General features: G+C 44.7%; 1 long non-coding RNA gene across 1 annotated transcript; it reads left to right on the top strand.

Moving 5' to 3' along the window:
• The first annotated feature begins 18,711 nt into the window (after window positions 1-18,711).
• On the top strand, window positions 18,712-53,170 carry LOC132813097 (uncharacterized). Its single transcript, XR_009643935.1, has 4 exons — window positions 18,712-18,754; window positions 22,935-23,069; window positions 51,024-51,158; window positions 53,084-53,170. It is a non-coding gene; the product is annotated as an uncharacterized LOC132813097 (long non-coding RNA).
• The last annotated feature ends 11,361 nt before the right edge of the window (window positions 53,171-64,531 follow it).

Raw genomic sequence — 64,531 nt, forward strand, 5'->3', positions numbered from 1 at the left:
CCCAGACCCCCTGCAATATGGCTGACTCTGACCTGTCCTCTGGGTAATTAGCAGTGACACACTCATCCCATGAATGAATAAATAAAAATACCTATGTCCCTCCCTACCTCTGCAAACCCCCCCAGCTGCAGCAATTCAGACTGACTTCGTAACACCCTGACCACTCTCTGTAACACTCTCACCACCTCTGGCACCTTCACCTCTCCTGTTCCTTTTGTGACATTATACCCTGACAGTGATTCCCCTTCCCACTGCTGCCCTCCTGCTAGCAGACCCTTTGCTATCCCTTTAAAACTTATTCCTATAACACAATCTCCCTTCACGATTTTAAGTAATTTTTGGTGATCTTCTAAGCCTCATAATCTAATATGATACATTTTGTCCTGAGTGAGGGGCCTTGCTGAGGTTTTGTCTGTTTCAATGGAATCTTATTTTGTTGAGTGATTTACACTGTTCCTTCAAATATTTTCCACTGTTCATTTACAGACCCATATTTCAGTCTGTTTAGCCTGTTTACCTTGGTCAGTTCTCATCTCAAACCCAAGTAATTGGCTGTTTTTGTTTCTAGTTGTAGCTTGTCCTTTCTGTGATTCACTTTAAAACTTTATATTTATTTAAACTGCATTTTATCACAATTTCCCTGAGGATCTCTGCAGGTGACATTCCTCATTCAGTAAGTTTGATCACACAACGGTCGCACTGAGATAGTTACATCCCTAACCAATTGCACAATTTGTTATTCAAAGAAACACTGAAAAAAATTCTCTGAACTCCTCTTCCAATATCCCTGTTGTCAGTGTGACTGTCCCAGATTATGTGAATATTGAAGTTTCCCAAAATTATCACAATGTGTTTGTTAAAATAATTCCAGTGAGTTCCTGTGTAACGCAGTGATGAACAATGGAATGCTGTTTGGTGGCTAAAACTTTTCTGCTGCTTGTGTCCTTGGCAAGTAGTAGCCAGAATTTACATTCAGACTGACTCTACTTCATGATCTAAGACCAAATGCTTTTTCTGTAATGCCTTTCTTACCCATTATTGTTTGCGTTACCCATTTTGCCTGAATTTCCGCAAGGTTGTGATCCATTGACTATTTCTGTCCACCTTTTGTTCACCCTGTAACCACGTCTCTCTGGTATCTTAATCTCTTTTATCTCAGTGTCACAAATCCATCTACCTTATTGAAGAGACATTCAAAAAACATAATTTACTCTTTCACATAATTTCCTGTCACAAACCGATTCCCTGATGTACAGTTTTAGTTAAACTCTGTCCCATCCTGTTCCTTTCTGCTTGTCTTCTGCCACATTCCCATACTGCTCCCACTCTTCACCTTTTCCCTTTGGATTTGGAAAGCTCCTTTCACAGGCATCCTCTCTGTCAGTTGAAAGCCCCATCCATAAACATACCGATATGATTGGCCCGGACCCTGGCCCCAGCGCAGTTCCAGTGGGACCGTCCTCATGGATTATTTATTAAATCAGGTATGGTATGTGAGTGTCTCTGGCTGACCAGCCTTTCTTGCCCAGCCCGAGCTGCCCTTGAGCTGAGTAACTTGCTCGGCCATTTCAGAGGGTCATTGAGAGGCAAACACTTTGCTGTGGGGATGTCGTGCAGGCCACGTGAGGATGGGCAGATGTCCTTATCTAAAGAACAAGTGTTTGGGTTTTTTGTACATCTGCAATGGTTTCATATTTATTTATGGATTGTTAATTACTATTTTTAAAATTAGTGATGGTGGGATTAAAACCCACTTCCCCTGAACATTAGCTGAGGTTTTGGATACATGCTCTCGCAGTAATACCACTCGGCCATCACTTCGCCTGCTCAGTGGTTGCCCATCCCTGAGCACTGATACCAGGGCATCATGAAGCTAAACCCATTCTTCCAACATGACTGTGTGATCCTGAGGTCTTCCAGCACTCTGGTGATATCATTCAGTCTCTCTCCCTTTGGTATCCATCACTGTGTGGATCTAACGTCTCAACCTCCAGGCTCCAGTGAAAAAAGACTCAGCCTGTCCAGCCATTTTGCAGAACTCAAGCCTTCCGTATCCAGCAATGTCCTGGTAAATCTCTTCTGAATCCCCTGCAGCTTAATAATATCCTCCCTATAACAGGGCGACCAGAACTGGACAGAGTATTGCAGAACAGGACTCACCAATGTCTGTGCAATCTCAACATGACGTCCCAAATCCTCCACTCAATGGACTGAGCAATAGTCAGGCATGCCAAGCACTGTCTTACCCATCCTGTGATACAAACTTCAAGAATTATGTACCAGACCCCGGAGGTCCCTCTGCTCTAAAACACTAACTGAGGTCCGAACAGTAATTGTATCGGCTCTACCTTTGTTTGTTTTACCAAGTGCATTATCTTGCATTTATTCAGATTGAAGTCCATCTGCAATTTTTCAGCTCATTCACCCATATCATCAAGATCCCTTTGAAATCTTAGCAAACCTCCTTCACTGTCCACTATGTCACCCTCCAGCCTTCCAGCCCATCACACATGGCTGTCATTGGTACAAATACCTTTGCTAGGGGCTCCACAGTTCCTTCCCTAACATCCCACAATATCCTGTGATACACTTAATCAGGTCCTGGGGCTTTCCATACCTTTGTGTTTTAAAACGTCCAGCACCACCTCTTCTGTCACATGCCCTCTTTTCAAGCCGTAGAGATGTACAAGGGAAACAGACCGTTCGATCCAACTCATCCATGCTGACCAGAAGATCTAAGTAAGTCCATCCCATTTATCAGCATTTGGCCTATGTACATCTAAACCCTTATTATTCACATACCCATCCATCCCTTAAATGTCATAGTTTCAGTATGTGTTACTTTCTCCCTCAGCTCATTCCATACACACATCACCGTGTGCATAAAAAAGCTGTCCCTTCAGTCCCTTTTAAACCTTTCCCCCTTTAACCTTAAACATATGCCCTTTAGTTTTGAACTCCCCAACCCCTGGTAAAAGACCTTGAATGCTTACCCAATCCATACCCCTCATGGATAAACCTCTGTCAGGTCACCCCTCAGTCTCTGATGCTCCAGTGAAAATAGCCCGAGCTTATTCAGCAACAACCCCGGCAACATCTTGTCAATCTTTTCTGAACACTTTCAAGCTTCCCAACCTCCTTCCTATAGCGGGATACTGGAATTGCAGCAAACTCCAAATATGGTCTAACGTATTCCTCTTGTTCCCTGAGTTCCCCAGTCTTTGTCAACAGTAAGTTCTGGAGTCACAAAAGGTGTTTAAAGTCTTAGCCATATCCTGCGGTTCCACACATCAATGATCTCATTGATCCTTAAGGAACACTGTTTTGTCTCGAGTTACACTTTTACTCAATATAGTTATACAATCACTTTTGCATTCTCCCTATCCTTTCCTGCCGAGACTATTTCATGTACCCTTTCTGCATTCCTGATTTCCACCCAAAGTGTATCCCTACAGCCCCTTGATCCACAGGGATTCCCTTGATCCAGCTGGCGATACCTGAAATATGCCATTTTTCCTTGTCCAGTAGACAGCCAGTGTTTCCGATGGCTGTCAGCATTGAGCTGCACACAAACAGGAACATACTGGTGGTGATCGCTCAATTTATCTCACTTTTAAAATATTCTCAGTTGCCAGACTTCCCTTTTCCTGCAAATCGACTCCCCCATCACCTTTTGAAAGTTCCTGTCTAATACTGTCAAGATTGGTCTTGCCCCATTTCATAACTTGAACTTGTGGACCAGACCTGCTCTTTTCCATCTCTATTCTTAAGCTAAGAGAATTGTGGTCATTTTGGCAAAATGCATTCCCACTCACACCTCAGTCCCTTTCCCGACCTTGTTTCCCAAGGGAAGGTCAGGCTTTGCCCCTTTCTCTTTTCAGACCATTTACATATTGTTTGGGAATTTCTTGAACATAATTACCAAATTGCTCCCTTGCAAATGCTGAACACTGGCAGTCCCAGTCTAGGTTTGGAAAGTTGAAAAACCCCAACCATAACAGCCCTATTATTCTGATTGATATTTGAGATCTCCTGATATATTTGTTCCTCAGTCTGCCACAGATTATTTGGGGTCAGTAGGACAATCGTATCAAAGTGATGACCCATTCTTATTTCTCAGTTGCACTAACATAACTTCAGTGGGCAATCCCACAGGAATATCCTCTCTAAATCTTGCTGTGATGATTTATGCAATCAAAACCCACCACCACACATCCTCTCTTGCCTACCCTTTGATGCTTCCTGTAGCATCTCCACCTTGAACAAATGTGCTGCCAGCCCTGCCCCTCCCTCGGCTTTGTTTCTGTAATAACTGTAATGTCCCAGTCCCATGTTCCAATCCATGCCCTGAGTTTATCTTCCTTAGCTGTCAGGCCCGTTGTATTGAAATAAATGCAGGTTAATCATTAGTTTCTCCCCATTTCCTGCTATATTCTTGCTTGCCTTGTCTGCTGAAATTGTTCTCATTAACTTGTGCATCAGCCTCAATCTTCTTTCTGGCCTTAGGACTGTTTAAGATGCAACACCCTACCAGACTGGTTTATATCCTCTCAAGCAGCTCCTACAATTCGCCCCACCAGGATGTGGATCCCCCTCCTGCTCCCAGTTCAGGTGTCTTCCCCACCCTGTCAACATGTGCTGACAACTTCACACATCCAGAGACCTGTCCACCAAGGTCCCTGTGTTCCTCAGTACTCCAGGTGGACCTACCATTCATGATGTATATCCTTCACTTATGAGACTTCCCACAATGCAATACCTCACAGTGATCAGAAGTAAACTCCATCTGCCATTACTCTGCTCAGTTTATCATCTGATCGATATCAGACTGCAGCCACACCCACCCGCCGAAGCACAACCCACCCATACCCCTACATTTACCCCTTTTACCTAACACTACGGGCAATTTAGCATGGCCAATTCACCTAACCCGCACATCTTTGTGACTGTTGGAGGAAACCGGAGTCGGGAATTGAACCCGGGTCTCAGGTGCTGTGAGGCAGCAGTGCTAACCGCTCTGCCACCGTGCCGCCCACAAGTTATGCTTTCACATCCAAGCTATTAGTGTACATAATAACCAGCAATGGTTCCTGCACAGATCCCTGTGGTACACCCACTGGTGAAAGAATGTCAAACACGAAGAAGTGTATCCGCTAATTTTGTATCTAATTTGCGAACTTGCCTTGTGGCTCTTTACATTTGGACCAGCCTTCCATGAGGGATTTTGTCAACGGTCTTATTCAAGTCCATGTAAACCACATCATCTGCACTGCCCTCATCAATATTTTTAGACACCATTTCAAAAAAACTGAACTGAATTCCTCAGACAGTATCATCCTCTACCACATCCGTGATGACGCTGCCGAGGTGATCTTTGCCTTTGCAAGTGTCGATTCGTCCTCACAATTGTTCCCAATAATCCCCCCCCCCCCGCCGCTGTCAGACTATCTGCTCTGTAATTATCTGGCCGATCTCTGCTGCCCTTCTTGAACAAAGGAACCGCATTAGCGATCCACCAGTCATTCAGAACTTTACCTGTGTCCAGCAAAGTATTAAAAATATACACCAGGGCCCCAGAAATCTGCAGCCTTCCTTCCCATAGCAGCTTGGGATACATTTCATGAGGCTGGGGATTTCTCCACCTTTATGCCTGTGAAAACATTTAATAACTCCTCCTTATTCATCTTATCATGTTCTAAAACCTCACCATCCCCACTGAAATCCCCGACTACAATGCCTTTCTCCTGTGTCAATACAGATGGGAAGTTTTCATTGAAGACCTTACCTACTTCCTCTGGCTCCATGCACATATTGTCCCTTTGGTTTCTAACAAGCCTCGCTGTTTACCTGGGAATCCTCTTCCTCTAACTATACTCATTAAACACATCGTGGCCTCTCCTTAACAGTATCTGAAAAGGATATTTCATGCCCATTATTTGCCCGTCATTTTAAGGATCCCCTTGCACTCTCTTTTCGTTGGTCGGTCTTTGCCTGTTTTCATCGCATTGTATTTCCTTTATCAAGCTCAGGATATCGCTTGACCAGTATTCACTGGAGTTACTGCCTTTGTCATTCACTCTTTGCAGAACACACTGACCTTGAATTCTCCCTGTATCACTTTGACATACGCCCTCTTTCTGAATATGAACCCAACTGCAAATAGTTCCTCCCGGTCTGTGTTTGCCAGATCCTGTCTCGTGATAATGATAATGCCCAGTGACAGTGATATTCTAACGATTAGGGGGCTTCCACAAATTTGGCGTCTTCACCTCTGCCTTGTCCTTATATTTTACCAAAATGACTTTGAAACCAACTGTTATGACCCCTATCACCAAAACACTATAAAAATCCTTACATTTGTCATCTTGTCCAGCACCTACAGCCCACTCTGTCTGTAACATCCAGCCCTTACTGACCTGCCCACCTGTGTACCTTCCTCCAGCCTCTCCAGCACATGATGTCACTGTAACTTTCTCCAGTCCCAGCAGCACTCCTCCATCCTGTCCTGCAGCACCTTCATTACCTCTAACCTTCCACCATCCATTTCACCTCACTGTCTGTACAGAGTCCTCCAGTTCCTACAGCGTTTCCTGCTAACCCTCCCTTTGTGTAACATTGTGAAGCCACCTGAAAGCTCCTGAGATCTGTAACCTTGCCCTCTCTCTCTCTTCAATCTTCTCTGTCTCTGTGACTAACTCCCATCAGTACAATGTTTCTTACCTCTGATCACCTCCAGTCAGGACGAGCCTTCCTAGCTCTCGAACATCCTGCAGCCACTAAAACCATCCATGTACCTGAAATATCCTCTCAGTTGTTGTAACAACTCTCATTCTCACAACTGCCTCTGTCGATAACCTCAGCCAGTCCAAAGAATCCTTGCTAACTCAGTAACCTCACCCAGTGTGTACAACTCTGAGTATGCCTAACTTCATCCAGTCTCCCCAACTGTCCCTACCTCTAATTGTAGAGAGAATCCACAACCTTTCCTATTGCGTTAACCCCCTCTAGTCCCTCTCATGGACACCATCTATGTAACCTTCTCCTGTTACTGACTATATTTTCCTCCTGTTCCAAGAGACCCTTGTGAACTTTGTGACCTAGTCCAATCTCTGCAGTGCTCTGTATAATCAGCCTCACTGTGCCTGGAACCTGGCTTCAATTCCAGCCTTGGCCGACTGTCTGTGTGGTCTTTGCATGTACTCCCCTCTGACTGTGGGTTTCTTCCGGGTGCTCCTGTTTCCTGCCATAGCCCAACATTTGCACGATATGTGGATTGGCCATCAGAAATTCACTGTAGTATTCAGGCAAGTGTGGTTTAGGTGAGTTCACCACGAGAAAGGCAGTGTTTAATGGACAGGGAGAGGGATGGGTCTGGATAGAATGCTCTTTAGAGGGTTGATGTGGATTTGTTGGGCCAAATGGCCTTTTTCCACAGTGTGGAGATTCTATTCAGGTTATTGCCCAGTCCTGTCAACCATCCCCAATACTCTTCTTATATGTGGAGTCTACAACAGTCTCTAAAACACTCCTTGGCGATGTAAGCTTCTCCCGTCCTTACCACAATCGATATGGCTGTCACCACTTCCTGCTTTTAGAATAATCCCTAAAATTATTGCCATTCGTTACATCACTCCCAATCACTGTTCCATCCTTAAACCCCCAAAAACATTTATATCTCTGTAAACTCATCTGAACTGTCTATATTGCCTTTTGGCAGTCCCATTTTGAGACTTTCTCTATATCAAAGAAGTCATTAAGTGTAGGTAACCCTTATTATTGTAACCTCCCTCCAGCCTTACAGCACTGAGGATCTGTAGAAACTCTTTTCAAACCGACAGCCATCTCTGTGTCTGTAATCTCCTCCACTCCCCATAATACATTCTCTCTGAGCTCTTCTGTAGTCCATTAAACACTCCCTAACACTGTCTGCATCAGTGTAACCTTCTCCAAAAACACAACGTTCCTTATCTGTGTAAATCCCGACACCAGTCCCTATCCCTCTAAGCTCCGCCTAACAATACAGCCCTCCGTGTGTGTATTCACCTTCAGTCCCAACATCCCTCGCTTTTTGTGTAATCTTCTCCATGTTCTATTTTGTTCAGTATCTTCAACTGTCCCGGTCAGTGTAATCTCTTCCGGACCTGAAAACTCTCCCTCTCTTTAACTTTCTCAGTCTACACAACCCTCACTATCTGTAACCTACTCCTGTTGGAGAACCCTCCCTCTGTGAACTGCTCCAAATCTTCAACTCTCTATGAGCTCCTGCAGTATTACAGCCCTCCCTGTGTACATAACCTCTTCCAGTCCCTATAATGCCATCAGTCTGTGGAGTCCCTACCAGCATCCCTATCTGTGTTATCCTGTCAGGTCCCTGCAACACTCCCGATCTGTAGATCCCACTCCAATGCCTGTGTTTCACCCGGTCCTGTTCCTACAAGACTCATTAACTATGTAACATTCTCCCGTCACTATCACCCACCGTGTCAATGTAAGCTCCTCCTGTATCTCCATCCAGTTACGCATCTCCATAACCTTCTCCAGCTCTTACACCCCTATCTGTGTAAACATCACTCTCCACTCGAACCCTCGCGACGGCAGGAAGTTCCTCCTGTTTTTGTAATGCTCCCTTATCTGTGAAACTGTCTCCAACCAAACTTGCCACCCCAATCTCTCAAAACCGAACCCAGATTCCACAGCCTCCATGTCTAAATAACCCCCAAAGCCTAAGCCTTCCTAGATCTTTAAACATCTTCAGTCACGATGACCCTCCATATCTCTGTTTGTACCGCCAGATGTAACAAACCTCTTTATCTCTGTAACCTACTCAGCTGCCAAAAACAGTCCCTGTCTGTGTAATCTAGCCCTGTCCTACCAACAACCTTATCCCTGTAAACTCCGCAATCACTCGTAGCATTCCAACTGTTTGTAATTTTTATTAATGACTTGGATGAGGGCATTGAAGGATGGGTCAGCAAGTTTTTTAGATAACACAAAGATTGGAGGTGTCGTTGAAAGTATAGAGGGCTGTTGTAGGCTGCAGCGGGACATTGACAAGATACAGAGATGGGCTGAAAGGTGGCAGATGGAGTTCAACCTGGATAAATGCGAGGTGATGCATTTTGTAAGGTCGAATTTGAAAGCTGAATACAGGATTAAGGATAGGATTCTTGGCAGTGTGGAGGAACAGAGGGATCTTGGGTTGCAGGTACATAGATCCCTTAAAATGGCCACCCAAGTGGACAGGGTTGTTAAGAAAGCATATGGTGTTTTGGCTTTCATTAACAGAGAGATTGAGTTTAAGAGTCGTGAGATCTTGTTGTAGCTCTATGAAACTTTGGTTAGACCGCACTTAGAATACTGCATCCAATTCTGGTCACCCTATTATAGGAAAGATGTGGATGCTTTGGAGAGGGTTCAGAGGAGGTTTACCAGAATGCTGCCTGGACTGGAGGGTTTATCTTATGAGGAGAGGTTGACTGAGAGCAGACTTTTTTCATTGGAGGAAAGGAGGAGGAGAGGGGACCTAATTGAGGTATGCAAGATAATGAGAGACATAGATAGAGTCGATAGTCAGATACGATTTCCCAGGGCAGAAATGACTAACATGAGGGGTCATAGTTTTAATCTGTTGGAGGAAAGTATAGAGGGGATGTCAGAGGCGTGAGAATATGGAATGCGTTGCCAGCAGCAATTGTGGAAGCAAGGTCATTGGGGACATTTAAGAGACTCCTGGATATGCATATGGTCACAGAAATTTGAGGGTGCATACATGAGGATCAATGGTCGGCACAACATGGTGGGCTGAAGGGCCTGTTCTGTGCTCTACTGTTCTATGTTCTATGGTCTAATTAGAGACAGTCAGCATGGGTTTGTGAGGGACAGGTCATGCCTCACAAACCTTATTGAATTCTTTGAGGATATGACAGAATACGATGATGGCTCATGCAGAAAAGAAGGATGATTGGGATACAGGGAAATCTGTCTGTCTGGATACAGGATTGGATGGCCCAGAGAAGACAGAGGGTGGCAGCAGATGGACAGTATTGAGCCTGGAGCTCAGTGACCAGTGGGGTTCTGTAACAATCGGCTCTGGCACTCTGTTCTTTGTGATTTTTGTCAATGAATCGGATTGTGGGTTAGTACGTTTGCCAATCGCATGAAGGTTGATGGAGTGGTGGGGAATGTGGAGGGCTGTTGTAGGTTGCAGTGGGACATTAACAGGACGCAGAGCTGGGCTGGGAGTGGCAGATGGAGTCCAATCTGGAAAAATGTGAAGTGATTCATTCTGGAAGGTCGAATTTGAATACAGGATACAGGGTGCAGACGGTAGGGTAGGAAGTTATGTAATCTAGGTAGCTGTGGGAGTCGGAAGGTTTGTAAAAAAATGTCAGTGTCAAGTCGGTTGTCATTAATGGGGATGGAGAGGTCCAGGAAGGGGAGGGAGGTATCAGAGATGTTCTAGGCAAATTTAAGTTCAGGATGGAATGTGTTGGTGAAGTTGATGAATTGCTCAACTTCCTCAAGGGAGCACGAGGTGGTGCCAATGCAGTCATCAATGTTGCAGAGGAAGACGTTGGGAGTGGTGCCATTGTAACTCCGGAAGATGGACTGTTCTACGTAGCCAACAAAGAGACAGGCATAGCTGGGGCCCATGCGGGTGCCCATTGCTACCCCTTTGGTCTGGAGGAAGTGGGAGGATTTGAAGGAAACATTGTTAAGGGTGAGGACAAGTTCAGCCAAACGAATGAGAGTATCGGTGGAAGGGTACTGTTGTGGACGTCGGGAGAGGAAGAAACGGAGGGCTTTAGAGATCCTGGTCATGGTGGATGGAGGTGTAGAGGGATTGGATATCCATTGTGAAGGTCAGGCGTTGGGGGTCAGGGAAACGGAAGTCTTGGAGGAGTGGAGGGTGTGGGTGGTGTCTCGAACGTATGTGGACAGTTCATGGACTGGGGGAATAGGAAAATGTCGAGGTAGGCAGACATGAGTTCGGTCGGGCAGGAGCATGCTGAGACAATGGGTCGGCCAGGGTGGTCAGGCTTGTGGATCTTGGGAAGGAGGTAGAACCGGGCAGTGGGTGATTCTGGACAATGAGGTTGGAAGCTGTGGGTGGGAGATCGCCTCCTGAGGTGATGAGGTTCTGTATGCTCTGGGAGATGACGGTTTGGTGATGGGAGGTGGGTCATGGTGAAGGGGGTGGTAGGAGGAGGTGTCTTTGAGTTGGCATCATGGCTTCAGCGGTGTAGAGGTCAGTGCACCAGACTACCTCTGCACCCCCTTTATCTGCTGGTTTGATGGTGAGGTCGGGATTGGAGCAGAGGAAGTGGAGGGCTGGGCGTTGTGAGGGTGAGAGGTTGGAGTGAGAGAGGGGGTAGATAGGTTGAGGCGGTTAATGTGCCGGTGGAAGTTGGAAATGAAGAGATCGAAGGCAGGTGATAGGCCAGCTTGGGGTGTCCAGGTGGATGGAGTGTATTGGAGGCCGGAAAAGGGATTCTCAGAAAATAGGTGGGAGTGTTCATTGTCAAAATAAGCTTTGAGGCGGAGGCGGTGGAAGGAGTGTTCGATGTCACGGTGTGTATTAAATTAATTGATGTGTGGACGGAGAGGGATAAAGGTGAGGCCTTTGCTGAGGACTGATCACTCGTCCTCAGTGAGGGGGAGGTCAGGGGGAATGGTGAAAACTCGGCAGGACTGGGAGCTGGGACCAGGCGTAGGTGTGGAGCTGGGGAAGGCGACGGTTGCTGTAACTGGAGTGGGTGTGGTGTTAGGGGGAATGGGGATGGAGACATGAGCAGGGGTGGTGTTTCCCTCAGGGTTCTGCGGGCGGGAATGGTGACGGTGGGACCTGGGAGTGGTGTCAGCAGAATGCAGGTGAGTGGTGTTGGTGGGGACGGAAGTGTTGGCAAACACGTCAGTGGGGGGGAGCGGCAGTCACTGAGTGTGTGACATCAGCGATGATGTGAGGGACGGAAGTGATGTCACTTGTGGTGTATGAGGAATTGTTAGTGGCGGAAATGGCATTTACTTTATTTTAACCAATAATTTCCTGTCACAAATCTATTTGATAATGTCGTATTTTAATTAAACTCAGTCCCTTACTGTTTCTTTCTGTTGGTCTTCATCCACATCTCCGTGGTGTTCCAATATTTCAACCTTTCTCTTTGGTCTTGGGAATTTCCATTCACCTGAGACCTGTCCCCCTCCTCATCTGTGTCCGTTTATAGCACACTGCATAATCCTGGTACCAGAGGAGCCTATCCCAATGAAATAGCTCAGTCCTCCCTGAGTGCTCACTGGTCAGAACCACTTCTAATGATACCATTGTGTGATCCTGACACCTTCCAGCACACTGCTGATATCACTCAGTCTCTCTCCATGTGATATCCCTCACTGTGTGGGTCTAATTGCTGCCTCTGTCAGTGCCTCTCACTCTTGCAGTTACTCCAGATCCTGAGCCAACAGCATTCCCCACTCCAGAGGGAAGCAACTGCACAGGCCATGGATGGAGACTGGGAATTTCCATATCTCTGTGGGACTCAGTGCCATTCTCTATGTTCATTGTGGGACTTCATTGCATTAGTCTAATTTCCCATTCTGTCTATTTCTCTGTCTCCTGTAGGTATTCCTGATGTCCCTGACTCAGCACAATTCCCAATTCCTGTCTCGTCCATCACCACATTGAAGACGGTTGGTCAGCCAGAGAGAGATGGAGAGTGAGATCTGGAGTCTTCAGTAAATCCTGCAGCCAGTAAGATCACTCACAGTAAACAGCACAGGGAGGAGTTCATTGGCTTTAATTCAGAACCTGAGGGCATGATGTAGGAATAATGCTGGACAAGGAACATGAGAAAAATCTCAGGCTTCATTATCACCATCTTGTCTGTAAATTCATCTGTTCCACAGAACCCTCCCTATGTCGGCCATTTTCTCCACTGTCTGTTTCATCGATACCACCTTCCCTATCTCTATCAGCCCCTACAATCCTGCTTATCCCTGTAAGCTCCTCATATCAGTAAAACTCTCCAAGTTTCTGCCTTTGTCTTTAATCCTGGGTTCTGTCACATCTCTCCTTAACTGAAGAAAATTAACTCTTCAGTTCCTTAAGCCATCCCTGTCAGTGTAGTCCTTTCCAGACCTGAAAAACCTCCCTGTCTTTGTGACTTTTTTAAACTCCTGCTACCTTCATGATCTCTGTAACCTTCCCGTCACGCCAACAAAAAAGCTCTGTACCTTAGTAACCTCCTCCAGCTGTTAGACTCCTCCTTGTCTCTGGGCACAAAGCAGAGTGACCCTGCTTCTCTCAAAATTAGTTTCTGCATTTCTAATGATGACTATAAACTCTTCCTGTCTCTAAGACACACTCAGTCTCTGTAAACTCTGCTGGTCCCTATTGATGTAATTTCCTTTAGTAACTACAAACCTTTCTACCTTTAATCTCTTCCAGACGCGACCACGCAGTTTATTTCTATAACCTCCATGAGTGATACAGTCATAGAGATGTAGAGCACGGAAACAGACCCTTCGGTCCAACCTGTGCATGCCAACCAGATATCCCAACCCAATCTAGTCTCACCTGCCAGCACCCGGCCCATATTCTTCCAAACCCTTCCTATTCATATGCCCATCCAAACGCCTCTTAAATGTTGCAATTGTACCATCCTCCACCACATCCTCTGGCAGCTCGTTCCATACACGTACCACCCTCTACGTGAAAAAGCTGCCCCTTATGTCTCTTTTATATCTTTCCCCTCTCACCCTAAACCTATGCCTTTGAGTTCTTGTCTCCCTGACCCCAGGGAAAAGACTTTGTCTATTTATCCTATCCTATCCATGCCCTCATAATTTTGTAAATCTCTGTAAGGTCACCCCTCAGCCTCCGAAGCTCCAGGGAAAACCGCCCAAGCCTGTTCAGCCACTCCCTGTAGCTCAAATCCTCCAGCCCTGGCAACATCCTTGTAAATCTTTTCTGAACCCTTTCAAGTTTCACAACAATTCTTCCGATAGGAAGGAGACCGGAATTGCATAAAATATTCCAACAGTGGCCTAACCAATGTTGTGTACAGCCGCAACATGACCTTCCATCTCCTGTACTGAATACTCTGACCAATAAAGAAAAGCATACCAAATGCCGCCTGCACTATCCTATCTACCTGCAACTCTACTTTCAAGGAGCTGTGAATTTGCACTCCAAGGTCTCTTTGGTCAGCAACACTCCCTAGGACCTTACCATTACCTGTATAAGTCGTGCGAAAACTTGCTTTCCCAAAACGCAGCACATCACATTTATCTGAATTAAACTCCATCTGCCAGTTAGCCCATTGTCTCATCTGGTCCAGATCCTGTTGTAACCCTCTTCGCTGTCCACTACACCTCCAATTTTGGTGTCATCTGTAAACTTACTAACTGTACCTCCTATGTTTGCACCTAAATCATTTATGGAAATTACAAACAGTAGAGGGCCCAGCACTGATCCTTGTGGCACTGCTCTGGTCACAGGCCTCCGGTCTGAAAACAACCCTCCACCACCACTCTCTGTCTTTTACCTTTGAGCCAGTTCTGTATCCAAATGGTTAGTTCTCCCTGTATTCCATGAGTTCTAACCTTGCTAATCAGTCTCCCATAGGGAACCTTGTCGAATACCTCACTGAAGTCCATATGGATCACATCTATCACTCTGCCCTCCACAATATTCTTTGTTACTTGTTCAAAAAACTCAATCAAGTTTATGAGACATGATTTCCCATGCACAAAGCCATGTCAACTATTCCTAATCTGTCCTTGCCTTTCCAAATACATGTGCATCTTGTCCGTCAGGATTCCCTCCAACAACTTGCCCACCATTGAGTTCAGGCTCACTGGTCTATAGTTCCCTGGCTTGTCTTTACCACCCTTCTTAAACAGTGGCACCACGTTTGCCAAACTCCAGTCTTCCGGCACCTCACCTGTGACTATCGGTGATACAAATATCTCAGCAAGAGACCCAGCAATCACTTCTCTAGCTTCCCACAGAGTTCTCGGTACACCTGGTCAGTTCCTGGGGATTTATTCACCTTTAACCGTTTGAAAACATCCAGCACTTCCTCCTCTGTTATGTGGACATTTTGCAAGATGTCACCATCTATTTCTCTGCAGTCTATATCTTCCATATCCTTTTCCACAGTAAATACTAATGCAAAATATTCATTTAATATCTCCCCCATTTTCTGTGGCTTCACAAAAAGGCCGCCTTGCTGATCTTTGTGAGTCCCTATTCTCTCCCGAGTTACCCTTTTCTCCTTAATATATTTGGAAAAACCCTTTGCATTCTCCTTAATTCTATTTGTCAGACCTATCTCATGTCCGCGTTTTGCCCTCCTGATTTCCCTCTTAAGTATACTCCTACTTCCTTTATACTCTTCTAAGGATTCCCCCGATCGATCCTGTCTATGCCTGACATATGCTTCCTTCCTTTTCTGAACCAAACGCTCAATTCTTTAGTCATCCAGAATTCCCTATAACTACCAGCCTTCCCTTTCACCCTGACAGGAATATACTTTCTCTGGACTCTTGTTATCTCATTTCTGAAGGCTTCCCATTTTCCAGCCATCCCTTTACCTGCGAACATCTGCCTCCAATCAGCTTTCAAAAGTTCTTGCCTAATACCGTCAAAATTGGTCTTGTCCAATTTAGAACATTAACTTTTAGATCTGGTCTATCCTTTTCCATCACTATTTTAAAACAAACAGAATTATTGTCGCTGGCCCCAAAGTGCTCCCCCACTGACACCTCAGTCACCTGTCCTGCCTTATTTCCTAAGAGTAGGTCAAGTTTTGCACCTTCTCTAGTAGGTACATCCACATACTGAATCAGAAACTTGTCTTGTACAGACTTAAGAATTTCCTCTCCATCTAAACCTTTAACACTATGGCAGTCCCAGTCAATGTTTGGAAAGTTAAAATCCCCGACCGTAACTACCCTCTTATTCTTACAGATAGCTGAGATCGCTTTACAAGTTTGTTTCTCAATTTCCCTCTGACTATTGGGGGGTCTATAATACAATTCCAATAAGGCGATCACCCCTTTCTTATTTCTCAGTTCCACCCAAATAACTTCCCTGGATGTATTTCTGTGAATATCCAACCTCAGAACAGCTGTAATGCTATCCCTTATTAAAAATGCCACTCCCCCTCCTCTCTTGCCTCCCTTTCTAACCCTCCTGTAGCATTTGTATCCTGGAACATTAAGCTGCCAGTCCTGCCCATCCCTGGGCGATGTTTCTGTAATAGCTATGAGATCCCAGTCCCATGTTCCTATCCATGCCCTGAGTTCATCTGCCTTCCCTGTTAGGCACCTTGCATTGAAATAAATGCAATTTAATTTATTAATCCTACCTTGTCCCTGCCTGTCCTGACTGTTTGACTCACTTCTGTTCTCAGCTGTACCTGTCTCAGATCAAGCTCTCAAAATCCTCCCTGTGATTGTTACCACGTTCCATCCCTGCATTCCTCCAAATCCCTGTAAAGTCCTCCCATTCCTAAAACCCGCCCTGTATCTGTCATCTGTTCCAGCTTCCACAACCCTCCCTATCTCTGTAAGACCCCCACCCCACCCCGTCCCAGTTACTACAGCCTGCTGTATCACTGAATGCCAGTCGTCACTATAATATCAGGGTTAGGTGTCAAAGCAGGAACACTGGACTGGGTTAGATATCAGTCCTGATCATATTGAATGGTGGGACCGACTCTGTGTTCAAATGGTCGATATCTGCTCTTCTTTCCTGTGGTTCTCTATAAGCTTACTATCTATATAACCTCCTTCAGTCCCCACAGTCCTCCCTATCTCCATAAACTCCTTCAGTCCCCATGACTCTTCCTATCAATGTAACCTGAATCCTTCCCCACAAACCTCCCTAACTCCATAATCTCATCCTGACCCAACGACCCTCCCATTCAGAGTAACCTCCTTCAATTCCCATGATCCTCCTGATCTATGCAACCTTCTTCAGGCCCAACAGCCCTCCGACCTCTTTGTTCTCTTTCAGGCCCCACATCACTCCCTATCTCCATGATGTTCTTCAGTCACCACTGCACTCTCTATGTCCATAATCTCATACAGTCCCCACATCACTCCCTATCTCCATAATGTCCCTTCAGTCCCCATGACCCTCCTTATTTCCAAAACATCTATTACCTGTTGAACCTGTAAGCTCCCTTTTTCAGATTGTTAAACACGAACTCCCATAACCCTTTCTGCTGCCAGTCTGAAACCAAACAGTGTTGGCCTGATAGTAGGTCGGGAGCTGGAATGTGTTTGAAAGGATATGTCAGTGAACAATAACTGGACCCTTAGAAACACTTTTAATAAAAAGAGAATGTTGCTTTGAGCCTGTAGGATTGTATTTTTATTGGTGTGAGCATAGATGGCAGGATAGATACAGGTGTAGGAGTGGCTGTACCGAAGATACGATTTATTTGAATTTTCAGAAACCTTTATACAAGTTTCAATAAGGGCTAAAGAGTAACTTGGGAGAGAATAGGGCACCATAACTGGAGGTGGTTGAGATATTATACAAAATAGTGATGTCAGAATTTACTGTGGAGGAAGACATGGAATCTCGGGAACTTGGGGAAATAAATAGCGATGTCTTGGAAAGAATCCTCTCCAGAGAAGAGAAAGTGCTGGAATCTTAAAACAATTAAAGGTTAATTAATCCTCAGTAGCTCATTGGGTCTATGCCTGAATATTCATGGGAAGCTAGGGAAGAGATTGCATTGTCCCTAACAGAGATATTTATATTATCAACAGACACAATGAGTTACTGGAAGAGTGGAGGGCGGCTAATGTTACTCCATCACTTAAGGGCTGCAGGGAAAAGCCAGGAAATCACAGCCCAGTGAGCCAGTGCTGGGTAAGTTGTTGGAGGAGATTCTGAAAGAAAGGAGCTCCATATATTTGGAAAGGCAAGGGCTGATTCGGAATATTCAGCATGGCTTTGTGAGTGGGAAACCGTGTTTCACAAACTGGATTGACTCTTCGAGTCAAGAGATAGATGAAGGCAGAGCAGTCAAGCATGGTGTACATGGACTTCAGCAAAGCATTTGACAAGGTTCCAAGGGATGTAGAACATCTAGTCAAGAGGAAGAAGGAAGCTGACTTAAGGTTGAGGAACCAAGGATCAGAAGGAGGGCTCTAGAGAGTTACATGGGGCAGCACGGTGGCTCAGTGGTTAGCACTGCTGCCTCACAGCACTAGGGGCGCGATCACAATTCCAGCGTCAGGTGACTGTCTGTGTGGAGTTTGCACATTCTCTCCATGTCTGCGTGGGTTTCCTCCGCGTGCTCCGGTTTCCACACACAGCCCAAAGATGTGCAGGTTAGGTGAATCAGCCATGCGTTGTTCAAGAAAGGGAATAGAGATAATCCTGCGAATCACAGACCTGTCAGTCTTCTGTCTGTGATGTCCAAATTATTGAAGACTGAGATACAGGATTTATGATTCCTTGGAAAACCATAGTTTGATTAGAGAAAGTCATCATGGCTTTGTTAGGGACAGGTCATGACTCACAAATTTTATTGAATCCTTTGAGAATGTGACAAAACCCATTTACGGCTCATTGAGAAAGTACAGAGCATGGGATACATGGAAACCTGTCTGTCTGGATACAGAATTCCTGGCCCATAGAAGACAGAGGGTGATGCCAGATGGAAAGCATTCAGCCTGGAGCTCGTTGACCAGTGGTTTTCTGCACGGAGAGGTTACAGGACCTCTGCTCTTGGTGAGTTTATGAATGACTTGGATTTGAGAGTGGAAGAGTGGGTTAGTAAGTTTGCCAATGAGACGAAGGTTGGTGGAGTGGTGAATAGTGTGGATGTCTGCTAGAGGTTGCAATGGGACATTGACAGGATGTAGAGCTGGGCTGAGAAGTGGCAGATAAAGTCAAATCTGGAAAAGTGTGAAGTGATGCATTTTGGAAGGTGAGACTTGAATGCAGAATACAGGGATAAAGGCAGAATACTGGATAGTGTGGAGCAACAGATGGATCTTGGATTTCATGACCAGAGATCCATCAAATTTGCCACCAAGCTGATAGTGTTGTTAAGAAAGAATATGTTGCATTGGCTTTCATTAGCTGGAGGATTGAGTTTTATAGCCATGAGGTTATGCTGCAGCTCTATACAGCCCTGTTTAGATCCCAATTAGAATATTGTGTTCAGTTTTGATCCCTTCATTACAGGAAAGATGTGGATGCTTGAGAGAGGGTAAAGAGGAGATTTACCAGTATGCTGCCTGTACTGGAGGGCATGTCTTATGAAGAAAGGTCGAGGGAGCTAAGGCTTTTCTCATTGGAGTGAAGAAGAGTGTGGTGTGATTTGGTAGAAGTGAACAAGGTGGTGTGAGGCAAAGAGAGAGTGAACAGTGAGAGACCTCTTTATCCCATGGCATACATGGTACCAGGGGGCATGATTGTAAGGCGATTGGAGGATGGGTAAGGGGAGATTTCAGATGTAGGTCCTTTACACAGAGAGTGGTGGGTGGGTAGAACGGGATATTTTAACAGACTCTTGAATAGGCACATGGATGATAGTAGAATGAAGGTTATGTAAGTTAGTTTGATCTTACAGTTGGGTCAAAGATGGGCATGACATCATGGCCGAAAGGTCTTGGGCTGAACTGTTCTGTGTTCTGTGTTCTGTTTGGTAAACTAGGTGATAAGCTCAGATCAATGTAAAATGATATGCTATTCAGGAGGAGCTAGTCAACTGGATACAAAATTGGGCTTGATGGTGGGAGACAGAGGGCAATGGGAGGCATGTTGTTTTTCTGACTGGAGACATGTGACTAGCGGTGAAGTGGGTCCCCTGTTGTTTGTCATTTGGATAAATGGTTTGAATGGGAATATCGGTTTTGTGGTAAGTACGTTTTTTTGAGTGACACTGAAATTGATAATATGGATAGTGAAGAAATTTATCCAAGATACAACAGGATGAACAGTACTGCTGGGACGGTGGGCTGAAGAATAGCAGATGGAGTTTAACTCGATAAATGTGAAGTGATCCATTTTGGTGAAACAAACCAGGGTGGGACTTGTACTGCTAATGTTCGGGCCCTGAGTAGTGTTGTCAGTCAGAGACCCAGGGATGCAGGTAGACTGTTCTTTGTAAGTGGTGTCACAGGTAGACAGGTTGGTGGAGCAGGCCTTTGGGATGGTTACCTTCTTTGGGCAGAGCATTGAGAGTAGGAGTTGGGATGTCATGTTGTGGCTGTACATAAAAGCATTGTTGACCAGTAGGAAGTACACATCTGGTTCACTTACGTCCTTTAGAGAAGAACATCTGACATTCTAACCTGGTCTGGCCTGCACGGGACACCAGACCCACAGCAATATGGCTGACTCTGTGCTATACTCTGGGTAATTAGCAGTGGGGCAAAGAATGTTTGTCCAATCAGTGACATCCTCATCCCATGAATGAATAAATAAAAATACCTATGTCCCTCCCTACCTCTGCAAACCCCTCCCGCTGCAGCAATCTGTACTGGCTTTGTAACACCGTTCAGACCCTGACCACTCTGTGTAACACTCTCACCACCTCCAGCACATTCAGCTCTCCCGGTTCCTTTTGTGACATAAAACCTTGACAATTATTCCGTCTTCCATCTGACCTCCTCCTGCGAGCAGACCCTTTGCAATCCCTTTAAAACTAACTCCTAAAACATTCTCTCACTTCAGGATTTTAAATACTTATTGGTGATCCTCTAAGCCTGATAATCTAATATGATCCTTTTTACTTGAGTGAGGGACCGATGGGAATTTCTTGCTGAGGATTTGTCTGTTTCAAGGGAATGACCTTTTGTTGAGTGTTTTACACTGCTCTTTCAAATGTTTTCCACTGCTCATTTACAGGCACATATTTCAGTCTGTTTAGCCTATTTACCTTGGTCAGTTCTTCTCTCAAACTCATGTTATTGGTAATTTTTGTTTCTAGTTGTAGTTGGTCCTTTCTGTGACTCACTTTAAAACTTTATATTTCTTTAAACTGCACTTTATCACAATTTCCCTGAGGATCTCTCCCAGTGACATTACTCATTCACTAAGTTTCATCACACAATGGTCACTCTGAGATAGTTATGTCCCTAGCCAGTTGCACAATGTGTTATTCTAAGAAACAGTGAAAACTAATTATCTGAACTCCATTTCCAATATCACTGTTGTCGGTGTGACTGTCACACATTTTGTGAATATTGATGTTTCCCAAAATTATCGCAATGTGTTTGTTAAAAAATTCCAATGAGTTCCTGTTTAATGCAGTGATGAGCAAGGAAATGCTGTTTGGTGGCTAAAACTGCTCTGCTGCGTGTGTCCTTGGCAAGTAGTAGCCAGAATTTCCATTCAGACTGACTCTACTTCATGATCTGTGGCCAAATGCTTTCTCTGTAATGCCTTTGTTCTCAATTATTGTTAGCGTTACCCACTTTGCCTGAGTTTCCGCAAGGTTGTGATCCATTGAATATTTATGTCACCTTTTGTTCACCCTGTAACCACATCTCTCTGGTGTCTAAATCTCTTTTATCTCTGTGTCACAAATCCATCTGCCTTGTTGATTAGACTTCGTCCATTCAAACAAAACCATAATTTACTCTTTCCCAAAATTTCTTATCACAAACCTACTCACTGATGTACAGTTTTAGTTAAACTCTGTCCCATCCTGTTCCTTTCTGTTGCCTTCAGCCACATCCCCATGCTGTTCCGATGCTTCACCTTTTCTCTTTGTATTTGGAAAGCTCCTTTCACCTGAACCCTGTCCCTGCCTCCTCTCTGTCAGTTTAAAGCCCTGTCCATAAACCTACCGACATGATTGGCCAGGACATTGGTCCCACCACGGTTCCAGGGGGACCATCCTCTTGGATTTTTTATATAAATCAGGTCTGGGATGTGGGTGTCTCTGGCTGACCAGCCTTTATTGCCTATCCCGAGCTGCCCATGAACTGAATAGCTTGCTCGACCATTTCAGAGAGTAATTGAGAGGCAAACACTTTGCTGTGGGGATGTCGTGCAGACCACGTCAGGATGATCAGATCTCGTTGTCGAAAGGACAAGTGGGCGCCACGGGATGGCTCAGTGATTAGCACTCCTTCCTCACAGCACCAGGGTCCCAGGTTCGATTCCAGCCCTGGGCGACTGTGCGGAGTTTGCACATTCTCCCTGTGTCTGCGTGAATTGCCTCCGGATGCTCCGGTTTCCTCTCACAGTCCAAAGCCGTGCAGGTCAGGCGAATTGGCCATGCTAAATTGCCCATAATGTTAGGTGTATTAGGTCGAGGGAGATGGGTATTAGTGGGTTACTCTTCGGAGGGATGGCGTGGACTGGTTGGGTCGAAAGGCCTGTTTCCACACTGGAGGGAATCTAATCTAAGGGATTATGATTTTTGTACATCAGCAATGGTTTCATATTTATTTATGGATTGTTAATTGCTATTTTTAAAATTATTGATTTTAAATTCCACCATATCTTATGATGGGATTCAAACCTGCCTCCCCTGAACATTAGCTGAGGTTTTGTACAAATGCGTTAACAATTATGTTACTAGGCCATCACTTCACCTGCTCACTGGTTGCTCATCCCTGAACACTGATACATGAAGCTAAACCCATTCTTCCAACATGACTGTGTGATCCTGAAGCCTTCCAGAACTCCGGTGATATCACTCAGTATCTGTCCATGTGGTATCCCTCACTGTGTGGGTCTAATTGCTGCCTCTGTCAGTGTCTCTCGCTCTTGCAGCTACTCCAGATCCTGGGCCAACAGAATTCTCCACTCCAGAGAGACGCAACAGCACAGGCCAGGGGTGGAGTTTGGGATTTCCCAGATATCTGTGGGGCTCATTTCCATTCTCCATGTATAACCCTCACTGAATCAGTCTAATTTCCCATTCTGTCCATTTCTCTGTCTCCTGTAGGTACTCGGGAAGTTCCTGACTCAATAGACTTCCCAACTGCTGTGCGTCTCATCCATCACCTCATTGAAGATGGTTGGTCAGCCAGGGAGACAAAGGGCAGGGAGATCTGGAGCCTTTAATAAATCCTGCAGTGAGGTAAGATCACTCACAGTGCACAGAGCAGAGAGCAATGGGAGGGCTGCAAACATTGGCTAACAATACATTATATAGATACAGTGCTGGATGGGGAGCACAGTATAGACACACCCCATGCTCAATCACCACGTCTACTTTAACTTTAGTTGAACTGAGACACATCGGGAGTTCATAGTTATCAATCCAGTCCTGTGATGTCTTAGTGAGCATCAGTACAACAGAGGGGAGAGTAGGCCTCCGACAAGAGGTTGGGAATGCTGCCTGGGATCTTTCTGTTCTGTGTTCTCCCGCCAACACTGTACTAAGACTCACAACTCTGCAACACTGTATCTGTGGCATGGCTTGTGCACAGTAGTTGTCCCTGTAACCTGCTCCATTCCCGATAGTCCCTCCACATAGTTGAGACGTACTGCATTCCAGACTACCATCCCTATCGCTGTAACTTGTTTCAGTGTCTACAACATGCCTTATTTTGGTACACTAATCCTCTTTAACTGGATACAGAGTGATACAGCACGGAAACAGAACCTGTGGTCCTACTCCTCAATACTGCCCATGTTACCTAAACTGAATGAGTCTCATTTGCCTGCATTTGGCCCTTATCTCTTCAAACCTTCTCCTCTCCATGTACCTCCCAAATGTCTGTTCCATGCTGTAATTGTTCACGTTTCTCCCATGTGCCTGAGGCAGCCTATTCCGTCTATGCACCATCCTCTGTGGATAACGTTCTCCCTCAGCTCCCTCTTTAAATCCTTGCGCTGTCACCTACTGTTTATACCCTCTAGTTTTGGACTCACCTACCCTTGGTTATTCACCATTCTTAGGGTCACCCCGTGGATTCCTCAGCCCAAGGGAAATATTGACGACAATGTTACAAATATCTCCAACGTATGTAACAAAGTGCTAGCCAATGACGGCAAATGTGCCAAATGCCGCTTTCCCCACCCTGTCCACCTGGTATGCCACTTCCGAGGAACAATGAAACTTGCACCCCTGGTCTCTCTCTTTCTCTCTCTCTCTCTCTCTCTCTGTTCGACAACCCTAGCCAGAGCCCTTCCATTAACTATATTAGTCCTCTATGGTTTGTCTTTACAAAATCCAACACCTGAATTAAACTCCATCTTTCATTCCTTGGTCCACTGGCCCAGTTGGTCAAGACCCCCTTTGATAACCGTATTTACTGCCCACTACACCATTAATTTGATCATCAACAAACTTTCGCACAATCACTCCTATATTTTCAACCAAATCATTTATATAGATGATGCACATCAGTGGACCCAGCCCTGATCCTTCCTTCAATAATGGAATAAAACCATATTCTTGTCATAAAGCAAAACAGCATGGAAACTGACCCTTCAGCTGATACCCACCATCATCTAAAACTCAACTCTTCCCAGCTGCCTGTTGCTGGTCCATATCACTCCAACCCTTTCCTATTCACCTGATTATCCAAATATCTTTTAAATGTTGTAATTGTACCCGCATCAACCCCTTTCTCAGCAAGTTCATTCCACACTCAAACCACCCTCGCTGTAGCAAATTGCCCCATATCTTTTTTTTGAACAGCTCTCTCCTCTAACCTTAAAAATGTGGTCCCTACTCCTGAGACTCCCCCATCCTGAGGAAAAGGCAACGACCATTAAATTGATCTATATACCTCATTTTTTTTCATAAACCTTTATAGTATAATGTCTCAACCTCCAGGCTCCAGTGAAAAAGACTCAGCCTATCCAGCCATTTTTCAGAACCCGAGCCTTCCATACCCAGCAATATCCTGGTAAATCACTTCTGAACTCCCTGCAGCTTAATCAGATCCTCCCTATAACTGGGCGACCAGAGCCCTGCACAGAGTATTGCAGAACAGGCCTCGCAAATGTCTGTGCAATCTCAATGCCGCTCATGTTCTTATAAACCTCTGTAAGGTCATCCCTCAGTCTCCGATTCTCCAGTGACAGTAACCCCAGCTTATTCAGCAACAACCCGGGCAGTATCTTGTAAAGCTTTTCTGAGCACTTTCTAGTTTCACAACACCCTTCCTTTAGCAGGGAGACCTGAATTGCAGAGGACTCCCAATTGTGGTCTAATGTATTGCTCTTATTCCCTGAGTTCCCCAGTCTTTGTTCACAGAAAGTTCTGGAGTGAAAAAATTGTTTAGGATCTTAGCAAATATCCTGCAGTTCCACACATCGATGACCTCATTGATCTTTAATGGATACTATTTTGTCCCGAGTTCCTTATGCACTCTTAATATACTGATACAATCACTTTTGGATTCCCCTTTCCTTCTCTGCTGAGGCTATTTCATTGAGCCTTTCTCCATTCCTGTTTTCTACTCAAAGTGTATTCCTACAGCCCCTGTATATCCTCAGGGATTCCCTTGATCCAGCTGGCTATACCTGACATGTGCCCCCTTTTCCTTGACCAGACCCTCAATAGACAGCCAGTGTTTCCGAATGCTGTCGGCATTGAGCTGCACACAAACAGGAAAATGCTGGCGCTAATCGATTAGTTTATCTCACTTTAAAAATATTCTCACTTGCCAAACTTCCCTTTCCCTGTAAATAATTCCCTTCCCCAATCACATTTTGAAAGTTCCTGGCTAATACGATCAAGATTGGTCAGGCTCCATTTTATAACTTGCACTTGTGGACCAGGCTTGTACTTTTCCAAAGCTGTTTTCAAACTACTAGAACTGTGGTCACTTTGGCAAAATGCTTGGCCACTCACATCTCAGACCCTTTCCCTACCTTGATTCCCAAGGGGAGGTCAGGTTCTGCCCCTTTCTCTTTTCATACCATTGACATATTGATTGGGAGTTTTCTGGAACACACGTACCAAATTCCTCCCTTGCAAACGCTGAACACTGGCAGTATTATGGTTGATATTTAAGATGTCCCGATACATTTGTTCCTCAGTCTGCCACGGATTATTTGGGGTCAGCAGTCAGATCGTATCAACGTGATGACCCATTCTTATTTCTCAGTTCCACTAACATAGCTTCACTGGGCGATCCCACAGGAATATCCTCTCTAAATCCTGCTGTGATGATTCATGGAATCAAAACCCACCACCACACCTCCTCTCTTGTCTCCCCTTCCTGTAGCATCTCTACCTTGAAACAATGAACTGCCAGTCCTGCCCCTCCCTCAGCTGTGTTTCTGTAATAACTATAATATCCCAGTCCCATATTCCAATCCATGCCTTGAGCTCATCTTCCTTAGCTGTCAGGCCCCTTGTATTGAAATAAATGCAGTTTAATCATCATTTTTCCCCAATTCCCTGCTATGTTGTTGCCTGCCTTGTCTGCTGAAATTGCTGTCTTTAACTCATGTACCAGCATCAATCTTCTTTCTGGCCTTATGTCTATTTAAGGTCCAACACCCTGCCAGACTAGGTTATATCCTCTCCAGCAGCTCTAGCAATTCACCCCAGCAGGATGTGGGTCCCTCTCCCGCTCCCAGTTGAGGTGCCTTTCCCACCCTGTCTCCCTGTGCTGACACCTTCAGGGATCTATGGACTTGTCCACCAAGATCCCTGTATTCCTCAGTACTCTGCAAGGTCCTACCATTCATTATGTCTGTCCTTCGCTTATCGTACCTCCCACAGACTATTACCTCACTTCGATCAGAACTAAACTCTGCTTAGATTATCATCTGATCGACATCGAACAGCAGACGGAGACCATCCCCCTCACTGTGGATAACACCCTCACCTTTCATATCATCTGCAAACCTACTAATGATACCTTCTGCTTTCATATCCGAGTTATTAATGTTCAATGGTTCTTGTACAGATCCCTGTGGTATACCCGCTGGTGAAAGTATTGTATACACCAATTTTGCATCCAATTTGCCAACCTGCCTTGGAACCCAGTCCATTTGGACCAGCCTTTCACGTTGGATCTTGTTTAAGGACTTAGTCAAGTCCATGTAAACCACATCATCTGCACTGCCCTCATCAATATACTTCAGCACCATTTAAAAAACAAACTGAACTGAATTCCTCAGACAGTACCTTCCTCTGCCAAATCCGTGATGACTAAACCAAGTTGATCCTTACCTTTGCAAGTGTCGATTCATCTTCACAATTTATTCCATTAATTTCCCTCCCCCTGCTGTCAGACTATCTGCTCTGTAATTACCTGGCCTGTCCCTGCTGCCCTTCCTGAACAAAGGAACCACATTAGCGATCCTCCAGTCATTCAGCACTTCACCTGTGTCCAGCAAAGTATTATATATATCCACCAGGGGCCCAACAATCTCTGGGTAATTAGCAGTGGGGTCAAAGAATGCTGGTCCAGGCAGTGACACCCACATCCCATGAATGAATAAATAAAAATACAGATGTCCCTTCCTAACTCTGCAAACCCCTCCCGCTGCAGCAATTCGTATAGGCTTTGTAACACCGTTCAGGCCCTGACCACTCTCTGTAACTCTTTCACCACCTCCAGCACCTTCATCTCTCCCTGTTCCTAACGTGTCAATAAACCTTGGCAATGATTCCCCTTCCCATTGCCCCCCTCCTTCTAGCAGACCCATTGCAATCCCTTTAAAACTTACTCTAAAACTCTCTCTCACTTCAGGATTTTAAGTACTTTTTAGTGATCTTCTCAGCTTCATAATCTGATGTGATCCATTTTGTCCTGCATGAGGGGCCGGTGGGGATTTCTTGCTGAGTTTTTGTCTGTTTCAGTCAAATGTCCTTTTGTTGAGTGTTTTACACTGTTCCTTCAAATGTTTTCCACTGTTCATTTCCAGACACCCATACTTCAGTCTGCTCAGCCTGTTTACCTTGTTCAGTTCTCCTATCAAAACCAAGTAATAGGCTTTTTTTTTCTAGTTGTAGCTTGTCCTTTCTGTGTTTCACTTTAAAACTTTATATTTCTTTAAAATGCACTTTATCACAATTTCCCAGAGGATCACTCCAGGTGACTTAACTCATTCACTAAGTTTTAACACACAACAGTCGCTCTGAGACAGCAACATCCCTACCCAGTTGCACAATGTGTTATTCTATGAAACACTGAAAAAAAATTCTCTGAACTCCTCTTCCAATATCACTGTTGTCAGTGTGATTGTCCCAGACTTTGCGAATATTGACGTTTCACTAAATGATCACCATGCCTGTATTAAAAATTCCAATGAGTTCCTGTTTAATGCAGTGATGAGCAATGAAATGCTGTTCGGTGGCTAAAACTGTTCTGCTACTTGTGTCCTTGGCAAGTAGTAGCCAGAACTTACATTCATACTGACTCTACTTCATGATCTGATGCAAAATGTTTTCTCTGTAATGCCTTTCTTACCCATTATTGTTAGTGTTACCCATTTTGCCTGAATTTCCGCAAGGTTGTGAAACATTGAATATTTATGTTCCACCTTTTGTTCACCCTGTAACCACATCTCTCTGGTGTCAAAATCTCTTTTATCTCTGTGTCACAAATCCATCTACCTTGCTGCAGGGACTTTGTCCATTAATAAAAAACATAATTTACTCTTTCCCACAATTTCCTGTCACAAATGGTTTTGTTGATCTACAGTTTTAGTTAAACTTTGTCCCATCCTGTTCCTTTCTGTTGTCTTCGGTCACATTCCCACGCTACTCTGATGCTTCACGTTTCCTCTTTGGATTTGGAAAACATCTTTCACATGAAGCCTGTCACTGTATCCTCTCTGTTAGTTTAAAGTCCTGTCCATAAACCTACCGACGTGATTGGCCAGGACATTGTTCCACTGGAACTGTGCTGGGACCAATCTGAATGGATTTTTTTTAAAAATCAGGTCTGGGAGGCGGGTGTCTCTGGCTGACCAGCCTTTATTGCCCATCCCTTGCTGCCCTTGAGCTAAGCAGCTGGCTCGCCCATCTCACAGGGTCATTGAGAGCCAATCACTTTGCTGTGGGTATGTCGTGCAGACCACATGAGAGTGAACTGTTGTCTTTCCCTGAAGGTCAAGTGTTTGGATATTTACCAATACTTATTTATGGAATGTTAATTCCAATTTTCAAAACATATACTCCTTTAAAATCTACATGGTTAGAAGTTAGAAAGAAGAAGAGGGGTGGTCACTTTGTTGGGACTGTATTGTAGACTGTTGTAGACCCAACAGGTACCAGTGGAGCAGATGTGTGTAGAGATTGCAGATAACTATAGGAATAATAGAGAAGTACAGGCTGGATATTTTAATATTCCTTGTATTGACTGGGCCACCTAGAGTATAAAAGATCTGGACAGAGTGCAATTTTTCAAATATGTCCAAGAAAGGTTCCTAAACCAATATGCAGAGGGCCCTACTCTACTCAGGCAGGTGCAACACTGGACCTCCCCCACCTCAGAAAACGAGGTCGAGCAAGTGACTGAAGTGTCATTCGGAGAGCACTTTGGGTCCAGTGCCCACAACTGTCTTCTTTTTAACATAGTTATGGAGAAGGATCAGCAGGTCCCCAGATTGAAGAGGAAAACTGGAACAGGGCCAGGTTTGGGACCATTCTGCAGGATCTGGCCAGCGTCAATGCTGTGAATTTAAAATTGCACAATGCCCAGTTATAATCCAACTCGCTCTGGAAGCGCTGGTGATCACCGTAACAGATGAAAGGCTTCAACTAAATTTGTTTGATATTATATTCCATGACCCTGCCATCCTGTTGCTATAAATTCTGTGCCTTAGGATTGTGCTTCACAACCACCTGATGAAGGAGCAGTGCTCTGAAAGCTAGTGCTTTCAAATAAACCGGTTGGACTGGAACCGAGTGTTGGGTGATTTTTAACTTTGTACATCCCCAGTCCAACACCAGCACCTCCATATTATGATTCCAGTCGATTGGGTGAGTCTGTTTGAAGTAAAAGGAACAACTGGCAAATGGGAGGCTTTTCAAAGTGTGATCTCAAGAATCCAGGACCAGTCTGCCCCATTGGGATAAAGGGAAAAGCTGGCAGGGTTAGGGATCCTTGGCTGGTGAGGGATAATAAGGCTCTGGTCTTGAAATGACGACTGCATGCATTGGGTTTAAGCTTTCCATATCTACATAAACTCTTCTATTCTTAAAGACATGATCAATCTGTGGAGACCCTACAATCCTCTCAGTCCCTGTAATACTCCCAGTCTGCAGAAGCCATTCCAATGCCTGTGACCCTTTCAATCCAGTTCCTACAAAACCCACTATCTATGTGATATCTTTTCATTGCCAGCACCCACCCTGTCAATGGAAGCTCCTCCAGTGTCTCCATCCATCTACTCATTTCCATAATCTTCTCCAGCTCTTACACGTGTAAACCTAACCCTCCCCTACTACCCTTCCCACTTTGACCAAACTGGAGGAGGTTACTAATGCTCCCTAATCTGTGAAACTGTCTCCAACCAAAATTGCTGTCTTTGTCACTTGGAGAATCTGTCTGATTCCACACCCTCTTTATCTAAATAACTGGCAGAACCTAAGCCTTCCTGTATCTATAAACATCTTCAGTCACGACTACCCTCCATATGTCTATTTGTTTTTCCAATCTGTACAACCCACTTTACCTCTGTACTCAGCTCCATTCACCTGAAACGTTCCTGTCTGTGTAAAACACCCCATCCTACCACTATCCTTATCCCTGTAAACTGCTCCATTCCTCCCAACCTCCCCATCTCCATGAACTCCTGTAGGCCCGCCAGCTCTCCACATCTCTGTAACCTCCTGTGGCTCTGTGCTCCTCCCTCCCTGTGAAAGCACCTCCCAGTCTGGTCATCTGCTCCAGATCAGACCATTGCTGTCTCTGTTACCCCATACAACCTTAGCAACGCCTCCTATTTGTGTCACTTCATTCAGATCACATCCTCTCCCACTTCCCGGAACCTCTTGCTGCCATCATAACCCTTGCTATTTAGAACAAGGAATAGCACATTCCGGTACAAGCCATTCAGCCCTCAATATTGTGCTGACCTTTTATCCTACTCTGAAGACGAAGCGAACCTACATACCTGACATTTTACTGTCACTGATGTGCCTATCCAAGAGTTGCTTAGATGTCTGTAATGTGTCTGCAATTTACTACCACGGCTGGCAATCCATTCCATGCACCCATCACACTCTGTGTAATAACATACCAGTCCTGTCCATGCCGACAGGATATCCCAACCCATACCTGCCAGCACCTGGCCCGTATCCCTCTGATAGCTAAGCTAAATACTCCGCCAATTACCTTAAACTTATGTCCCCTTGTGATAGCCATTTCTCCATGGGAAACAGTCTCTGGTTATCCACTCCATCTATGCCTCTCATTCCCTTGTACACCTCTATCATGTCACCATTCTTCCTTCTTCACTCTGATCAGAAAAGCCCCAGCTTCTACAACCTACCTTCTATGGGCATGCCCTCCAGTCCAGACAGTAGCCTGCTCAATCTCCTCTGCACCGTCTTTAAAGCTTCCACATCCTTCCTATAATGAAGCGAACAGAACTGTTCACAATATTCCAAGTGTGGTCTAGCTGGGGTTCTGTAGAACTGCAGCAAAATCTCGCATCTCTTAAACTCAATCCCCCTGCTAATGAAAGCCAACCCACCATCCGCCTTCTTAACACCCTGTCAACTTGGGTGGTGTCCTGAAGGACACAGGATCCCTTTGTACCTGCACGCTGCTAAGAATTCTGCCTTTAACCACATAAAGGTTTTCTTCAGAATCCTCCAATCTCAAACTATCCCTACCTTTGTAAGTTGCTCCAGTCCCTACAACACTCATAAACCGTGAAACCTCCTCAGGTCCTTACATTCCTAATGTCTGCAAAATCCTGATGTCCCTCCATATCTCTCTAACCCTCACCATTCTCCAATGCCCTTCTGCGGAACATTGCATACAAAGGAGGAGTTGGAGAGTCTGGGCCATGTTACGAGGTATGAAGGGCTGCAGAACCTGGAGGGTGGTACAAATGTAGGAAGGGACTTGGGACCTGCAGGAGGTTGGGGGATTCATAGAACCTCAGGATGTGACCGAGGATGGGTTTTGGAACCTGGAGGGTATTATGATTTGAACCACAGGTAATTTTTGAATGGAGCATTCAGCCGATCTTACAGTTATAGAGACGTACAGCATGGAAACAGACCCTTCAGTCAAGCGCATCCATGCCAACAGGATTTTCCAACCCAGTCTAGTCCCACCTGCCAGTACCTGGCCTATATCCCTCCAAACTATTTCTACTCACATATCCATCCAAACGTTTCTTAAATGTTGCAATTGTACCATCTGTAAGATTGGCTGAAAGATCCAATCAAAAGTTACCTGTTGTTCAAATCATAACATCATCCAGGTTCCACAACCCATTCACGGTCTCATCCTGCAGATCAGATATCCCAACCCAATGTAATCCCACCTGCTAACACCCGGCCCATCTCCCTCTAAACCCTTCCTATTCATACACCCATCCAGGTGCCTTTTAAATGTTGCAATTGTACTAGCCTCCACCACTTACTCTGGCAGCTCATTCCATACATGTACTATCCTCTGCGTGAAAAAGTTGCCCCTTAGTTCTCTTTTATATCTTTCTCCTCTCACCCTAAACCTTGCCCTACAATTCTGGACTCGCACACCCCAGGGGAAATACTTTGTCTATTTACCCTATCCATGTCCCTCTTGATTTTATAAACCCCTATAAGGTCACCCCTCAGCCTCCGACTCTCCAGGGAAAACAACCATCAGCTGTTCAACTCTCCCTATAGCTCAACCCTGGCTACATCCTTGTAAATCTTTTCTGAAACCTTTCAATTTTCACAGCATTCTTCTGATTGGAAGTAGAACAGAGTTGCATGCAGTATGCCAAAAGTTGCCTGACCACTGTCCTGTACGGCCGCAACATCACCTCCCAACTCCTGTATTCAATACTCTGACCAGTAAAGGAATGCATACCAAGTGACTTCCTGTGACTCTACTGTCAAGGAACTCTGTATTTCATTTGAAAAATTGCACAGACAGATAGAGTGGCCCGAGGTCTTCTGGGTAATGCTAGTTCAGTCTAAGCTGGTAGGCGGAGGCAGTGAAGTATTTGCAGTGCTGTCTGATGAATGGTCGAGAGATAATGCACATGTCAAACAGGCTGTTTTAAGTGCTTATGGATTGCTTATGAAACGGAAGCCACTACAATTCCCTCTACTGTACCATCACTAACTGACAAAGCTCCTTCAGATCTATATCCTCTGAATTGTTGAAACCTGCTATCGCCATTGCAACTCTCATTATTTCCTAACATTGTTGAATCTCTAAAACCGTCCCTATCAGTTTAATCTCCTCCACTGCATACAACACTCCCAGTCTGTGTAACCTCTTTAAGTCCTTCAGTTCCTATATACCTATGTATAGGTGTGACTGCTTTGTGGCCATTGTATCGTCGTTTATATCTGCAAAAGATTCTGCTTACTCTAGCACATCCTATGCTCATAAGTGAAGCTGGTCTCTCACAAGCCTCTCTATGACTCTCTCCTCCAGTCTCTACAAGCTTCCTTATCCCTGTAGTGTTTTGCAGCATGCACACCACTCACTCTCTCTGACATACCTTCCAGTGCATAAAATTACCTCTCCTTCTAAGTTTATTCGGTCTACAGCTTCCTCCATATCCGTGCAACATTCTCCTGTTTGTATCATCTTCCATGTGCTTGCAACATTCTCCAGTCCATACCACCCTCCCTTTCCCTGTAACATTCTCCAGTCCATACCACCCTCCCTATCACTGCGATATTCTCCAGATCCCACAACTGTCGTTAAATGTATGACATCCTGGAATCATGTGAATGTTTCTACACCCTGATCAACAAAGTCCATGTAACGATCCACAACCCTACACACATCCCTTTCTCTGAAGTCTAATCAAAGACGCTTTATCTCTCTAACTTCCTCCAAACAATGAAATGTTTTCTCCTGCAAACCTTCTGTAGCAACTGTAACTATGTTTAACCCTGCAACATTGTCGTGCCCCCAAACATCCCTCCCACTGTGTGACCTCTATCCATCCCTCCAAGGCCCTCTCTCGGTGACACGCGCCATGCATTTGCAACAAGGCAGATGGAACGACAGCATTAACAGAAGAGAACAGATATGATCGAACTGTTATTGTGAGCGGTGGCTGCACAATGACCATGACAGCAATGTGATTATTGAAGGGGTTGTACGGATTTAGGCAGATCAACAAAAAACCAAACAATGTCCCATTTTGTTGTGAAGAAAGGATGCAATCAGTGCATTAGTGAGACAGCCAATTTAATCTGGGAATCAAAACATAGAGTCATTTTGAATGGACAGCTTACAAATAGCAAGGGGCATCTGGAAGAACAAATCACAATCCATGCTCGTTGGTAAGTTGGATGCAATATTGTCTTGGTGATAGTAGACAGAGGCATGTGGAGTGATCAATTTCTAATTAGAAGTCTGTGACCAATGGTGTTTCACAAGGATCAGTGCTGCGATGTCTGTGTGTAATTTATATCTGTGATTCAGATGAAAAGGTCAACAGTTTGATTCGAATTTTGCAGAATACATTTGGAAAGGCATGTAATGATTAGGGATAGTTAGGGGAATTGTGGATAGTGAGGAGGAGTGTTAAAGGTTGCAGCAGTGTGTAGGTCAGCTGGAACGCTGTGCAGAGAAATGGCCAATCAAATTTCATCGGGACAAGTGTGAAGTGATACATTTATCAAGTCAAATGGAAGAGAGAGGTACACTAATTGACTCATTGGAAACATTGATAAACAGATGACCTTGGATGGAAATCCGTAGCTCCCGGAAAATAACAACACAGGAGGATGTGGTGGTAAAGGAGGAGTATGGTATGGTTACCTTCATTGGTCACAGTATTGAGTGCAGACGTTTGCATGTCATGTTGTGACTGAATGAAACTTCATTCGGCCATGTTTGGAAGGTTGCGTGTTGTTCTCATCGCCACACTACAGGAAGGATGTGGAGGCTCTGGGGAGGTTGCAGCAGAGGGTTGGCAGCATGTTGCCTGAACGAGAATGTGTTTACTGTAAGGAGGTTGGACCCAATTGAATTGTTGTGCGAGAATATCAGAGAATGAGGGGTGACCTGGTACAGGTATATAGCGTTAGGAGAGGCGTGGATAGTTGGACTCCTTCTTCCAATGTCGAAATATCAAATACCAGGGCGCCTCGGTTTAAGGTGAGAGTGAGAAGTTTTAAGTGAGATGAATGAGGCCAGTTTTCTTTACCGAGAGGGTGGAAGCTGCTCAGGAGGTGGGAGAGGCGGCAATGAGAGCAAAGTTATGAAGTGGCATTTAGACAGAAACATGAACAGGCAGAGAATATAGGGATATCGCCCATGTGCAGGCAGGTGGGATTAGTTTAGAATAGCATCATGGTCAGCACAGCCATGGTGGGCCGAAGGGCCTATTACTGTGCTGTACTGTTCTATTTTCTAACTTAACGGCATCTACCCTGTCAAAGCCCCTCACAATCCTGGATGTTTCATTCAATTTCTCTCCTATTCTACAAAACCCCAATGGGTTCCAAGTCAATCTTCTCCACCTCTGCTCATTGGAAAATCCCACTATCTTCAGGATCAGCCGAGTGAACCTTCCCTGGCCTGCCTCCAACACAAGAATGTCTTTCCTTAGGGCACGCATACTGTTCATTATAACCTAGGTGTGGTTTGACTTGTACCTTGCATCATTTTACCAAGACCTCCCTATTTTCAGACATTCCCTCTGTAACAAGTGCCACCATTTGATTTGCCTTCTCTATTACCTGCTGATCCGTAAGCTACATTTTTCAGATTGATAAACAAGAACTCCCTCACCCCTTTCTGCTGTCAATCTGAAACCAAATAGTGTTAGCCTGACAGTAAGTCGGGAACGTGCTGGAATGTGTTTTAAAGGATATGACAACAAATGATAACTGGATGCTTAGAAACAATGGGAGACACATGATTTTAGAAAAAGGGAATATTTTAAATCTGTTGGATTCTGCATTTTGGTGTGACCATAAATGCAGAATAGATAAGGGTAGGGAAGGCTAGTTGCAGTAGAGGGATATTTGAAATTTCGATAAGTTTCAACAAGGGCTAAAAATGAGCTCGGGAGAGAATCGGGCCCCTGAAAGGTCAATGCGGCTGTCTGTGTGGAATCACTGCTGATGGGGGAGATACTGAACAAATATTTTGTGTTCGGATTTACTGTGGAGAAAGACATGGAAGCTGTGTGCTCTTCCAGCACCACTAATCCGGAATCTGGTTTCCAGCATCTGCAGTCATTGTTTTTACCTCATTGATTTTAACCGGACTGCGAATCCTCTTGCAAGGATGCCTGCCTTGAAGAAGTTTTCCTCCTCTCTCTGCAAGAATCTCAGGGAGTCCCTCCACGCTGCAGGCTCACTGCCTTTATTCCTGATGAAGGGCTTTTGCCCGAAACGTCGACTTTGCTGCACTTTGGATGTTGCCAGAACTGCTGTGCTCCTCCTGCAACACTAATCCAGAATCTAGTTTCCAGCATCTGCAGTCATTGTTTTTACCTCTGTATCTAAATGGCTAGTTCTCCCTGTGTTCCATGAGATCGAACCATGCGAATCAGTCTCCCATGGGGAATCTTATCGAACGTTTTACTGAAGTCCATATAGATCACATCTACCGCTCAGCCCTCATCAATCCTCTTTGTTACTTCTTCAAAAAACTCAATCAAGTTTGTGAAACATGCATAAAGCCATGTTGACTATCCCTAATCAGTCCTTGCCTTTCCAAATATATGTACATCCTCTCCCTCAGGATTCCCTCCAAACAGCTTGCCCACCACCGAGGTCAGGCTCACTGCTCTGCAATTCCCTGGCTTTCCTTTCCACTCTTCTTAAAAAGTGGCACCACGTTTGCAAACTTACAGTCTTCCGGCGTCTCACCTATGACAATCTATGATACAAATATCTCAGCAAGAGGTCCAGTAATCACTTCTCTAACTTCCCACAGAGTTCTCGATTACACCTGATCAGGAAGTGGGAATTTATCCACCTTTATGCATTTCAAGACATCCAACACTTGCTCGTCTGTAATATGGACATTTTGCAAGGTGTCACCATCCATTCTATATCTTCCATATCCTTTTCCACAGTAAAATCTGATGAAAAATACTCGTTTAGTATCTCTGTCTTTTAACCGTTGTAATTGTACCCACATCCACCCTTCCTCAGGAAGTTCATTCCACAATCAAAACACCCTCTGTGTAACAATTTGCCCCCATGCCTTTTTTTTGAACATCTCACTCTTCTAAACTTTAAATTGTGGTCTCTCCTTTTGAGACTCCCCCATCCTACAGAAAAGACAATTACCATTTAATCGATCTAAAAAACTCATTTTTTAAAATAAACTTTTATAACATCACGTCTCAACATCCAGACTCCTGTAAAAAAAAAGACTCACCCGATCCAATCATTTTTCAGAACTCAAGCCTTCCATATTCAACAACGCCCTGGTTAATCTTTTCCGAATCCCCTGCAGCTTAATAATATCCTCCCTATAACTGGGCGACCAGAACTGGGCAGAGTATTGCAGAACAGGCCTCACCAATGTCTGTGCAATCTCAACATGACGTCCCAAATCCTACACTCAATGGACTGAGCAATAGTCAGGCATGCCAAGCACTGTCTTATCCATCCTGTGATGCAAACTTCAAGAATTATGTACCTGAACCCAGAGGTCCCTCTGCTCTAAAACACTAATCGAGGCCCTAACATTAATTGTATAAGCTCTGCAATTGTTTATTTTACCTTGCATTTATTCAGATTGAATTCCATCTACAGTTTTTCAGCCCATTCACCCATTTCATCAAGATCCCTTTGTAATCTCAAAAAACCTCCTTCACTGCTGACAATGCCACCCTCCAGCCTTCCAGCCCATCACACATGGCTGTCAATGGTACAAATATCTTTGCTCGGGGCTTCACAATTTATTCCCTGCATCACACAATGTCCTGTGATACACTTAATCAGGTCCTGGGGCTTTTTATAAATTTGTGTTTTAAAACCTCCAGCACCACCTCTTCTATAACATGCCCTCTTTTCAAGGCATAGAGATGTACAGGATAGTAACAGACTCTTCAGTCCAACTCGCCCATGCTGACCAGAAGATGTAAGTACATCCATCTCATTTTACAGCGCTTGGCCCATGTACCTCTAAACCCTTATTATTCATAACCCATCCAGATATCTCTTAAAAGTTGTCATAGTATCAATATCTGCTACTTTCTCTCTAAGCCCATTCCATACACACATCGCCATGTGCATGAAAAGGCTGTCCCTTTTTATTCCTTTCCCCTCTAACCTTAAACCTCTGCCATCTAGTTTTGGACTTCCCAACCCTTGGGCAAAGACCTTGAATGTTTACCCAATCCATGCCCCTCATGTTTCTATAAACCTCTGTCAGGTCACCCCTCAGTCTCCGACGCTCCGGAGAAAATAACCACAACTTATTCAGCAACAACCCTGTCAACATCTTGTGATTTTTTTCTGAACACATTCAAATTGCACAACATCCTTCCTATCTTGGGGATACTGGAATTGCAGCGAACTCCAAATATGGACTAACGTATTACTCTTATTCCCTGAGTTCCCCAGTTTTTGTCCACAGTAAGTTCTGGAGTAAAAAATGTGTTTAATGTCTTAGCCATATCCTGCTGTTCCACACATCCATGCCCTCATTGATCTTTAAGGAGCAATATTTTGTCTCGAGTTTTCTTTTACTCAATATATTAATACAATCACTTTTGGATTCTTATTCTCATTATCTGCCAAGGCTATTTCATGTACCCTTTCTGCATTCCTGATTTCCACCCAAAGTATATTCCTACAGCCCCTGTGATCCTCAGAGGTTCCCTTGATCCAGCTGGCTGTACCTGACACGTAGCCTCTATTCCTTGACCAGACCCTCAATAGACAGCCAGTGTCTCCTAATGCTGTCAGCATTGAGTTGCACACAAACAGGAACCTGCTGGTGGTGATCGCTCAATTTGTCTCAATCTTGAAATATTCGCACTTGCCAGACTTCCCTTTCCCTGCAAATAGACTCCCCAATCACCTTTTGAACGTTCCTGGCTAACACGATCAAGATTGGTCAGGCCCCATTTTATGACTTGAACCTGTGGACCAGGCCTGTCCTTTTCCGAAGCTGTTTTCAAATTAATAGAATTGTGGTCACTTTGGCAAAATGCTTTCCCACTCACACCTCAGTCCCTTTCCCGACCTTAATACCCAAGGGAAGGTCAGGTTTTGCCCCTTTCTCTTTTCAGACCATTTTCATATTAATTGGGAGTTTCTGGAACACAATTACCAAATTCCTCCCTTGCAAACACTGAACACTGGCAGTCCCAGTCTAGATTTGGAAGATTTGAAAACCCCAACCATAACAGCCCTATTATTATGATTGATATTTGAGATCTCCTGATATATTTATTCCTCACTCTGCCACGGATTATTCGGGGTCAGTGGGACAATCGTGTCAGAGTGATGACCCATTCTTATTTCTCAGTTCCACAAACATAGGTTCACTGGGTGATAACATCGGAATATCCTCTCTAAGTACTACTGGGATGATTCATGCAATCAAAACCCACCACCACACGTCCTCTCTTGCCTCCCCTTCGAAGCTTCCTGTAGCATCTCCAACTTGAAACAATGAGCTGCCAGTCCTCAACCTCCCTCAGTTGTGTTTCTGTAGTAACTATAATCTCCCAGTCCCATGTTCCAATCCATGCCGTGAGGTCATTCTCCTTAGCTATCAGGTCCCTTGCGTTGAAGTAAATGCAGGTTAATCATCAGTTTCCACCCCTCCCCCATTTCTTGCTAGATTCGTGCCTGCCTTGTCTGCTGAAATTGCTCTCTTTAACTTGTGCACCAACCTCAATCTTCTTTCTGGCCTTCCAACTGTTTAAGTTGCAACATCCTGCCAGATCAGATTATATCCTCTCAAGCAGCTCTAACAATCGCCCCACCAGGATATGGGTCCCGCTCCTGCTCCCAGTTCAGGTCCACTTATGCTGACACCTTCAGACGTCCAGAAACTTGTTCACCAATGTCCCTTGTTCCTCAGTACTCCAGGAGGACCTACTATTCATGATGTATATAGTTCACTTATGAGACTTCCCACAGTGCATTACCTCACAGTGATCAGAAGTAAACTCCATCTGCCATTACTCTGCTCAGTTTATCATCTGATTGATATCTGACTGCACCCTGAGACCATCCCTCACCTTTCATGTCATCTGCAAACCTACTAATGATTCCTTCTGTTTTTACATCGGAGTTATTATTCCACAAAATAACCAGCAATGCTTCCTGCGCAGATCCCTGTGGTGCACCCACTGATGAAAGAATTCCAAACACGAGAAGTCTATCCACTGTTTTTTTTAATCCACATTACCAACTTGCCTTGGATCCCATGGCTCTTTACATTTGGACCAGCCTTCCACGAGGGACCTTGTCAAAGGCCTTATTCAAGTCCATGTAAACCACATCATCTGCACTGCCCTCATCAATATTTTTCGACACCATTTCAAAAAAAACTGAACTGAATTCCTCAGACAGTATCTCACTCTTCCAAATCTGTGATGCTGCTGCAGAGGTGATCCTTGCCTTTGGAAGTGTTGATTCATCCTCAAAATTCATTCCAATAATTTCCCTCCCTCTGCTGTCAGACTATCTGCTCTGTAATTACCTGGCCTATCCCTGCTGCCCTTCTTGAACAAAAGAACCACATTAGCGACCCTCCAGTCATTCAACACTTCACCTGTGGCCAGCGAAGTTTTATATATATCCACCAGGGGCCCAACAATCTCCTCCCTTACCTCCCATCGCAGCCTGGGATACATTTCATTAGGCACTGGGGATTTCTCCACCTTTATGCCTGTGAAAACATTTAATACCTCCTCCTTATTCATCTTTTCTTGTTCTCGAACCTCACCGTCCCAACTGAAATCCCCGGTGACAATGTCTTTCTCCTGTGTGAATACAGATGGGAAGTATTCATTGAAGTTCTCACCGATTTCCACTGGCTCCATTACAGATTGGCCCTTTGGTTTCTAACAAGCCTCGCTGTTTACCTGGGAATCCTCTTCCTCGAACTGTACTCATTAAATTCCCTGTGGCCTCTCCTTAACAGTATCTGCCAAGGATATTTCATGCCCATTATTTGCCCATCATTTTAAGGATTGCCTTGCACTATCTATATGTTGGTCGGTCTTTGCCTGTTTTCATCGCCTTGTATTTCCTTCATCGAGCTCAGGATATCGCTTGACCAGTATTCACTGGAGTTACTGCCTTTGTCATTCACTCTTCGCAGAACACACTGGCCTTGAATTCTCCCTGTATCAATTTAACATACTTCCTGTTTCTGAGTGTGAACCCAACAGCAAAAAGTTCCTCCCGGGGGTCTGTGTTTGCCAGATCCTGTCTCGTGGTAGTGATAATGCCCAGTGACAGTAATATTCTAATGATGATGGGGCTTCCACAAATTTGGCGTCTTCACTTCTGCCCTATCCTTATTTTACCAAAATGACTTTGAAAGCTAGTGTTAGGACTACTATCACCGAAACACTCTAAAAATCCTTATGTCTGTCATCTTGTCCAGCACTACAGCCCAATCACGTTGCTGTAACCTTTTCCAATCCCAACAGCAGTCCTCCATCCTGTCCTACAGCACCTCATTATCTCTAACCTTCCATCATCCAATTCACCTCACTGTTTGTACAGCGTTTCCTACCAACCCTCCCATTATGTAATGTTCTGAAGCTTCCTGAACGCTCCCGAGATCTGTAACCATGCCCCCTCTCTCTCTCTCTTCAATCTTCTCTGTCTCTGTGACTAACTCCCAACACTACAATGTTCCGTACCTTTGACCACCTCCAGTCAGTACTAGCCTTCCTAGCTCTCGAACATCCTGCAGCCACTAAAACCATCCATGTACCTGAAATATCCTCTCAGTTGTTGTAACAACTCTCATTCTCACAACTGCCTCTGTCGATAACCTCAGCCAGTCCAAAGAATCCTTGCTAACTCAGTAACCTCACCCAATGTGTACAACTCTGAGTATGACTAACTTCATCCAGTCTCCCCAACTGTCCCTAACTCTAATTGTAGAGAGAATCCACAACCCTCCCTATTGCGTTCACCTCCTCCAGTCCCTCTCATGGACACCATCTATGGAACCTTATCCTGTCCCTGACTATATTCTCTTCCTGTTCCAATAAACCTTGTGAACTTTGTGACCTAGTCCAATCTCTGCAGTGCTCTGTATAATCAGCCTCACTGTGCCTGGAACCTGGCTTTAATTCCAGCCTTGGCCGATTGTCTGTGTGGACTTTGCATGTTCTCCCCCCTGACTGTGTAGGTTTCTTCCGGGTGCTTTAGTTTCCTGCCATAGCTCGACATTTGCACGATACGTGATTGTCGGTCATAAATTGACCGTAGTATTCAGGAAAGTGTGCTTTAGGTGAGTTCATCATGAGAAATGCAGGGTTTAATGGACAGGGAGAGGGATGGGTCTGGTTAGGATCTCTTTAGAGGGTTGGTGTGGGCTTGTTGGGCCAAATGGCCTTTTTCCACACTGTGGAGATTCTATTCAGGTTATTGTCCAGTCCTGTCAACCATCCCTGTCTCTTGAACCTTGCCTCATCCCCAATACTCTCCTTATATGTGTAATCTCCAACAGTCTCTAAAACACTCCTTGGCGATGTCAGCTTCTCCAGTCCTTACCATGATCGATATGACTGCCACCTCTTCCTGCTTTTAGAACAATCCTTATAACTGTTGTCATTGGTTACATCACTCCCAATCACTGTTCCATCCTGAACCCCCCCCCCCCAAAAACATTTATATCACTGTAAACCCATCTGGACTGTGTGTACCTCCTTTTGACAGTCCCGTTCTGAGACTTTCTCTATATCAAAAACGTCATTAAGTGTAGGAAACCCTTATTATTGTAACCTCCCTCCAGCCTTACAGCACTGAGGATCTGGAGAAGCTCTCTTCAACCCGCCAGCCATCTCTGTGTCTGTAATCTATTCCACTCCCCAGAATTCATTCTCTCTGAGCTCTTCTGTAGTCCATTAAACACTCCCTCCCACTGTCTGTGTCATTGTAACCTTCTCCAAAAACACAACCTTTCCTATCTGTGTAAATCCCGACACCAGTCCCTATCCTTCTAAGCTCCGTCTAACAATATAACCCTCCATGTTTGTGTATTCACCTTCAGTCCCTACTCACCTCCCTATCTGTGTAACCTTCTCCAGGCATTTTTGCTTCATTCTCTTCAACTGTCCCTGTCAGTGTAATCTCTTCTGGACCCGAAAACTCCCCTCTCTTTAACTTACTCAGGCAACACAACCCTCACTATCTGTGACCTACTCCTGTCGGAGAACCCTCCCTCTGTGAACTGCTCCAAATCTTCAATTCTCCATAAGCTCCTGCAGTCTTACAGCCCTCCCTGTGTACAAAACCTCTTCCAGTCCCTAAAATGCCATCAGTCTGTGGAGACCCTACCAGCATCCCTATCTGTGTTATCCTCTCAGGTCCCTGCAACACTCCCGATCTGTAGATCCCACTCCAATGCCTGTGTTTCACCCGGTTCTGTTCCTACAAGACTCATTAACTATGTAACATTCTCCCGTCACTATCACCCACCGTGTCAATGTAAGCTCCTCCTGTATCTCCATCCAGTTACGCATCTCCATAACCTTCTCCAGCTCTTACACCCCTATCTGTGTAAACATCACTCTCCACTCGAACCCTCCCTACCGCAGGAACTTCCTCCTGTTTGTGTAATACTCCCTTATCTGTGATACTGTCTCCAACCAAACTTGCTACCCCAATCTCTGAAAAACGAATCCAGATTCCACACCCTCCTTAACCCCCAGAACCTAAGCCTTCCTATATCTATAAACATCTTCAGTCACGATGACTCTCCATATCTCTGTTTGTTCCGCCAGATGTTACAAACCTCTTTATCTCTGTAATCTGCTCAGTTCCCTAAAACAGTCCCTGTCTGTGTGATCCAGCCCTGTCGTACAAACATCCTTATCCTGGTAAACTTCTCTATCCCTGCCAGCATTCCCAACTCCTTGAACCCGTCAGCCCTATAGCTCTCCACATTTCTGTAACCTCCTGTGGGCCTATGGTTCTCTCTCCCTGTGAAACCACCTTCAGTCCCCACATCCCTCCCAATCTGGGTCCTCTGCTCCAAATCAGACCATTGCTGTCTCTGTAAACACCTCCACCCCTGACAACTCTTCTCATTTGTGTAACCTCGTTCAGACCCCATACTCTCCAGCTTCCTGCATCCTCTTCCTGCATTGCAACTAAAACCACATGTTTATGTAATATCCACCAGTGCTTAAACCTCCCCAACTCAGTAACCACTTGCAGCCCTAACAAAGCACCTAAACTGTGAAACCTCTTAATTCCCTACAATCCTCCCTCCCTCCCTCCTCAACTACCTTCATCACCATGAAACCTCACAATCACTGAAGTCACCTTTTGGCACTGCAACCCTCCTAATGTCTGCAAAATCCTTTTGTCCTGATATCCCTCCCTGTCTCTGTAACCCCCACCAGCCTCCAGTGCCCTTCTGGGGAACCTGGCAGAGGAGGGATGTTTTGTAGAGTCCGGGCCATGTTACAGAGGTACAATCCTGGGAAATACAGATTTAGTCTAATGTCTGTGGGTTGCAGATTATTGGCAAAGATTCTAAAGACAGGATTTATGACTACTTATAAAACTATCGTTTCATTAGAGACAGTCAGCACGGGTTTGTGAGGGGCAGGTCATGCCTCACAAATCTTATTGAATTATTTGAGGATATGAGCGAATACGTTGATGGCTCATTCAGAAAATAAGGAGGCATGGGATACAGGGAAATCTGTCTGTCTGGTTACAGGATTGGATGGCCCAGAGAAGACAGAGGGTGGCAGCAGGTGGACAGTAATGAGTCTGGAGCTCAGTGACCAGTGGTGTTCTGTAGCAGTCGGCTCTGGGACTCTGCTCTCTGTGATTTTTATAAATGACTTGGATGTGGAGTTTGGAGAGTGGGTTAGTAAGAGGTGAGGCCATACTGGATTTGGTTCTGGGTAACGAACCAGGCCAGGTGTTAGAATTGGAGGTAGGTGAGCACTTTGGGGACAGTGATCACAGTTCGGTGACTGTTAATCTGGTGATGGAGAGGGATAAGTGTGCACTGCAGGGCAAGAGTTATAGCTGGGGGCAGGGAAATTATGTGCGGTGAGGCATGACTTAGGATGGAAAAATAGGCTTCAAGAGAAAGGTGCAATCGATATATGGAGCTTGTTCAAGGAGCAACTATTGAGTGGCCTTGATAAGTATGTACCTGTCAGGCAGGGAGGAAAGGGTCATGTGAGGGAGCTGTGGTTTAATATGGAATTGGTTACCCCGGTTAAAGGGAAGAGGGCGGCCTATGTAAAGATGAGGCGTGAAGGTTCAGTTGGGGAAATTGAGAGTTATAAGGTAGCCAGGAAGGATCTAAAGAGAGCTAAGAGCAGCAAGGAGGGGACATGAAAAGTCCTGAGTTGGTAGGATTAGGGAAAACCCAAAGGCTTTCTATAGGTATGTCAGGAATAAAAGAATGACTAGGGTAGGAATAGGTCCAGTCAAGGATAGTAATGAGAAGTTGCGTGTGGAGGCTGAAGAGATTGGGGAGATACTGAATGAATACTTTTCGTCAGTATTCACTCAGGAACAGGGCATTGTTGCCGAAGTGAATATTGAGTCACAATTAGAATGGATGGCTTTGAGGTATGTAGGGAAGAGGTGTTGGAAATTCTGGAAAGGGTGAAAAGTCCCCTGGGTCTGATGGCACTTATCCTAGGATTCTCTGGGAAGCAAGGGAGGAGATTGCAGAGTCATTGGCCTTGATTTTTATGTCCTCGTTGTCTACAGGAATAGTGCCAGAAGACTGGAGGATAGCAAATGTGGTTCCCTTGTTCAAGAAGGGGAGTAGGGATAACCTTAGTAACTATAGTCCGGTGAGTCTCACTTCTGTTGTGGGCAAAGTCTTAGAGAGAATTGTAAGGGATAGAATTTATGAACATCTGGATAGGAATAATGTGATCAAGGATAGTCAGCATGGTTTTGTGAAGGGCAGGTCGTGCCTCACAAACCTTATTGAATTCTTTGAGAAGGTGACTAAGGAGGTGGATGAGGGTAAAGCAGTAGATGTGGTGTATATGGATTTTAGTAAGGCATTTGATAAGGTTCCCCATGGTAGGCTACTGCAAAAAATATGGCGTTATGGCATTGAGGGTGCGTTGGAGGTTTGGATTAGGAATTGGCTGGCTGGAAGACGACAGAGGGTAGTAGTTGATGGTAAAGTTTCATCTTGGAGTGTAGTTACTAGCGGTGTTCCGCAAGGATCTGTTTTGGGACCATTACTGTTTGTCATTTTTATAAATGACCTGGAGGAGGGGCTAGAAGGTTGGGTGAGCAAGTTTGTGAATGATACGAAAGTCGGTGGAGTTGTTGACAGTGAGGAAGGATGTGGCAGGTTACAGCGGGATATAGATCAGCCTGCAGAGCTGGGCAGAAAGGTGGCAAATGGAGTTCAATGTAGCTAAGTGTGAAGTGATTCACTTTGGTAAGAGTAACAAGAAGATGGGGTACTGGGCTAATGATCAGATACTTGGTAGTGTGGATGAGCAGAGGGATCTTGGTGTCCATGTACACAGATCTCTGAAAGTTGCCAGCCAGGTAAATAGTGCTGTGAAGAAGGCATATAGCATACTGGCTTTTATTGGTAGAGGAATTGAGTTCCGGAGTCCTGAGGTCATGTTGCAGTTGTATAAGACTCTGGTGCGGCCGCATCTGGAGTATTGTGTGCAGTTTTGGTCGCCATACGATAGGAAGGATGTGGAGGCACTGGAACGGGTGCAGAGGAGGTTTACCAGGATGTTGCCTGGTATCGTAGGAAGATCATATGAGGAAAGGCTGAGGCACTTGGGGCTGTTTTCATTGGAGAAAAGAAGGTTTAGGGGTGACTTGATAGAGGTGTATAAGATGATTAGGGGTTTAGATAGGGTTGACCATGAGAACCTTTTTCCACGTATGGAGTCAACTATTACAAGGGGGCATAGCTTTAAATTAAGAGGTAGTAGGTATAGGACAGATGTTAGGGGTAGATTCTTTACTCAGCGAGTTGTGAGTTCATGGAATGCCCTGCCAGTAGCAGTGGTGGATTCTCCCTCTTTCTGGGCATTTAAACGGGCATTGGATAGGCATATGGAGGATAGTGGACGAGTGTGGGTTAGGTGGGCTTGGATCAGCGCAACATCGAGGGCCAAAGGGCCTGTACTGCGCTGTATTTTTCTATGTTTTATGTAAGTTTGCTAATCATATGAAGATTGTTGGAGTGGTGGGTAATGTGGAGGGCTATTGTAGATTGCATAGGGACATTGACAGGACACAGCTGGCCTGGAAGTTGCAGATGGAGTTAAATCTGGAAAAGTGTGAAGTGATTCATTCTGGAAGATTGAATTTTAATACAGAATTCAGGGTTAAAAGGCAGAATACTTGGCAGTGTGGAGGAACAGAGAGACCATGGGGTCTATGTCCATAGATCCCTCAAGTTGCCACGTACGTTGGTAGGGTTGTTAAAAAGGCATATATTGTGTTGGCTTTCCTTAGCAAGGGGATAGATTTTAAGAGCAGTGAGGTTTTAGTGCATCTTAATAGCCTCCTAGTGAGACCACACTTGGAATATTGTGTTCAGTTCCGGCCCCCTGTTTACAGGAAGGATGTGCAAGTTTCAGAGAGGGTACACAAGAAATTTACCAGGTGCTGCTTGGAATGGAGAACATTTCTCATGAAGAAAGTTTGAGGGAGCTAAGGCTTTTTTCATTGAAGTGAAGAAGGGGGTGGGGCAACCCTGTAGAGGTGAACAAAATGATGATAGGCACACAGAGAGTGAATAGTCAGAGACTTTTCCTCTTATGGAATAAATGGCTGTAACAAGGCGGCATAATTTTAAGGTGAATGGAGGATGGATAAGAGGATAGAGAATGGTAGGTGGTTGGATGGACTGCCAATGGTGGTAGTAAAATTAGACACATTCGGGACATTTAATAGACTCTTGGACAGACACATGGATAATAGTAAAATGAAGGGTATGTAGGTAATTTTGATCTTATAGTTGGATAAAAGGTTGGCATGAAATCATGGCCGAAGGGTCTTGGGCTGAACTGTTCTGCGTTCAATGTTCTGTATGATAAGCTGGGTGATAAACTCAGATCAGTGTAAAATGATATGGCATTCAGGAGGAGCTAGTGAACTGGATTCAAAATTGGCTTGATGGTAGGAGACAGCGGGTGATGGGAGACATGTGTTTCTGACTGGAGGCATGTGACCAGCGGTGTAGTGGGTCCCCTGTTGTTTGTCATTTGGATAAATGGTTTGGATGGAATATTGGTTTCCTGGTAAGTAAGCTTCTTGGGTGACACTGACATTGGAGGTAAAGTGGTTCGTGGAGAAGATCGTATATATTACAACATGATGAACAGTACTGCTGGGATAGTGGGCTGAAGAATAGCAGATGGAGTTTAATTAGATAAATGTGAAGTGTTCTATTTTGGTGAAACAAACCAGGGTGGGACCTGTACAGTTAATGTTTGGGCCCTGGGTGGTGTTGTCAGTCAGAGACCGAGGGATGCAGGTACACAGTTCTTTGAATGTGTTGTCACAGGTAGACAGGCTGGTGAACCAGACATTTGGGATGTTTACCTACATTGGGGAGAGCATTGAGAGTAAGAGTTGGCATGTAATGGTGCATCTGTAAAATACATTGGTGAGGCTATCATAAAAATATTGTTGTTCAGTAAGAAGAACTCATTTGGTTCACTTACCTCCTTTTAGGAATCTGATCCAGACCTACAGCAATATGGCTGACTCTGAGCTACCCTCTGGGTAATTAGCAGTCGGGTCAAAGAATGTTCGTCCAGGCAGTGACAACTACATCCAACGAATGAATAAATAAAAAGACCTATGCACTTCCGTACCTCTGGAAACAAGTCCAGCTGCAGCAATCCGTACTGGTTTTGTAACACCATTCTAGACCTGACCACTCTCTATAACACTCTCACCACCTCCCACCTTCACCTCTCCCTGTTCCTCTCGTGTCATTAAACCCTGACAATGATTCCCCTTCCCACTGCCCTCCTCCTGCTACCAGACCCTTTGCAATCCATTTAACATTTACTCCTAAAGCACTCTCTCACTTCAAGATTTTAAGTATTTTGTGCTGATCTTCTCAGCCTCATAATCTAGTATGATCCCTTTTGTGCTGAGTGAGGGACCAGTGGGGATTTCTTGCTGAGGGTTTTACTGTTTCAATGGAATGTCCTTCTGTTGAGTGTTTTATACTGTTCCTTGAAATGTTTTCCACTGTCCATTTACAAACACATATTTCAGTCTGTTTAGGCTGTTTACCTTGGTCAGTTCTCCTCTCAAACTCATGTAATTGGCTATTTTTGTTTCTAGTTGCAGCTCGTCCTTTCTGTGATTCACTTTAAAACATTTTGTGTATTTAGCTGTACTTTATCACAATTTCCCGAAGGATCTCTCCCGGTGACGTTACACATTCACTGAGTTTCATCACACGGTCGCTCTGACATAGTTACATCCCTAGCCTGTTGCACAGCGAAACACTGAAAAAAATATATAACCGAACTCCTCTTCCAATATCAATGTTCTCCGTGTGATTGGTCCAGATTATACAAATATTGAAGTTTTCCAAAATTATCACAATGCCTTTATTAAAAATCCAATGAGTTCCTGTGTAATACAGTGATGAGCAATGGAATAAAGTTCGTTGGCTAAAATTGTTCTGCTGCTTGTGTCCTTGGCAAGTAGTAGCCAGAATTTACATTCAGACTGACTCGACTTCATGTTCTGATGCCAAATGCTTTCTTTGTGATGTCTTCGTTATCCATTATTGTTAGCATTACACATTTTGCCCGAGTATTGGCAAGGTTGTAAACCACTGAATATTTTTGTTCACACTGTATCCATATTTCCCTGGTGTCTAAATCTCTTTTATCTCTGTCACAAATCCACCTTATTGCATCGACTTTGTCCATTCAATTAAAAGTATTCCTTTCCTTAATTTATTGTCACAAATCTATTCACTGACGTACAATTTTACTTAAACTCTGTGCCATCCTGTTCCTTTTTGCTTATCTTCAGCCAGATCCCCATGCTGTTTTCGTGTGTCACATTTTCCCTTTGGATTCGGAAAGTTCCTTTCACCTGAACGCTGTCCCTGCATCCTCTCTGGCAGTTTAAACCCTTGGCCATTAACCTACCGACATGATCGGCCAGGACAATGGTCCCAGCACCGTTCCAGTGGGGCCATCCAAAAGGATTATATTTAAAATCAGGCATGGGATGAAGTATCTCTGCCTGACCAGCCTTTCTTGCCCAGCCAGAGCTGCCCTTGAGCTGAATATCTTTCTCAGCCAGTTCAGCGGGTCAGTGAGAGGCAAACACTTTGCTGTGGGTATGTCGTGCAGATCAGGTGAGGATGGGCAGATGTCCTTCTCGAAAGGGCAAGTGTTTGGGTTTTTTGGTCATCAGCAATGGTCTCATACTTACTTGTCGATTGTTAATTACTATTTTTAAAATTAGTGATTTCAAATTCCACCATTGTTGATGCTGGGATTCCAGCCTGTATCCCCCGAACATTAGCAGAGGTTTGGGATACATGCTCCAGCAATAATACCACGAGGCCATCACTTCACCTGCTCACAGGTTGCTCATTCCTGACCGGTTATACCAGTGCATCATGAAGCAAAACCTGTCAATCCAACACAGTTGTGTGATCCTGATATCTTCCAGCACTCTGGTGATATCACTTAGGATCTTGCTTTCTGTCTGTCTCTGTCTGTTTCTCTCTTCTGAAGAAAGACGAGGCAGCACAATTCCCATTCTGCCTATTCCTGTCTCCTGTAGGTACTCAGGAAGGTTCAGACTCGATTAACTTCCCAGCTGCTGGGTGTCTCGTCCATCATCACATTGAAGATAGTTGGTCAGCCAGAGAGACAAAAGAGAGGGAGATCTGCAGCCTTCAATAAATCCTGCAGTGAGGTAAGATCACTCACAGTGCACAGAGCAGAGAGCAACGAGAGGGCTCCAAACATCGGCTGACAATATATGTCACTGATACAGTGCTGGAGTGTGAGCACAGTTCACACACACCCCAGGCTCAATCACCGCCCCAGTCTAAGTTCTGTTGTATTAAGACTCACTACTCTGCATCACTATCTATGGCATGTCTTGTATACCAGTGTCTTCAATAATTTGTAACTCCTATAACAGTTTATATCTCTGTAACCTCCTCCTATCTCAATAGTCCCTCGATATATTTGAAATGTACTGCATTCCAGACTACCATCCCTATCGCTGTAACTTGCTTCAGTGTCGACAACATGCCTTATCTCAGTAGTCTCCTCCTCCAATAACTGGAGACAGAGGCATGCAACACAATCCTTCAATCCAACTAGTCCATGCTGACCAGAGTCCATGAACAAGTCACGTTTCCCTGTATTTGACCGGATCCCTTCAAACCTTCTCCTCCCAAGTACCTGCCCAAATGTATTTTACATGTTGTAATTGTACTTTTCTCTACCACTTCCCCTGGAAGCTCATTCCATAACTGCACCATCGTCTGTGTAGAAAATTTTCTCCTAAAATCTCTTTTAAGTGCTTCCTCTCCCATCTCATATTTATGCCCACTAGCACACAGAACATGACAGCGCAATGCAGGCCCTTCGGCCTTCGATTTTGCACCAACCTGTGGAACCAATCTGAAGCCTAAGTAGCCAACACTATTCAAATTCGTGTCCATATGCCTATCCAACGACCGTTTAAATGCCCTTAAAATTGGCGAGTCTACCACTGTTGCAGGCAATGCATTCCATGCCCCGACTATTCTGAATAAAGAACCTACCTCTGGCATCCGTCCCATATCTATTTATTAATATTAGCATCTACCTAAATTTAAAGCTATCTCCCTTCCTGGTAGACATGGCCACCCAAGAGAAAAGGCTCTCACTGTCCAACCCATCTCACCTGCTGATTATCTTATATGTCTCTATTAATTGACTTCAAACACATTCTTTTGAACAAAAACAGCTTAAAGTCCCTCAGCCTTTCCTCATAAGACCTTTCCTCCGTACCAGGTAACTTTCTAATAAATCTCATCAGATGTGGTGAGTGTGGACTTGTTGGGCCGAAGGGTCTATTTCCACACTGGAAGTAATCTAATCTAAGGGGACAACATTTGCTATCCTCCAGCCTTCTAGCACTATTCCTGTAAACAATGATGACAAAAAGATCAAAATCAAAGGCTTGGCAATCTCCTTCGTGGCTTCCCAGAGAATCCGAGGATAAATCCCATCCGGCCAATAGATTTATCTATTTTTAGACTTTGCAGAATTGCTAACACCTCCCCCTTCTGTACTTCAATTCAATCTAGTTATGGACTCCACTGCCCTGGCTAATCACCTTACCTGTATGCCTCGTGGTTTTAATCATCGTCCTGCGACTTGTATCATCGAAGGACAATGATACAAATAGTTCTGCTCTTGTCCCTGCCACTACTTATCACAATGTTCTGGGATACACTTATTCAGGACTTAAGGCGTTCTCTACCTTTGCGTTTGAAGACCTCCAGCACTACCTCTTCTATAATGGGAACTCTTTTCAAGCCATCACTGTCTCTTTAACTGACTTGTCTGCAGTAATTTCTGACAAAATGTTCATTTAGGGTCTTACCCATCTCCTGTGGTTTCCACACATGGATGTCCTTATTGATCTTTGCAGGGCCCTATTGTCTCTCTAGTTGCGTTTTTGTACTTGTGTGCTGTAGAATTTTCTTGCAATCTCCTTAACCTTATCTGCCAAAGCTATCTCATCCCCCCATGTTGCTTTCCAGCTTTATCCGGCTTCTCCGTTTCTCTAAAACCCTCCAGTATCAGTAACATCTTCGTCAATCTTTGCTCCATTTACAGTTTCCGGAAATGCTTCCTAAAGCAGGATGATCAGAATTCTCCACAGTACTCCAACTGGGGACCCAGCAATGCCTTGTACAGCCGTACCATGATGTGCCAACTTATGTATTCAATTCGCTGACCCATGAGGGCAAGTGTTCCAAATTCCACTTTCCCCACCTTGTCCACCTGTGATGCACCATCCAAGGAACTGCATTCCTTGGTCTATCTATGTTCGACAGCACTGCCCAGGGCCCAACTATTAACTGTGTTAGTCCTCCCTGGTTTGTCTTGACAGAATCCATCACCTGAATTCAGCTCCATCGGTCATTCCTTGGTCACTGGCTCAGTTGTTCGAGATCCCCTTCAAGAACTGTATTCCCTGCCCACTATAACCCGTGTTCTATCCGGACGTTTATCAACAAACTGACTAACAATGACTCCTATGCTCTTACTGAAATGTTTTCTGTAAATGATGCATAACAGTGGACCCAGCACTGTTCCTTATGGCACACTGCTGGTCATAGGCCCCCAGTCTGCACAACAACGCTCTCCCACCACTCTGTCTCCTATTGTCAAGCCAATTTAGTATCCAGTTGGCTAGTTCTCCCTGAAACCATGTGATCTAACCTTACTAACCAGTGTTCCACGCTAAACCCTGTCCAATGCCTTGCTGTGGTCAGTATAGACACAGTCTCCTGTTCTGTCTTCTTCTATCTTCTTAGTCACCTCTACAACAAACTCGGGCAAGTTTGTGAGACACTACTTGTGTACTTTGTGTCAACTGTCCCTAATTAACCTTCGCCGTTCGAAATGCATGTAACTACTGTCCCTCAGAGCCCCCTCCAACACCGTACGCACCACTAACATTAAGCCAATTGGTCTTTACGTGCCTTGCTTTCCCTCGCGTCAGTTTTAAATAATGGCACAACGTGAAACACCCTCCAGGCTACCAGCTCATCACCCGTGGCTGTCACTGATATAAATATCTCTTTAAGGGACAATTCTTCCAGAGTTTCCCCCAGTGTCCTCAGATATACATGATTAGCTCCAGGGATTTGACTTTTTTTTAGGCGTTTTAAAATCGCCAGAACCTCCCGTTTTGTTATGCGGAGTCTTTTGAAGACTTCATTTCCCTGACTTCCCCAGTCTTTAAGTTCTGATGTGAAATTTTCGTCAAGGATCTCACCCATCTCCTGTGGTTCCACACATGGATTATCCCATTGATCTTCAAGGGGCATATTCTGTCTCTAGTTAATCTTCTCTCGTTAGTATTCATGTCGAATTCCTTTGGATTTCCCTCAGCATTATCAGCCAAAATTTTCTCAGGTCTCCTGCTTGCCCTCCTGCTCTCCCTCTTCAGTGTATTACTGTACCCACAATGTTCTTTGAGGAATCCAGCTGGCCATATATGACATGGACGCCTTTATCTTGACCAGAACCTCAATACCCCCAATCATCCAGAATTTCCTTCTTGTAATCAGCATTGTCCTTCACACTAACAGAAATATCCTCACGCTGAACTCTCATTTTATCTTTCTTTTGATAGTTTCCCACCTGCCTGAGGTCCATTTACCTGCAAATACTCTCCACAATCAACTGCTAAAAGTTCTTGATTGGGATTCTGGATCCAAAAGTTCTGGATTGGGGCAGACCAATTTTGATCTTTCACTTGTGGATCAGGCCTGTCATTTTCCATAACTGTTTTCAAATTAATACAGTTGTGGTCACTTTGTCAAAGTGCTTCCCAACTTACACCTCAGTCCCTTTCCCTACCTTGTTTCCCAAGGGGAGGTCAGGTTTTGCCACTTTCTCCAGGGAGAGGGCAAGCAACCAGTGGTAATTGTGCACATCAGTACACATGACATAGATACAGTTGGATGGGATCTGGTCAAGTGAGTATTAGGAGTTAGGTAAGAAGTTAAGAAGCAGGACTACAAAGGTAGTGAGCCCCAGATTACTCCCAGTGCCGCTCGTAGTGAATATGGAAATAAAAAGACTAGCCGGATGGATGAGTGCCTGAGGAGCTGGTGGAGGGGGAAGGGTTTTTACGTCTTGGATCATTGGGGTCTCTTCTGGGGTAGAAGTGACATGGACAATGGGGATTATGAAAAATAAAGAGACCATCAGCCAGTCAGAGGAAAATCCACCAGCCACCGAGAGCGCGTTTCCTATTCAGGATATCCAGGGGCACAGTCAAGGGAGAGAAAAGACTTCTGGTTTAAAGGAAATTTATTTCATGAGGCCTGACTGGTAAGGCAGACGAGCTCAGAGCATGGATTGCCTCTGGGGACTGGGATGTTATAGCCATAACAGAAACATGGCTGAGAGAAGGGCAGGAATAACAGCTCAGTGTTCCAGGATACAGAAGGTACAAGTGTGACAGAAAGACAAGTAATTGAGGAGGGGGAGTGCGCTTTTGATAAATGAGAGCATAACAACAGTGATCAGAGAGGATACTCCTAAAGAGTAATCAAATGAGGCCATATGGTTGGGAGTTAGAAAGAAGGGGGCGGTCACTTTGTTTGGACTGTATTAAAGACTCGCAAATAGCCAGCGGGTATGAGAAGAGCAGATGTGTAGAGAGATTGTAGATAGGTGTTGAATAAGTAATAAGAGAGTAGTATTGATTGGAGGTTTTAATTTCCCCTGGATTGACTTGGGACCTCAGAATACCATATGGGTAACAATTTGTCAAATGGGTCCAAGAAAGTTTCCTTGACCAATATATAGGCTGTCCTACTCTATTCAGGTGGGCGCAACATTGAACATCCCCTGAGAAAACAAAATGAGGAAGTGACTGAAGTGTCAGTCGGAGAGCACTTTGGGTCCAGTGACCGCAACTGTGTTAGTTTTAACATAACTACAGAAAATGATAGGAGAGGTCCACAGGTTAAGGAGCTATGCTGAAACACTGGCAGTTTTGGGGCCACGAAGCAGGATCTAGCAGAGGTTGGGTGGGTGAGTCTGTTTGAAGGAAAAGAAACGACTGGAAAATGGGAGCTTTTAAAAGTGTGATACTGAAAATCCACGGTCAGTATGTACCTGTTAGGGTGAAAGGAAAATGGCAGGTTTAGGGATCCCTGGCTGATGAGGGATATTGAGGCTCTGATCTGGCAATTGAAGATGGTATACATTGGGTTTAAGGTTTCCGTATCTACCGAACCTCTTCCGGCCCTAAAGACAGAATCAATCTGTGGAGACCCTATCAGGTCCATGCCACACATCGATCTGTTGAACCCACTCCAGGCCCTGTGACTGTTCCAATTCAGTTCCTAAAGGAACTGCGGTCTGTGTAACATGCTCTCATCACTATCACCCACCCTGTCAGTGTAAGCTTTTCCAGTATTTCCACCCATCTACTCATCTGCATAAACTTCTCCAACTCTTACACCCCTATATCTGTGTTAACGACAACCTCCCCAACAACACTTTCCCACTTAGGCCAAACTCAAGGAGATGACTAATGCTCCTTTAGCTGTGTAACTGTCTCCAATCAAAATTGCTGTTCTCATCTCCAGGAAAATCCATCCGATTCCACATCCTCCATGTCTAAATAACACCAGAACCTAAGAATTTCGACATCTCTCAACCTGTTCAGTCACGAGTACACTCCATATGTGTGTTTTTTGCTTCCAGCCTAGACAACCTACATTATCTCTGTAATCTGCTCCATTCCCTAAATAGTACCTGTCAGTATAAACCAGCACTGTCCTCCCACTATCCTTATCCTTGTAAACTGATCCATCCCTCCCAACCTCCTCATCTCCATGAACTCCTGCAGGCCCTACAGCTCTCCACATTTCTGCAACCTCCTGTGGGCCTATGGTCCTCCCTCCCTGTCAAACCACCTGCAGTCCCCACATTCCTCCCAATCTGGCTCCTCTGCTTCAAATCAGACCATTGCTGTCTCTGTAAGCACCTCCACTCCTGACAACTCTTCCCATTTGTGTAACCGCGTTCAGACCCCATACTCTCCAGCTTCCTGCATCCTCTTCCTGAAATTGCAATCAAAACCACATTTTCTGTATTATCCACCAGTGCTTAAACCTTCCCCAACTCAGTAACCTCTTGCAGTCCTAATCAAACACCTTAAATTTGAAAGCTTTCAATTCGCTACAATCCTCCCTCCCTCCCTCCTCAAATGCGTTCATTACCATGTAACCACACAATTACTGAATTCTCCTTTTGCACTGCAACCCTCCGACGGTCTGCAAAACTCTCCTGTCCTGATATTCTTCCCGATCTCTGTAACCCCCACCACCCTCCAGTGCCCTTTTTGGGAACATGGCAGAGGAGGGAAGATTTGTAGAGTCCGGGCCATGTTACGGAGGTAGAATTCTGGGAATTGCAGATTTGGTCTAATGTCTGTGGTGTGCAGATTATTGGAGAGGACTCTGACAGACAGAATTGGAAAATCTTAGTTAAATTTTAGACAGTCAGCTTGGGTTTGTGAGGGGCAGGTCATGCATCACAAACCTTATTGATTTCTTTGAAGATATGGCAGAATATATTGAAGCTCATACAGAAAATAAGGAGGCATGGGATACAGGGAAATCTATCTGTCTGGATACATGCTTGGATGGCCCAGAAAGACAGAGTATGGCAGCAGATAAACAGTATTGAGCCTGGAGCTCAGTGACCAATGGGGTTCTGTAACAGTCGGCTTTGGGACGCTGCTCTCTGTGATTTTTATAAATGACTTGTATGTGGATGTTGGAGAGTGGGTTCGTTAATTTGCCAATCTGGTGGAGTGGTGGGTAATGTGGAGGGCTGCTGTAGGTTGCAATGGGACATTGACAGGACACAGAGCTGGGCTGGAAATCTCAAATGGTGTTCAAGCTGGAAAAGTATGAAGTGATTTATTCTGGAAGGTGGAATTTGAATACAGAATACAGTGTGAAAGGCAGAACACTTGGCAGTGTGGAGGATCAGAGAGATCAAGGTGTCCATGTCCATAGATCCCTCAAAGTTGCCACACACGTTGATAGGGCTGTTAAAAAGCATATGTTGTGTTGGCTTTCCTTAGCAAGGGGATTGATTTTAAGAACAGTGAGGTTTTACTGCATCTTTATAGCATCCTGGTGAGACCACACTTGGAATATCGTGTTCAGTTCTGGTCCCCTGTTTACAGGAAGGATGTGCAAGTTTTAGAGAGCATACACAGGAAATTTACCAGGATGCTGCCTGGAATGGAGGGTATTTCTTATGAAGAAAGGTTGAGGGGCTAAGGCTTTTCTCATTGGAGTGAAGAAAGGGGTGGGACAACGTGGTAGAGGTGAACAAGATGAAGAGAGTCACAGAGAGAGTGAATAGTGAGAGACTTTTTCCCCTGTGGCATAAATGGCTAATACAAGGGGTATAATTTTAAGGTGAATGGAGGATGGATAAAGGATAGAGAATGGTAGGTGGTTGGAATGCACTGACAATGGTAGTAGTAAAATTAGATACTTTCGGTACATTTAATAGACTCTTGGAGAAGCACTTGGATGTAGTAAAATGAAGGGTATGGAAGTTAGTTTGGTCTTATAGTCGGATAAATGGTTGGCATGGCATCATGGTCGAAGGGTCTTGTGCTGTACTGTTCTGTGTTCTATGTTCTGTTGGTAAATGGGTAACAACCTCCGATCAGTGTAAAAGGATATGGCATTCAGGAGGAGCTAGTCAACTGGATACAAATTGGGCTTGATGGTTGGAGACAGAGGGTGATGGGAGACATGTTGTTTTTCTGACTGGAGGCATGTGACCAGCGGTGTAGTGGGTCCGCTATTTTTTGTCATTTGGGTAAATGGTTTGGATGGGAATATTTGTTTCCTGGTAAGTAATCTTCTTGGGTGACACTGGAATTGGTGGTAAAGTGGGCAGTGAAGAAGGTTATCTATGATACAACAAGATTAACAGCACTGCTGGGAGAGTGGGCTGAAAAATAGCAGATAAAATTTAATTAGATAAATGTGAAGTGTTCCATTTTGGTGAAACAAACCAGGATGTGACTTGTACAGTTAATGTTCAGGCCCTGGGTGGTGTTGTCAATCAGTTACCAGGGATGCAGGTAGACAGTTCTTTGAAAGTTGCGTCACAGGCAGGCAGGCTGGTGAAGCAGGCGTTTGGGATGGTTACCTTCATTGGGCAGAGCATGGAGAGTAAGAGTTGGGATGTCATGTTGTATCTGTACAAGACATTGGTGAGGCCACCATAAATACATTGCTGATTAATAGGAAGAACTCATCAGGTTCACTTCCTGCTTTAGGGAAGAACAACAAATATTCTCACCTGGTCTGGCCAACATGTGACTCCAGACCCACAATAAGAGGGCTGACTCTGAGCTGCCCTCTGGGTAATTAAGAATGGGGTCAAAGAATGTTAGGCCAGGCAGTGGCATCCACATGCCATAAATGAATAAATAAAAATACATATGTCCCTCCCTACCTCTGCAAATCCCTCCAGCTGCAACAATCCGTACTTAGTTTGAAACACACTTCAGGCCCTAACCGCTCTCTGTTACACTCTCACCACCTCCAGCACCTTCATCTCTCCCTGTGCCTATTGTGATGTTATACCCTCACAGGGATTCCTCTTCCAATTGCCCTCCTCCTGCTAACAGACCCTTTGCAACCCCTTTAAAGCTTACTCCGAAGTGAAAATCTTTCACTTCAAGATTTTAAGTACTTTTTGATGATCTTCTCAGCCTCATAATCTAATATGATCCATTTTGTCCTGAGTGAGGGACAGGTGTGAGTTTCTGTTGAGGTTTTATCTGTTTCAATGGAATATCCTTCAAATGTTTCCCATTGTTCATGTACACACACTAATGTTTCAGTCTGTTTAGCTTGTTTCGCTTGGTCAGTTCTCCTCTCAAACTCATGTAATTGGCAATTTTTGTTTTTCGTTGTAGCTTGTCCTTTCTGTGATTCACTGAAAAATTTTATATTTCTTTAAACTGCACTTTATCACAATTTCCCAGAGGATCTCTCCAGTGACATTACTCATTCACTAAGTTTCATCACACAACGGTCGATCTGACATAGTTACATCCCTAGCCAGTTGCACAATGTTATTTAAAGAAACACTGAAAAAAGTCTCCGAACTTCCCTTCCAATATCACTGTTGTCAGTGTGATTGTCACGATTATACGAATTTTGAATTTTCACTGAATTGTCATTATGCCTTTATTAAAAATTCCAATGAGTTCCTGTTTTAATGCAGTGATGAGCAATGAAATGCTATTCAGTTGCCTAAAACTGTTCTGCTGCTTGTGTCCTTGCAAGTAGTAGCCAGAATTTACATTCAGACTGACCCTACTTCATGATCTGCAGCCAAATGCTTTCTCTGTAATGCCTTTCTTACCCATTATTGTTAGCGTTGTCCATTTTGCCTGAGTTTGCGCAAGGTTTTGAACTATTGAATATTTTGTGCACCTTTTTCACCCTGTAACCACGACACCCTGGTGTCTAACTCTCTTTTATCTCTGTGTCACAAATCCATCTACCTTATGGCAAAGACTTTGTCCATTCCACACAAAAAAAACATAATTTACTGTTTCCTACAATTTCCTGTCACAAAGTGATTTGCTGACGTACAGTTTTAGTTAAACTTGGCCCCATCCTGGTCTTTTCTGCTGGTCTTCAGCCACATCCCCATGCTGTCCCAAAGCTTCACCTTTTCTATTTGAATTTGGAAAGCTCCTTTCATCTGAACCCTGTCCCTGATCCTCTCTGTCAGTTTAAAGCCCTGTCCCTAAACCTACCAACGTGATTGCTCAGGACACTGGTCCCAGCACATTTACAGCGGGACCATCCGAATGGTTTATTTTTTAAACTCAGTCTGGGATGTGGGTATCTCTGGCTGACCAGCCTTTCTGCCCAGCCCTAGCTGCCCTTGAGCTGAGTAACTTGCTCAGCCATTTCAGAGGCAAACACTTTGCTGTGGGGATGTCGTACAGATCACGTGAGGATGGCAGATGTCCCCAGTGTATTTTTGATGAACAAACATTGTTTTGGACATCAGCAATGATTTCGTACTTATCCATAGATTGTTAATTAATTACAATAAAAAATAATGATGATTTAATAATTAATTCACTGATGATGGTGTGTTTAAACGCTCCAATGACATAAAGGGTGAGGTTTCGGATACATGCTCTCGCAGTAATACCACGAAGCCATCACTTCACCTGCTCAAAGGTTGCTCATTCTGAGCACTGATACCAGGGCATCAGGAACCTAAACCTGTTCTTCCTACATGATTGTTTCGTTATGAAATCTTCCTGCCCTCTGGTGATATCACTCAGTCTCACTCCATGTGGTATCCCTCACTGTGAGGGTCTAATTGCTGCCTCTGTCAGTGTCTCTCACTCTTGCAGCTACTCCAGATCCTGAGCCAATTGAAGTCCTCACTGCAGAGAGACAGGACAGCACAGGCCAGGGATGGAGACAGGGTTTTTCAGATCTCTGTTGGACTTAGTGCCATTCCCTGTGTATCCCTCACGAGATCACTCTAATTTCCCAACAGTCTATTCCTCTGACTCCTGTAGGTACTCAGGAAGGTCCTGACTCAATAGACTTCCCAGCTGCTGGCTGTCTCGTCCATCGCCACATTGAAGATGGTTGATCAGCCAGGGAGATAAAGGGAAGGGAGATTTGGAGTCTTAAATAAATCCCGCAGTGAGGTAAGATCACTCACAGTGAACAGAGCAGAGAGCAAAGACAGAGCTCCAAACATCGGCTAACAAAACATGGCACAGATACAGTGCTGGAGAGGAAGCACAGTACAGACACACCCCAGGCTCAATCAACACCCCCCTATAGTAAGTTCTGTTGTGTTAAGACTCACTACTCTGCAACACTCTATCTATGGCATGTCTTGGTGACTAGTGTCTTCAATAATTTGTAACTCCTACAACAGATACAGTCCCGGTAACCGCCTCCCTTCCCTCTCCTCCCTCCACATACTTGAATTATGGTGCATTCCAGCCTACCATCACTATTAATATAATTTTCTTCAGTGTTCTATTATGTGCCTTATCTCAGTAGTCTCCTCCTCCAAAACATGCAGCACGGAAACGGTTCCTTTGATCCAACTAGTCCATGCTGACCAGAATCCCTGAACGAGTCCCGTTACCCTGCACTTAACACAAATCCCTTCAAACCTTCTCCTCTCCATGTACCTGGACAAATGTCTTTTACATGTTGTTATTGTACTTTTCTCTACCACTTCCCCTCAAAACTTATTCCATACCCCGCACCATACTCTGTGTGGAAAATCTTCTCCTCCTAATCCTTTTAAGTTTTTCCTCTGCCATCTCCTACTTATGCCCTCGAGAACACAGAACATAGAACATGACAGTGCAGTATAGGCCCTTCGACCCTCAATGTTGCGCCAACCTGTGGAAACAATCTGAAGCACATCTAACCTTCCCTATTCCATTCTCATCCATATGCCTATCCAATGACTGTTTAAATGCCCATAAAGTTGGCGAGTCTACCACTGTTTCAGAGCTGAAAATGTATTGCTGGAATAGTGTGTTGCTGATGAACGGCTTATGCCCGAAACGTCGAATTTCCTGTTCCTTGGATGCTGCCTGACCTGCTGCGCTTTCCAGCAACACACTTTCAGCTCTGATCTCCAGCATCTGTAGACCTCACTTTACCACTGTTTCAGGCCATGCATTCCATGCCTGACAATTCTGAGTAAAGAACCTACCTCTGGCATCTGTCCTATATCTATTAATTAATGTTAATATTCATTACTACTTCAATTTAAAACTATTTGCCCTCGTGCTAGGAGTCGCCACCTGAGGGAAAAGGCTCTCACTGTCCAAACCATGTCACCCTCTGATTGTCTTATATGTCTCAATTAATTGATCTTAAACTCTTCCTCAAACACAACGGTTCAAGTCCCTCAGCCTTCCCTCATGACACCTTCCCTCTGTACCAGGTAACATCGTAGTAAAACTCCTCGGAACACATTCCAAATTTTTAACATCCTTCTAAAGCGGTGACTTGAACCACAGGCAACACTTCAAATGCGGCCGCACCAGAGTTTTGTACAGGCTGCAGCATTATCTCATGGTTCCGAAACTCATTCCCTGTCCCAATAAAAGCTCACATGCTGATGCCTTCTTAACAAACTGGGTGGCAACCTGTCAATGATCCATGTACATGGACAAAGTGATCTCTCTGCCATCTGCACTACCAAGTTCTGCTTTACCCACATCCACCTGTTTGGTCACCTCAAAGTAGTCAACAAGGTTTGTGAGGCATGACCTACCTTCCAAAACCATGCCGACTACCCTCATCACGTGTTCATCTCTGATGATTATAAATGCTGGCCTTTACAAGCCTTTCCAACACTTTACCCAGAATCGAAGTAAGGCTCACACTTCTATAATTACCCCGGTTGTTCTCTATTCCCCTTCTTGGTCAAGGGACAACATTTGCTGTCCTTCTGCCTTCTGGCACTATTCCTGACGGCAATGACGACATAAAGATTCAAAGCCAACGCTCAGCAATCTCCTTACTGGCCTCCCAGAGAAGCCAAGAATAAATCCCATCTGGCCCAGCGGCCCTTTTTTGCACTTGCCAGAATTGCAAACACCACACACTTATCCTTCTGCAGTTCAATCCCATCTAGTTATGGACTCCACTACCCCTGGGGTAAAGATGTTGGCTACCTATACCCCTCATGGTTTTATAAACCTTATACGCACCCCCCCCTCAGCCACCTACGTCCAGTGGAAATGTGATGGACAAGGATATAAATATTTCTGCTCGCGTCCTGCTACAACTTTGCCACAATATTCTGGTATACACTTGTTCAGGACCAGGGCTTCTCTATCTTTGTGTTTTAAAACCTCCTCAGCACCACCTCTTCTGTCATGGGAGACTCTTTACAAGCCATCACTGTTTCTTTCCCTTTGTTTCCTGTCTTTGTCCACAGTATGTTCTGACATGAATGCTCATTTAGACTCTCTCCTACCTTCTGTGGTTCGACACTTGGATGGCTTCACTGATCTTTGAGGAGACCCTAGTGTCTCTCCAGTTGCTTTTTTGGACTTGTGTGCTGTAAGAAAATTCTTCGCATTCTATTTAAACCTATCTGCCACATTTATCTCATTCCCCCAGGATGCATTCAGCTTATCCAGCCTCTCCGTTTCTGTCAAACCCTCCAGTAACAGTGAATCTTCGTCAGTCTTTGCTCCATTTGCAGTTTCAGGAAATGCTTCAAAAGTATCAGGATGATCAGAATTCTATGCAGCGTTCCAAAGCTGTGCTGATTATCCCTAATCAATCCTTGTCGTTGCAAAGCATGTAACTCCTGGCCTGCAGAATCGCTTCCAACAACATCTGCATCGCTGACATCAAACTAATTGGTGTTGAATCCCTGCTTTCCCTTGCAGCCTTTCCTAAAGACAGGTCCCAACCTTAGCCACTCCTCCAGGCTTCCAGCCATCACCCATGGCTATCAGTG

Source organism: Hemiscyllium ocellatum, unplaced genomic scaffold (genome assembly GCF_020745735.1).
Source record: "Hemiscyllium ocellatum isolate sHemOce1 unplaced genomic scaffold, sHemOce1.pat.X.cur. scaffold_323_pat_ctg1, whole genome shotgun sequence".
Lineage (NCBI taxonomy): Eukaryota > Metazoa > Chordata > Chondrichthyes > Orectolobiformes > Hemiscylliidae > Hemiscyllium > Hemiscyllium ocellatum.